Source organism: Cajanus cajan, chromosome 1, assembly GCF_000230855.2.
Source record: "Cajanus cajan strain Asha chromosome 1, NIPB_CcT2T_4, whole genome shotgun sequence".
In the NCBI taxonomy this organism is placed as follows: Eukaryota; Viridiplantae; Streptophyta; class Magnoliopsida; order Fabales; family Fabaceae; genus Cajanus; species Cajanus cajan.
In genome coordinates, this window is record NC_138517.1 from 2429317 (window position 1) to 2489448 (window position 60132).

At 30.4% G+C, this 60132-nt stretch overlaps 2 protein-coding genes, 1 long non-coding RNA gene and 1 pseudogene across 4 annotated transcripts; 2 read left to right on the forward strand and 2 right to left on the reverse strand.

The window, feature by feature from the left end:
• The first annotated feature begins 19607 nt into the window (after positions 1–19607).
• LOC109813473 (uncharacterized) lies at positions 19608–22754 on the forward strand. The gene is made up of 3 exons (XM_020377665.3): positions 19608–20256; positions 21003–21074; positions 22440–22754. The coding sequence occupies exons 1-3, from the start codon at positions 19666–19668 to the stop codon at positions 22491–22493; spliced, it is 717 nt and encodes a 238-aa protein (XP_020233254.1). The 5' UTR covers positions 19608–19665; the 3' UTR covers positions 22494–22754.
• A 5230-nt stretch (positions 22755–27984) lies between these two features.
• On the reverse strand, positions 27985–28433 carry LOC145956852 (uncharacterized; annotated as a pseudogene).
• On the forward strand, positions 28117–28546 carry LOC109813471 (uncharacterized). Its single transcript, XR_002241007.3, has 2 exons — positions 28117–28258; positions 28363–28546. It is a non-coding gene; the product is annotated as an uncharacterized LOC109813471 (long non-coding RNA).
• Positions 28547–32084: 3538 nt separating this feature from the next.
• LOC109813458 (aldehyde dehydrogenase family 2 member C4) lies at positions 32085–36787 on the reverse strand. Of its 2 annotated transcripts, none has more exons than XM_029274402.2 (9): positions 36445–36773; positions 35628–35770; positions 34169–34552; positions 33538–33627; positions 33263–33436; positions 33034–33171; positions 32724–32861; positions 32563–32624; positions 32085–32469 (listed from the first exon to the last, which is right to left on the reverse strand). In XM_029274402.2, exons 1-9 carry the CDS (start codon positions 36551–36553, stop codon positions 32196–32198), a joined length of 1512 nt encoding a protein of 503 aa, XP_029130235.1. In that variant the 5' UTR covers positions 36554–36773; the 3' UTR covers positions 32085–32195. The 2 variants fall into 2 exon arrangements, with proteins under 2 accessions (XP_029130235.1, XP_082928743.1); XM_083072617.1 differs by having other exon boundaries at positions 32326–32488; positions 36445–36787.
• Positions 36788–60132: the final 23345 nt, after the last annotated feature.

The following is a 60132-nucleotide window of genomic DNA, read 5'->3' on the forward strand; positions in this document are numbered from 1 at the left end:
CTCCCTTTCATAAGTCTCTAAATCAATCCTTGGTCGTTCTCATGACAAAAGGTTAGTATCTTATTTTCTCATGGGAATAAAAGTTACTTTTTCGCCACTAATATTTTATTCAAAACATTAAAAAAGATTAAAAAAAAGAATTTTAAAAAGATCCAATCATAACCTTGATAACTAAAATGGGGTTCGAAGGTCGATTACGGGTAGGGAAGTTAGCATAGTAAGAATAACAAATTAAGTATTTAATCCCATTTTATTAATAGTTATTTACATGCTTGAAATTTAAATTATACAGTTGCTCCTAGGATGTTTACATGATTGTTTTTACCATATCAGTATTATTAAAGATAAGAAAATAAAAGAAAGGAGAGAAGAAAATTAATTGAAATACCTCTTAGACAAGCTGTATAGAATCTTCAAATAAATATGTAGATAGGTGTTTTATGACAACCTTTTACACTACACAAAATACAAAAGAGAGAGAGGGAGAGAAATTTCGAAATGTATGGAATTCTGGATCAATTTTTCTAACCTGGCAAACATTGTCTAAGTCCGCTATTTATGGACATCAGAAGTGCCAGAACGGGCTGTTCCGAATGTGGAACGAGCCATTCTAGATCAATTAGTTATGTGTTATTTTATATCTGGAACGACCCGTTCTTATTTTAGAACGTCCCGTTTTGGAGTTGATTTTAACACGTAAATTCCTTTTCTGGAACGGTCCGTTCCAAAATAGAATTTTAGACATTTTTTAGTGGTCTGGAATGGGCCGTTCCATTTTAGGAACGGGCCGTTCCGGATTTGGAACAGCCCGTTCTGGGCTTCTAAATCAGTCTTTCTTGGACTTTAGGCCTTATGATGTCATGCCATGTTGTTTCCATGCTTGGGAGCTCCTTTTCTTCACAAAATAGAAGTTTATTTCTCAGTTTACTTGTTTTGACGAAATTAGATTTCTACACAACTTAACCAACACTGTAACTTAATAATACAACAAAACAATTATATAATTGCCCAACATGGCAAATTTCCAACTTACAACACAATTCATCAACATAATAGCTAAGCAAAATTACAACTAAACAACATAGTATTTCATAACTCGTCACGTATTTCAATTAAGAAATCTTTTATAATACAAGTTATTAGTTTAAATGGTTTAACCATACTAAAACAAACTTAACAACCCCTCATCTTTTTTGGCTTGTTAGGTCAACAAAAAATTCGCATATTAATCCACAACACAATGTGATTTATCAAATTTTATCACTTACACTAGAAAATTCCAGTATCAATCATCAGGTATAACATAACTTGGGTGTGGGTCTGCACCCTTCTAGTAATTAATTAAAGACTTTTTATCATTTGATTTCATACCTTACTCAATAGGTCACAAAAATAATAACTTGACCCAACATTAGTTTCAATATTTAAAACAACACCTTTCTTCTAGTTATAAATTCACAACACAAATCAACACAGTGATAGCTCAGTCGTATCACTATCAAACAATTCTAGGTTCCTCAACAATTTTTTGTAATATAGAGAACTTAACCTAGGTCATCTCTCAAGGACACAAGCACATTGTATTTTGAATTTAATCATGTATGTAATTCAGTTTAGAACTCGGGGGAGGAAATTTTCAAGCAAACAATTAGAACAAAGTATCAAGAAAGCAAAGAAATCAAATCAACACAAAATTTCAGTAGTATAGAAATTCGGTTCAAGGTTTCAATTCCTACGGTACAATCATCATTGTTCACAACAAATAAGAATTTTCAATCCATCTAATTCAATTTGAAAATAATCCAAACAGTAATCTAAATCTAGATTGTGAATTTTATTAAAACAGAAACTACAATCGCACATTCCAAATTTCAACAAAATTCAAGAAAAGTAACCGATTGAATTAGGAATTTAGGTTATTTCTAATCAGAAAATACTTCTTCTCATTTTCATTTACGATTCAAAACAGAGATTCAATATCATGAAAAACCGAATTTAAACTAAATAGAAAAGAGGAGAAGAAGAAAAAGAAAGAATTTGTTCCGTAAAAATTAGAAACTCAAATTTACCGTAATTCTTGAAACCTTAAACCGATTAAGGAATTAGCCTTGCCTCATTATCATGTTGCAGCAAATTCCAATTGAGAGAAGAAATTCCGTGAGAGAGAAAAAGATTCATGTAAGAGAAAGTGAGAGAGAAGAAGATGAAAAGTTTCTAAAGAGAGAAGAGAGAATTTGAGAGAAACTTCTTGAGGAAGTAATCTCAAATCTGAAAATCTAAAAAATGAATTTTCCAAGCTACAACTCCTGAGTCATTACATGCTTTTAAAGACAAAATAATGGGCCTAAAACCAAAGGTCCAGTCCACTAATTACAATTCAAAAGCCTAATTAACTAAAGTAGACAGTTTCATGACAAGCTGAACAATTGAGTGCAGAGCCGCGACTTTAAAGCACGATTTTGGGTCTGAAAATGTCCAAACTGGGTTTTTCGTCCAACATGAGAATTGTAGATCTCTGTCTTATCTTTACAGGGACACCAAGTTTGCCAAATTCCGAGTTGAATAGCTCCAGATATGGCTTGTACAAGAAACTGTGTCAAAACAGGAAATTCTTACGGAAAATTAGTAAAATTTATAACTAATTCCTAAATGATTCACTAATGCAAATCTAAACTAAAACATGAATATAGGATACTAAAAAGAATCAAATAAAGTAAAAACACATAAAGAAAGATATACTAAAATATGACTATCACATAGCATGCCTCATAAATATCGCAATATAACTCAACAAAACATGCTTCACAAGTTTATTATACTTAACATCTTACAACTTCAAACAAAAAACTAATATCAACTTTAAAACAACTGAAATCCTCAACATACATCATAATAAACTAACATATTATGAACTAGATTCAGTCATTATCAACCTTCATGTAAGCAAGCAACACACAACAATACAATTCTCATATTCATTAAACACATCCATGCTTGGCGTCAATGAGATATTGAACCTTTAGACCACCCACGTCCGACATGAATCTTTCCATGTCCAACCTTAATGAGACAGATAACATTTGTCTTACCTGTGCCCAAGGCTACTCAACCTGAGCTCGACATCATTAAGGTAGATAGCCTTTGACTTGTCACATTCGATGTGACAAAGTTAGAGAGTCGTTAACTGACTCATGCTCAAAGTTATTCATCACATGCTCGACGTTAATGAGGTAGAGATCCTTTGACTTGCATCATGCTCGATGTCATGAAGTTGTGCTTAGTATGAAAAAAATCATCATGCAATTTGTAAATCAACATATAGACATGTACAACAACTCAAAATCAATAAGATATTCCACATGCAACAATCATATGATCTAGGTTCATCAATTTTACTTCAAAGTATTAAAAACAACCAATTACCTAAGATAAAGATCCCCCACTTCTCAATTCAATCAACACAGCCACGATTTAGAAGAATTTAAACAATAATCAACACATACAACACAACAAAAGTTAATCTACAAACTTCCTTTAACTCAAGTTTTCTAAAAAAGAGGGAGAAGATAGAAGAACAACAAAGAACGTAACTCCCGAGGTCTGGTCATACAACAACTCAAACCTTTGATTCTCAACTTCTAAGATTTGAATCTCAACTTCTACCGCACCAATTATCGATCAAGAAAAGAAAATGGATCTTTCGGTGGAATCGGATCAAAGATCGAATGTTGTTGGCTCTATAGCATCTCTTTCTAACTTCTCTTCAATATTCTAAAGTTATGAACTTATGAAGTTCATATATCAGAATCTACCTTATATACCTCAGCCCTTCTCACGCCAACTCCCACATACTTAAACTATATCTTATATAACTTAGTTTAAAGTTATCTTAACTCTAACTCCCAGTTAAAAACAACAAAACAACATAAAATGTCATTCTTAATCACATATATCACAAATATACACAACTAAGAAAAAACATGATGTTACAATAATTAACTACCTCATCTCACTTTATGATTTCACATTTCTTCACTAATTTCCATTTTTTGATTAAGCAAAAAAATATTTTTTCTAAACTTAATAAATATCAATCAAACATGTTCATGTGAATCACATCTTTAAATATAATATTCTTAGAGATGAGATTCTCAAAAACATAATATTATACCTTGAAAATCATCCCTAAAGAAATGACATGATAATAACAACAATGTAGCCATAATTGTTGATGAATGAACTATTGATGTAGTCAAAGACACATATTATCTATGTCATTGAGTTGTAAGAATTAAAAATTAAGAAAAACTTTCTAAGCTATTTTATAGCAACTAATTATAATTATAATAATCATGAAATTTACATATTGATTTTGATCTGTATTATTTATAAACTAAAATACTATTAACATTTTTCTGTCAAAACATGATAGGATATCTAATTATTAACATTTTATATGATTTAAGATACCATAATATATGTAAATTAATTATTATATTATATACAACCGTATCAATAATAATGAAAGTTGTTGTATAAATTTTTAAATTCTAAAAGAAAATATTATATTTATTAAATAGAGTTATAAAAGACTAATGAAGATCAACGAAATTGAAAAAACTCCTCATTAGAATCTGAGTTGGCATAAAATATTCAATTTCTATTTTTTTTATCCTTTTCATTTTAAATGAAAGGAGGAAAAAGGCTTACCTAAACAAGAAACTAAATATCAAACTGGATAACATTTCCATGTCTTTGCTGTTAATAGATAACCTAGTTAAATGAAAAGGAAATACATCGCAATATTTTCATAATTGGCTAGACAACTTTTATATTATGGCCATGTGAAAAAATTGAATTTTTCAAGATTTGTAAGATCCGATATAAGGCAATGACTATTGTTGTGTTTGGAAATATGCTGAAATGATACAACACTTTTTCATATTCTTATTATGCAAGAATGTAAAATGAATGATGGTGATGAATTAATGATTTATAGTGCATAAACACGCACTATAAAATCACAAAAGATTGTTGAAAGCACTTTTCCATAAAAACCAAACTAACAATAATTTTTGGCTAATTTTCGAGATTAATTATCAAAACAAAAGTTATTCAGATAAATTAAAGTTTGAATATATTTTTATAATCGCTATGAAATATTTGAGTGTTGTTTTCGGTCTGTATTGAAAAAATCTTTAATCTTCATCTCTCAAAAAATATAAAATTATTATTTTGACTTTCAATATTATTTGACACTCGTTAAATGTTTATATATTTAATAAAAATATAAGTATTTATTTCAAGTGACTCGACATTCACTAGTGTCTCTTGTACACCATATTAATGTGACACTTTTAATAAAAATAATCTAAATCTTTAAAATAAATATTTTTTTCTACTCTAAAATAATCATTAATTAGAAATGAAAAAAAATTAAAAAATTTGAGAGAGATAATTTTTTTATAAGCATAAAAAAAAACATTCATTTTAAAATGGCAATAAGTGATTTGAATTTTTAAAGAAATGAAAAATAAAAAAATACAGGAACCAAATTAGAAGTCGTTTATAGAGAGAGAAAAAGTACATTTAAGCTTAAAATTAATTTCAAGGTGAAAAAGTCGTAAAATCAATTTGCAAATGTTTAAACTAATTTAATAGAATATCTTATAACGTTTAGCATTTTTCTTCATCAAATTGAACTAGCTAGATGAAATTAGTCTAGAATTCTGCCTCCACGGATCTAAATATCTATTGCATTTTATTTTTGGTTTAAATATACTTTTAATATTTTAAATTTATGAAAAATTTATTTTTAGTCGGTCAAATTTAAAATGAGTGTTTTTAGTTTTGTAATTTCAAAAAAAAAATCATTTTAATTTCTATATTCAAATTTTATTAAAGAATCTATTAAATATTGTTGCTTAAAATATACTTACTATATCTCTATTAGTGAAAATATCACATTAAACTCAGTTAGTATTATATAACCGTCTCAATCTATTACTTTTAAATATATTATTAGTGATATAACATATTAAAGTAAGATTTTTTAAAATTTTAAAAATTAAAAATAATAAATTTGAATTTAAAAAATAAATATAAATTAATCTTAAATTTAAGAAATTAAAAATATATTTAATTTTTTATTTTTTATTTTTCTTTCTCTATGCACATCATATAAATAGGAACAACACTTGGCTAATGAAATATGATTTTAAAGACAAGATGCTTGTCAAGTGACACGTGCCCACAATAAATCTCTATCAGTTTTGATGAGCTTACCTTTCATGGAAGGACAATTATTGGATCTTATTATTCTATAGTACCAATAATGGATATCCTTTATAGAATTGATTAGCCAAACTAGTTTGTCAACTTTGTGTGCCTTGTACATGCATGAAACACAAGCAACGTTGAAGTGATGTTGAATAGTATACGATTACGAAGGCTACAAGATTCTTTTTTTGAAAAAATCAAAAGCATTTTCACTACATTAGTCCATGTATACAAAATCAAAATGAAACTAGTTAAGTAATGAAAATAATAATTACAATAATATACAAAATAACAACACACTTAAATTCAAGCTTATTAAAAATATTTATTTTAAAAAAATAAATAGATATACATTATATATAGAGTTAATCACCTATACACTACTAGTGTAAAGTTTTTTTACACTGACAACCAATCATATCTTTTAATAGTAACATGTCACTTACTTATTTAATGAAATAATAATAAAATAAATAACTTTAAAAGATATAATTAGTTGCCAATGTAAAAAATTTTACACTGACAATGTATGGATGATTAACTCTTATATATAATTCAAAATATTCACCGGTGCGTAAAATTATAACCAATACTTTTGAGTTCAAGTTTTAAATATGTAATGAATTTCTTCTTTTAAAATATTTTATTCAACTTAAATAAAGTTACATCAATGATTTTTTTCTTTGTTAAAAAAAACTTAGATTAAAATTGTAACGTTGTTTAAAAAAAAATGATTCAGTAGCCAGAATGGACCGTTCCCAAATTGGAACGGGCCGTTCCAAACTACTGAAGGAGAACGGGCCGTTCCGGAAGGAGAACGGGCCGTTCTGGATGAGTCCCAAAACGGGCTGTTCTGATTTCAGAACGGGCCGTTCTGCAGGTGATTTTTGTGCGTGTTGAGGGAGCTCAGAACGGGCCGTTCCGGTATCGGTACAGGCCGTTCTGGCCATTCCGAAAAAAATCTATAAATAGGGATTGAGGGCCTTCAGGAGAATGAGTTTTTAGAGAGAAGTTTTAGAGAGAAGGTCTCTGGGTCTGTGAGCTCCTTTCTCTCTTAAATTTCTCTGTATGATTCCTTTTCTCCTCTAGATCACTAATCCCTTCTGACTTTTCTTGAAATTCAAATTAGAAAGCTTGCTTTGGGAGGATTGAAGTTCCGGGTTGAGCTTTGGAAGGGAATTCTATTTCGTCACAGTTGTTGGCTATTCTGAGCCAACCTTCAGGTGAGGGAAGCTAGAATGTTTGTTATTTAAGTTGCATGTGAGATAAGAAATTCAATTGATGCATGAAAGTTGAGGATCCATGGCTAGATCGGAGAATTCGCTCATTTTTTGAGGTTTTGGGAAAAATGGGATTTTTGGGTGGAATTGATGCATCGAATGGGTGCATGTAGATTTGGAGTTTGTTTTTGTGTTGTATGGAACCTATGCATTGTGTTTTTGTGTTTACATGTGGCTGGATTTGTTGGTTTGGATGAGAGTTTCTGAACTCTCTGATTGGGATTAGGCTAGGCGCAAGTTGAGCGCGCCAGGCGTGGAAGAGCTTAGGGCTCTCAGGTTGGATGTTGGGCCAGACTTGATTTGGTTGCGTCAGGCGTGGATACTCTTAGGAGTCTCTGTTTCAAGGACACCGAGCGTGAGTTGAACGCGCTGAGCGTGGATGAGTCTTAGGGACTCTCAGGTTGGGATTAGGCTGGGCGAGCTCAGGCTACGCCGGACGTGAATATGTTTATGAATGAATTGATGCTTACGCATGTTTAAAGTTGAAGTTTTAGATCATGTATGTACGATATATGATGTATGGTGGGGTGTGATTCATATGTATGTTTTGTGATGATACGTATGAATGTTTGAATATGATATGACATGTGTATATGTTCATATGAGTATGTTTATTGATCATAATGGTAGGTAGACCATTTATGATGTATGATGCATTATTGCATGTGATGTCTTATGACATGTGTATGATTGTTGATCATGATGGTGGGCAGACCATTATGATGTATGATGCATGATTGCATGTGATGCATGATTGCATGTGATGCCTATGGCATGAGTCTAGCCTAGGACTTGAGGAGAGGAAAAATATTTTTGAACTGGAAGAGCTCACATAGAGTCTCTTGAGAGTGGTGCTTGGATATGCCATGATATATGAGAGTGGTGCTCAGGGAGGCCACTGGATTTGGGAGAGTGGTGCTCAGATAGGCCACTGGGTTGGGTGAGTCTCCTCTAAGTCCTTAGCTAGTGTTGGAGCGGGGTATGAGGTCGAGGGTTATTCCCTTAACCAAGTACTCGGGAAGGTGCGTGGATCCTTGCGGATAGTCGGTGGGCGAACTCCACTATTGACTTGGTTATGCATGCCAAGGTCGTGGTAAGCCCGTACCCAGCTGTGCTATACCTGACGGTGGATCTGGACTTCCAATTGTGTAAGTGACATCATCCAAGTAAACCCGAGTGAGGATTATATCCTGTTTAGCTGTGATCGAGCGGCGCATTGGGCGTGAAAACGGTTGGGGTGGTTTCGGTAGGATGGAATGTCACTTATACAGCTCTGTTGTTATGAAGATCTCCTAGGTGTATGCGTGACGACGCATTAGATGATTGATATGCATTGATATCTGTCATGAGATGCATTTATTGCATGATTATTAATATGATGAAGTGTGGTGTTTGACTTCATGATTGGTGGATTGTATTTTATGCATGAGTAGTGTTGGATAGAGTGTATGGTGTGACTCTATGAACATGATTGATAGTTGAATGATGTGTAGTATAGATTTTATTCTGTACTTGTATGATTGGTTTTGAACTCTACTTCTGTTTCCATGTGGTGGAACTGCGATGATCATACTTGGTATGGGAGCAGGTCAGGGCTAGCTTGGAGTTGAGGTGTCCGCTGCGAGACGGGGAGTTTTGATCCTCATGTTAGAGTTACCATTTTGGGTAACAGTTTTGTCTGTGCTTGACCGGCACTAGAAAATATTATTTTTTGGATGACTATACATATATGATGTTCTATTTTGTATTTAAGAAATTTAGTTATTTTTATTCTTATCTATACCTGTATGTATGAGTTATCCAACTTAATATTTTTCTTAATTCACTCACTAGTAATAGTGCGATTCTACTAAGTGTAAAGATCATAGCGGGTCGTTACAAAAATAAAACATTACCTCTTAAATTGTCTCCCTCAAGAATAGGTGAAGGTTGGTTGAAGTGGAAGTAAATTAATTTTACTGGCACTCTATTTCTCTACTCTCTCATCCACAGCAGAGCGCCAAAGCTCATACAAGCCACCACATCTACACACTCAACCTCTCAATTGCTCACTTTGCCTCCATTTTTTTTTTATCACTGTAGCATTTCATGTTGCACAATAATTCCAAAAAATTATGACACTCTTCACTTATTTGTTATTTTTGGAAAATAAGAAAATTTTGATTTTAATTCTATATTCTTTTTTCATCTTCATAAAATTTATAATTATTAATTTCGGTCCACGCTATTATATTATATTTTTTTATATATAATTTTTTATTAAAAATTAAATAATCAACACAAATATTATTTATAACTGTTAATAAATTAACGTGTGATACTTATAATTTTTTATTATAAATTTTTAAAATAAATATTATTTATCTTAAAATTATCGTTAAAAATAATTATAGATTTTAGAATGATGATAATAAAAAAAATATTTTACAAAAAATTAAATTCAAAATTTATTTATTTTATACTAAAAATAACGAATGTAAATTTTAAAATTTATCCTAATCTCAGCACTTTTGTCTTTACTGATCGTGCATGAAATAAAAAATGTTTATTATAGTTTTTTATTCGAAAAAAGGCTTATTATATTTACTTTTGTGGTTTTACTTTTACATCACAAGGCATTTATTTGGGATGCCATACCGGCGAAAGTAGCCTATGATAACATTTCTACTTGGTTGGTGTATGCTATTGATAGAGACTTGAAGTTACATGACATTTTTTTTAGAAATAATAAATAGATGAGTCTTCTTTTATTTAATCTATCATAATCAAATTTAGTATTAAAAATTTATTAATTGTGTTAAATAAGTTTTTAGTTGCACAATTTTTTAAGAGTTCTATTTTTAGTTTATTTTAAAAAAAATTTGTCAACTTTTAATTTTTTATTAATTTTTTACATATGTTAATTCTTACAATTGAGTTTCTTATTTTAAATAATGATGTTTATCAATAAATTATAGTTGATTCAACTATTGATGTTTATGTAGTTATTTGATAGATATCAAATTATATAATATGTGTAATTTTTTTTTTTTCTTAGTCATACATTTAAAAAAAAAAAAAAAAAAGACGTTATTAAAACAACTCTTCACCATGATTTAATATTATTAGATAGTTATTTGAACATTAATAGTTGAATTAGTTAAAATTTATATAATACATCATCATTTAGCATAATAGACTTTAATTATAAAGACTAATTTATATGTAACTAAAAATTGAATTCTTAAAAGTTTAGAAATTAAAAACTTATTTGACCTGAATTTATTTATAACAATTCATACATTTTATTATGTTTAGTTCAACTAGACTTTATAAATATATTATAAAAATAATTATTTGTTACATTTGAAAATTATGATATGAGTTAAAGTCATTTTCAATCTAAACAAAAATGTAATGATATTTTATTAAGTAAGTATTTTTGTTGAGGATTAATTTTTGTTAAAAATTTAGTCAATTATCTTTAACAGAATCTCTTATTTAAATCACATTTTTTATATGTAAAATTCGAACCTCATTTATTTGCTTATCACTTAGATGATCAATAAGTAAGTTATTGAAAAACATGTAACCAAATGGCAATACCTTGTCGTTTCATTGAAAACACTGTGACCACAAATTGTTTTCCCCTTTTGGGGTTTATATATTTTTGTTTGGCATACTTATTGTGATCGATATTCTTGCGTATTTTAATCTGATTGAGAATATATAAAAGTGCCAGGTGTGCAATCAGCCATATGAAAGCATGAACTTCCCACGTGCTCACCCTCTCATCCATTCCCATGTTCTTTCCATTTGATTCCTCATCCAATTGGGTTTGGGTCCCCTCACTCAATAATTAATATTACTTTATTCCTTAATTAATCCCCTAATTTATTAGTTATAAATATATAATTAAAGTGAAACAATCTAGTTTTTTGTAGTCAGAAACAATCTAGTCAAGTATACATTATAATCAAGTTTAAATTACACAAAAAAATGTATATTAGGAACTCAATCTATTAAAAGAAGTTGTTATTTCTTTACTCAATATCTGCAAGTCAAGCTAAACATTAATTAGCTAAAACCAATCAGTAAATATATATAAATAGGCAAAGTTTTAAAAAAATTAAATAAATAAATAATCAATAGTTCGGACAAAAACTATTTAATGTTGAGAGTAAAACTTACTTTTAGAATATTTATTTTCATAAGTAAGAAGGACTAATTTGTAGATAGTTACATCATTATTATATGACTGTGGATATGAAAGTCGAAGAGACAAATTTGACTTGAGTGGTCTCTACACCTCAAAGAAAGGAATTAGTCTTTGAAAAATATCCTTATTTCAAAAGTAAAAAGAATATTTTATTTTATTCTCTCTCACACAATATATATATATATATATATATATATATATATATATATATATATATATACTAACATTTTAATCCTACATTCGGATGTGTATATAACAAATAGACTGCATCAAAGCTTATTGTTCTCTTTGTGGTCCATTTGATGATGACATGAATATAATATAACATGATAAGATAATTTTTATCATGTTATAATCCGTGGTTTATTAGTGTTTAGCTAGAGTGCTTCTCATATTTTTAAAAATCAATATCAATACTTTGTTTATACAAAAATCTATAAAGGTAACTTTCATATTTATTAATATTTAAAGAAGTTTAAGAATGATCAAATATAAAAGATGATGTACCTTCAAATTTAAATAAAATCATTCAAATTATAAAAGTGTGTAAATAGATTAAAAGAAACTTTTAATTATTTTAATGTTTTAAATAGATAAAAAAATATATGGATAATACTAAGTAGGATAAATTTAAATTTTTATTGTTAAGAAACTTTATTTTATTAATAAATTTCTGATTAAATTACACTTTTAGTTTCTTTATTTTTGTCAATCTGTAATTTTAGTTCCTTTATTTTAAAATAAAGATATTTAGTCATCTTATTTTTAAAAATATGAAATTTTAGTTATACTATCAATTTGATATTTTTTAATGTTAAATTTTGACATTTTTCAATAGCATATCACCATATTGATGTGATTTGTATAAATAAAAATTAAAAAATTTAAAATAACGTACAATAAAATCTTGATTTGTATAGTTTAACAAGTGATTGACATTTATTGGATTTATTTATTTATTTTAATAAGCAACATTTATTTTATTAATAAATCTTTTATATATATATATAGTTTTTTATCTCCAAATTCATATTAATACATAACACATTATTTAAGTATAAATAGATATTAAAATTTAATAATTAATAAATATTAATTTAATGAAAAGATTAAAATTTTATATTTTTAAATTAAAAATATCAAATATCTCTATTTTAAAATAGAAAGACTAAAATTGTGGATTGAAAAAAATAATCAAAAGTGAAATCTAACCTACATTTTTATAATTTAAAATTAAATTACAATAAAAATTCACGCAATTTTTTTTTTCTTTTCTGATCTAAGGGATTGTGTATGAAAGTTATGCTCAAAAGAAAGAAAAGAAAGCTACTCTAATTAAGTACAATTTTTCTCGTACCGGTACAAACTGTTTTATTAAGTAATTAATTATATTCTTAAATCATTACCTTCTTTCTTAAATAATATTTGAACCCCAAGCGTGTGGTTCAGCGGTAGGGGTTGATCCACGCTTAAGCAAGGTCAGGGGTTCGAATCCTGCCTTGTGTATGCAGCTGCGTTAAATCTTGGGGCCAGCTATCCCACCCTTTGAGGTGCCTCTAACATAGCGAGAAGATTAGTCACTTGTGTATGCAGTCGCGTTAAATCTTGGGGCCAACTATCCCACCCTTTGAGCCCGCGTTAAATCTTGGGGCCAGCTATAGCGAGAAGATTAGTCACCACAGGAACGAACCTAAAATAATATTTAAAATTAAAAATAAATTATATGAATAATTTCCTGAGCATTAGAAATCATACTAAAGTATTTCTCAAATATTAAAAAATCTTCCAAATGAATCTTGAACCACATTAAAATACATGAATTCAAGGACTAAAGTGATGAATATTTAATACTTAAAGATTAGGTATATACTTTTATTACTTTAAGACAAATTAAAAAGGGGAAAAAAATCAAGTTGTTTTCTCTTCTATTTATTTTATTTTTATTTTATTTTATAATAATTAGCCATTGGATTCCTCATTATTTTAGTATTCTTCATATTATTTTATCTCTATCCCATCCAAAGATGGATAAAGGGTGGATAGATCTTATAATCATGTAAAACCATATCATGATAATTAAATATATAAAAGGGTCCATCCTAGCCAGCCTTGGAGCGTTTTATTCTATGTAAAGGAAGATCCTAGTCCACCAACAAGTTGAACCTCCATCAACCATGGCATCTCAAGCCAAGGGCAACAACAAGCTCACCGTTTCCACATCACCAAAGAGCGACGGCGTGGCGGGGTCATTGGCCAAAGGGCAGTGCTTGTGCTCCCCAACCACACATGAAGGCTCCTTCCGCTGTCGTTTGCATCGTGGCCCTACCTCCTCCCCAACTAATTGGATGAAACGCTCCAAGTCCATGCCTGCTAATAAGCATCTTGTTTCTGATTCCACATGCTGATCGATGCTCATCATCATAACACAAATCCTATATATATATATATATATATATATATATATATATATATATATATATATATATATATATTTTGTGAGTTATGTGTTCATGTCTACCTTTATTACATACATATATCAATCCTTGCTTTCATGACTCTTGATAATTACTTGGATTTAGGTCAATTATTGCTTGGAACTTTGTTGTTCCACACATCTCAATTTGCCTAATTAGCTTAGTCACATATATATAAGTTAATCATAGAGGTAGCTGTAGCTAATTTAGTTATTGCGTGGATCATGGTGTTGCTACTGCCTCTCAATTTGCTTTACCATAGTACGTGACATGATTAACCCAAAACTTTATGTTTTAATTAAATTTCAGTATTTTGAAATATTATTAACTTTAAGTCACGTCAGTTGGATATTAGTTTGCTTCTTTGGTTTGAGATAATCCTTTCCTCTTCTGTTTTAATAGCACAAATATAATTTTCCTACCTTGTTTCATGAAGACCACATTAAATTTGGAAGTAGGTTTCACAATTCTCAATGATTAAGAAACAAATTGAAGTGATGGATTTCAAGCAGCTTTTAAGTTTTTCTGAATATTCGATGCGTTTAGGTCCACTACATTATATTATACACTTTTTTTCTTGGATGGGTTTGATATATTTTATGTTTTTCTTCTTCTTCTTCTTCAATAATATATCATACGAGGAAGAAGGATATTTGTTTACAAGATCATAAGATTCATCTCAAGGAACACGATCATCAAATTGCAAAAGCAGAGGTCCAGTTTTTTCTTCAGATAACAGGGTCATATAGTTTGGAGCTAAAAAAAAAAAAAAAAGCTTTACGTTTTTCTACTTCGAATATATACTGTATATGATTTGTCGTCTTACAGTACAATAAGATGTTTTTTTGTGACTGAGTAAGTATGGCGTGGTTTGTGCATTCACCAGAAATTTAAAACCGAAGGAAAAAGAAAAAGAATTTATTTGTCCAATTATTAGTGATCAAGATTCGGAACAAATACGGTTGTCCATTTACTTGGTTCACCCATTTGGATTATTGATATTATTTTTCTGGACAACAAGTAAACTATTTGGATTGGCTTTGAATGGCTTATGATTTTAGTGATTTTCTACATGAAAATGTCGATAATCATGTAATGTAAGTCAACTAATTCGGAATACCAGAAAAACCACCCCACCCTCCAAACAAAACCGATGGCTCTTCAATCTCGATAAAGACACTGCGATTCCATTATCAACATTTTTTTTTCCTTGTCTTCTTCTTCATCTTTCCACACTAGCTTCTTCTTTTTGGAATTAAAAAATAAATAAAATTTAATACATTTTTTTAAATATAATTGATATTGTTCTCCGATAAAAATAAAATTTTACATTAATAATATGTATTTACATTTAATGTAGATCTCATTAATATATCACTTAAAAAAAATACACCTAATCATGCAACTTGTATTTTGCAAATGAAAATCAATTAATACGGATTATATATCCTTCTGGCTGACTTTCAAATAAAATGAAGCATAAACAAAATTTATGCGATATTCCGCCAAAACAATATGAACATTTATCAGTATTAAGTATGAATTTAGTACAAATAACAAACATGTGACCTAAAATAAATATTACACCTTAATTAATAAGGCACTCTTGAGTTCAAAAATTAAAATTGCAGATATGCTAAAATTTAATTAGCTAGCTTCTATGTTTAGCTAGGAATAAAAAATTCAGAGGCTATCTTTTCATCATCACATACCTGTGCCTGAATTTAGCACCAACTGATCGTGATGATTTGATTACAATGGCACTCAAACTCGTTGCCATCATATGCATTAAAGCTAATTGTATATATTTCACATAGAAATTAACGATAAGTTGCTCTAAGGTGGACCTATATATATTCGGGGAATCATATACTAAAGCTATATCTATATAAATATTTATTATAATATTTTATCTCATTTTTAAAAAAGTATTATCCCGAGAAAAAAAAAAAAACTAAAATTGATGTCACTATCTAAAGTCTAATATTCTAAACCAATTTGACGATTTCAATTCTTTTAAGATATTTGGATAGATTACTTGTTGATAAAAATTCTGTCACTATCATATACCTAAAAGAAAGCCAGTCATGTACCCATAAAAGTTAAAAACAGTCACTATCACATGATTCACATCTATTAAGGAGCTTTGAATTCTTGTTTAGTAAATAGTAGCTAGTAGAACTTCTCCATATAACAAATGAAAAAAACTGAAGGGTTGCTAGAGGGTGAATGTACAATACAGATACATATTCATATAGATTATAGATAGGAACATAATACTTTATATATACATGCAATTATACTATTTGTGGTTAATTGAGTGAGTTCTTAGGCTAGTTTATTTAAAATTTAAAAAATGTTTATAAAAGAAAGTGGTTCTTAAAAAGCAGATTTTTAAGAAGTAAATAAGAAAACAGGCCCCTTTAAGTTGGAGTTAACAGTGGATAAGACGTAGAACTAGATCTTGAAAAGTTGCAAGGTGGGTTTTAATAATTGATTTCATTGTTCTAGAGACTTTTGGACGCTGAGAGGCAGAGACAATAGTTGTAAGCAACAAAAGTGAAGGTGCAATGGATGGATGTGAAGATGTAAGACTTGTGTCCACTCAGTACTGATTAAGATATAAATTTAAAGGTCATTCCATGTGTGTGTTACATAGTAGTGATTTGGAGAAAAGGAAGCTAGTGTATCTTCGATTTAATGCTTTTTTCTTTCTTCCATTTTGTATTCTCCCCCTCCTCTTTTTCTAATGCGGTGAGTAGTTTTTATAGTCAAGATAGGCTTTACCCATTTGTAACTAATTTATCTCCCCTGACTAATTTTCAATATCCTACGTTCTCCTTAATTTCTTCTACGTACTTCCAAAGACTAGATTTCACATTTTCTTCACTTATCCATTTCACATAACTCTTGTATCCTCTTTGATTTTTTTTTTCTCTTTTGATTTTTAAATAAATTACACTCGAATAAAATTGATTGCTCACACCATACTATATAATCAACAAATTATATAAAAACAAGTATTTTATATGAATGTTTGATGCATGTAGATGTAGTTGTACTATATTGTTGACTTAGGACTAGAAAATAGGTATTGTTTTAAAAGATGAATATCTCATTGTAAGAACATTGTATTATGGTACTCTAATAACTGATTTATTATAAAACACTATTGAGTATAGTTATTTCTTGAAGTAGAGTGTTGAATTTTTTTCTAGATCCTTAATTGATATCGTATGGGAATAAGATCGAGTCATACTAGTTTAAAAGTGACCAATTGATTAAGGTATAAGGTTAGGGCCAAAATCTGTAACTAAGTATTGGAAGAGACACAATATTTAGAGGGTAGTTGACAAAATAATTTCACATAAGCTTAATTATGCATGCTAAAACCGTGGTGGATTCACACTTAAGTTGTTTTATTCTTGACTAAAATCCCGAATTTTCTTAGTCTAAGTGGTAAAATCCGATAAATCATATTGTGTTGTAGATTTGATATCCAAATTTATTGTTAATCTAACAAGCTCAGAAAGATCACATTATTTAGTTGGTTTGGTAGGATCAAGCCAATTACATTGTTTACCTATGTTGTAGAAGATCTCTTAGTTGAAATATGTGACTACACATTTAGTTGTTGTGTTGTTATCATATTGTGTTGACATGTTGTTCAATTGAAAGGATTGTATTACTATGTTGCCATGTTGTGGTGTTAAGTAGTAATGGTGTTGTTAGTTGTTGATGTTTTGAATATCTTAATTGTGTTGTAAAGTTGTATGAATGATGAATCTTTGTTGTAATATGATATGTGTTGTGTTGGGCATTAGGCCATAAGCAAGTTGAAATGTTGTTATATTGCATAGTGTTGATATGATGATATCGATAGTATGATTGTATTTCACTTTTATATTATATTATTTTGTTATTTTTTAAGCTTACCCTTCTAATTTTCTTATTTTTAAACTATGATGATAATATTTTTATGAAAGCAAAGTAGGAATAGGTTGGAGGATTATCAAGTTTTTGAGGGTCATACTAGAGATGGTGGTGTTGTTTGGACTATTATGATGTAATTGGTTTATAGTAATTACTTAACCGATAATCTAGATTTATATCACCAGTCTGGATTACTGTATATATGTATATGTATAATTTTTAGTTATAGTTCCATTTAGGGGTTGATATTCATAATTTCAGTTGATAAGTTTTATACATATATCTACATATTGATACATGTATATCCATGAAATGTTTGTATGGTAAATCCTAGAAAATTAAATTTATGTTTTCCACTGCTTAGATTACTGAATTGTTAAGTGTAGAAATCTACCAAATTGTTATACTTATCCTTTTCACACAACCGTTAATTTTTTCTTTTTAATTTTTTAAATAAATTGCCTCAAATAAAAATAGTTGGTTATGTACATTATCCTATATAATCAACAAAATATATAAAAATAAATAATTAACATTAAAAAAATATAGCTTAAAAGTCAGGATGAGTCACCTAACTCAAACTAATTTTACTAACTAAAATTTGAAAAATGAGTCGAGCCTACTTTATATAGGCTATAATATTTTTTACTTTTTTTTTTTTATTGTTTTGACTTCACTGATCCAATCAAATTATCCTATTTTATTTATTCTTTACATAAACTTATATTTTTATAAAAAATAATTGGATTAAATAGTCAATAACTTTTTAGTTAATCTTTTCATAATTTGATTTAGTCTATTTAACATGACCAAATTGATCTTATTATTATTTTTTATCTCAAAATAGTGTTCAATTTAATCTAACTTATCATGACTTACAAATCTATTAAGTCACACTAATTTTAACAACTTTAATTTTTAAAAAGAAATATAACTTTTTTCTACATGTAATTAACTTAAAAATATATTTTAAGATGCAAATTTTCTATATTAAATAAATATTATTTTTTAAAACAATTTCTATTTTTAATTTTTTTTTATAATTAGGTCCTTAAATATAAAGCAATAATTTTTAAATAGATCATTTACTCCATAATTCTAATTAAAAAATATGGAGAGAAAAAGAGTCAATGACTCAATTATAAATTTAATAATTAAGAAATTATTTAAAAAATTCAAAACCAATAAAAATATTTAATTAAAGATTTAATTTTATAAAATTATTATTTCTCTATTTATCGAATTTTCTTAATTCACGAAATAAAACCTAAGGACGCACTTGACAAAGAGTGGAGAGAGTAATATTTATGGTCCCATCTAACATATTAGACAGCAATAAAAAATTGGCAACACATAATCGTGGACATTAAATGTGCCTTAATTAATGGTTGAGTGTAAAGTTAAGCTACGATTAATAATTTATAATCTTGATTATACATTTTGTTTTACGTGTTTGTCCTCCAAAAAGAAACATACCATACGGTTCCACTATCTTCCGAAGATGACCGGGAAGGACGAGTTCGTGTCTTACTCGCCCCTTCCCTCCAACCCTAACCCTAACCCTTACCCTTACCCCCAAAACGTCGTCGTTCTCCTCCCCTCCTACCGCTCTCGTCTCCCCAACCGCCGCCGCCGCTGCATCCTCTACTCCGCCGCGCTCTTCCTCTTCCTCCTCCTCGCCGCCGCCGCCTTCCTCCTCTACCCCTCCGACCCGGAGATCCGCCTCGTCCGGATCCGACTCAACCGCATCGGGGTCCGAACCAACCCGAGGCCCATTCTCGACCTCTCCTTCTCCGTCACCGTCAAGATCCGCAACCGAGACTTCTTCTCCCTCTCCTACGACTCCCTCGCCGTCTCCGTCGGCTACCGCGGCCGCCAGCTCGCCTTGGTCTCCTCCGGTGCCGCCGCCGGCGGCCTCATCAGGGCGCGCTCCTCCTCCTACGTTGACGCCACGCTCGACGTCGACGGATTTGAGGTCATCTATGATGCGTTCTACCTGCTCCAAGACATCGCCAGGGGCGTGATTCCGTTCGATACCGATACGCGAGTCGAAGGGAAGTTAGGGCTTCTCTTCTTCCACGTTCCTTTGAAGGTAAATCTCTTCTCAGTTCCAGTAGAGTTTTTTTTTTTTAATTAAAATTAGATTGTTCGTGGTAGTAGCTTGATTTTTGCTTGAAAATGTGTTCACACTTTACGCTGCACAAACACAAACACAGTCGAAATTGAGTATTAGTGGATGCACTGATTATGGTGTAAAAGATTTTTAGACTCTCATTTTATCAATCATAAGATTGTATATTGACTTTTATGTAACTAACCGATTTCTGATTGATTTACAATGTACAAAAGTACACTTGGAATGCATACAAATTAAACTCTGAAGAGAAAGAGAGAAGAAAGAATAAAAAATGGTTAAGAGAAAATAATAAGAAAGGAAACGTGGCTTTATCTTATAGGGTAGTTAGAAAATGAAAAACAAGTTGAAAAATTGATGGGACGAGTAATATACTGTATTCTCTTATAAAATCTAGCAATTTTAAACTGAAAATGTAAATGTATTTATTGAGTTGGAAACATAAGAAGCATTGAAAACTTTCTTTATCTAGTAAGAGGATTAATATGAGGATAATGTATTTAATGTGGGGAGCTTTGTCTTTATGCTTTAGCATTGCGTTGGAGAAACGGTGGTGAAAGTTTATTGTTGTTATTATCTACTATTATTTTTTTGACTGCAAATTTAAAGCTCAAAATCTCGTATTTGATGAGTGGGACTTGTCAATTGTCATTTTTTTTCATATATGTTTATGCTAAAACTAAAATACTGTATGCTATATCCAGGCAACGGTGTCGTGTGAAGTGTATGTGAACATAAGCGAGCAGACAATTGTACGTCAAGACTGCTATCCTAAGGTGGGTACTATTGTTTCTCCCGTCAAATGATAGTTTTCAATTTTGTCCGAACATTCATGGTCTAGGAATGCTTCTTTTCATCAATAGATATAAATTTTTCCTTTGATCCCTTTCTGTTATACTGCTGAATTACATACTCGTTTCTGCTTTATACTTTGGCAACTAGTTTTTAGGTGTAAATGCAATTTACATATCTCTTTTGTATCTTGTGTAACTCCTGGCCAATCTGTGTTCATGCTCTCTTTCCTTTTGCTATCAAACTGTCTGCTTTTACTGCCCTAGAGCTAGAACCTAGATAGCTGGTTACATTAGCTACCCCTATTTTGTAAAGAGTTATAACCCAGCAAAGCCAGTGTGAAAAAGGTGAGGCTATGTTGCAGAGTCCTCTTCTATGTTATATTAGAAACTGCATGAACTTGGTAAGGCCTTAATTTTTTTGCATTAGAAATGTTAAACAGCAAGCGTATAGCTTGTTAGCTACAACACAACACAACTTTGAAAAAGGGTGGATTGTCTATTTTTTCTTTAAATCATTGCTCGTTTTTCTACTGTCCAAGTTATGAAAATTCAAACAAGCAAATGTATAAAATGTTGTTATACTGTATATGTAGCTACTACTTATTTTAACTTAATACATTCTTAAGGATAGAATTTGGGCCAATATTTGGCAGCCTAGGAGCGTCTTAGCCTTAACATGAGTTTCTCGTTTGGCAATTTAAATTTTGGCTATGCAGCCCGTCTGGCTCATTAGGTTTTATTTTATATTTTTAAATTGGATAAATTACATTTTTAGTTTCTCTATTTTCATCAATCTACAATGTTAGTACTTTTATTTTAAAATAGAGATATTTAGTTTCTCAAAATTTAAAAATATGGAATTTTGGTCCTCTCGTCAAATTAATATCTATTAATTGTTTAGTTTTAATATTTACTCATTGTTAAGGGATATGGTACTTATTAACATGACCTTTAGAAATATTTTTTTTAAATGTAAATAAGATTTTTATTAATAAAATAAATATTAATTACTTGTTAAAATAGATACAAACGAAAATATTTTGCATATTATTTTTTAATTTTTATCTCTATATGTTACATTACTAAATTTTATGTTATTTAAGTGATGATAAATTAATGGATAATGTCAAAATTTAACTATCAATGAATATCAGATTAATGGTGAGATCAAAATTCTGTATTTTTAAAAATATGTAGATTAAATATTTCTATTTTAAAATAGAAAGCCGAAATTGAAGATTGATAAAATTTGAGGGAAAAAATGTAATTTAGTCTTTTAAATTCATGTTATTATACATTTTTAAGTTAATATATTGAATTTGCTAACCCATTCTTCATTTGTTTCAGTCGCTGGGTGATCCGCTGGATCAGAGCGCATATATTGAGGCTGAAGATACATGATGTGTATTAACCTTTAGCATCCTTTGTGCATATAGCGCTGGTGGTGTTCATTTACATTACATTACTTTTATCGTGCTGTATGATTGTGTATATGGATCACACCCTTGTAAATTATGGTTCACTTTTAAGACCACCTGCTTTTTGGATTTAACGCTCGTATACAAGGTAAATTTAGTAAAAGTGGCACCTGAGAGTTTAAGTCATCTAGTTGAAAAATGAAATTATATTTTGCTGATAATGCATTTTAGTTCTCCTTTTAAATGTGTTCACAGTTCACATCCTGGATTTTAGTTGAGTTTTATTTTAGAAGGGTCTTTTCCAGTGGTTGGTATGACCAATATCTCCTTATTTTATGAACAACAAAATGATGTAACAGAAGAAATAATGGTTTACCATGTGATTTACCTTTCCCCCATCCTACTAATACTGTAACAATATTTTTTACCCAATTTGAAATTCCTAGATTTTATTCATATTCTGTTTTAATATTTTTATGTGAAAAATATCAAGGCACGGAATGCCCACGAACTGACATGTAAATGTTCGTAGGAATGGGGTCCTACCACGATATAATATTAAAATTCCCGGATTGAATTTTCAATTTCAATTTCTTGGTGGAATGTCTTTGTCGGTGGTTAATGGGTTGCACTCTATCATCAAATTTCTGGTAGTAGTCTATGTTTTAACAAATATTCTGTTCTCAGTGGGTTCCAGCAGATTTGTAGGTGGTGGCACACATGCCCCGATTTAAAGTTAACATAGGCCAAGGGTATAAATCCTTGTTTTCTTCCTTTGTACATTAAAGATCGGGTGCTTTTGATATCTGTTTTATGCTCAAGGATGGTAAAAGGCAGCATGCAATGCCTTCATGATATAATTCACAAACAAAAGATGAAGTGCTTCTATAAAGCATACTCTGCAAACGCAGTACATAGTGCTGCTAGTAGATTGAGTAAATCAAAGATATATCAGTGTGTTTTATTTGACATATCGTGTGAATTTTCATGGAGCTCTCATGGAATTAGAGTACCACTAAACCCTTGTCAATTTTGAATTTGGTGTCTAATGTAATGTTAATCTGATAATCATCCAACTCTGTCAATTACATAAGAGAATATGGTATGATTCCAAGATGATTAATAGGAGATGGAGGAATAGAGTAAAGGTAGGTAGGTACCTTCAACTTCAAAGCAACAAAGTTGCAGTCATTATCAACTCCTAGATTATTTTGTCTGTCATTTAAAACAGTGTCGTTCTATTGCAGCATTTAAGAACTAATGAAAAAACTGTGATTCATATATCCAAATTCTGATGTTATGACGCACTAGCCTGCCTTTATTGGCATTGGAAAAACAAAGAAAAACATTTTTTTTTATTAATGATTACAAATGCAAGTAGTTCCAAACTTTATCATCTTAAAATTCTTTAACGATTCCTGAAAGAAGAAAGAGGAAAACACTTATTTATATACATGCTTTGTTCATAAACTAAAACTTTTTATATATGCTTAGAATTAGATACATCCAACTACTTAATTGTTCTACCACGCCATACATACTCGGCGTGATGCAAGCGGCACCGGAATGACCCTGGATGCTGCGACGGTGAGCAAACGCAGCGTTTCACTGAAGCACTCTCTTCAGAGGTGCCACCACCATGAACCTGCCTCGGAGCATGCTCTGGCATCTGAAATACAAGCCATCTTGTATGCACTACCAAGCCTTCTCGTTCCACAAAAGAAACTCCCGGGTGACACATTTATTCTTCTTCTTCTAAGTGCTTTGAACCTCTTCTTAATATATATGTGTTTGTGTGTGTATATATGCCTTACTTTGTCAAGTTAAGATTTGAAAAAGAAAAGAATCTGAGTGGTACCATGACATTGTAGAAGAAGAAAAGAAAGGGGGAAAGGTGGTGGTTAAGTAAAGGCATGAGGGAAAGGAAAGGGCTTTTAGATAGATTCCCTTGAAGAGAGGTTTGTGTTGAAATTGCAAGCACAACTAGAGGTTTTCATTTTTGTGCATGTTTTAAAAGAGGACAAGCCGAACCACATCTTAGGTTGGACCAAGGGCACTACATGCACAAAAGTTCCAAACTTGTGTGGGCCCCACCACATATGAAGAAGCATCTCTCTTGGGGGCATCTGTCTTTGTGCTGCCACATGGAGATCTTGCGTGGCATGTGCCTCGTCTGGGATATGAATGCAAGTGGATGAATCACCACCGCCACTTCATTTCCCTTGGAGCTATTCATGCTTCCTTGCTTTTCTATTCAAATGTACTATACATGTAAGACTCTTCACACTTAACACTTATAACTTTAACTGTTTATTGTAATTTTGGTCTTATTATTATTGAATTTTATTTTCATAATTTTTTTTATTATAATTGTATTATTTTGCATGCATATATTAGCTTGACATCTAATATTAAAAAAAATCATGCATACACGACTAAACCTAAGTTTTGCCCTTCTATTATTGAAAAAAAATTCATTTGGATCTTATGAAAAAGAGAATGGGCCCAGTTTTTTTTAATGAGAATTAAATAAAATTTATTTAACAATATAATGAAACTTACGTAGTGTTTAACCGGAGGAGATAAAGGATAGGGGATACATTTTTATATATATAAAAAAAATTATCTTGTTCAATTTTTAGGAGGGAAGTAAAAATCTTTCTATTTTAATTTTAGCTTTTCTCTAGTATTAGAATTTTTTTTATAGAGATATAATTTTTTTTTCATTAGGTCGGATAAATAAAATAGTGTTTTAAATTGTGAATTTATATCCAAAATCGAATCTTGATCCTTAGTTAATAAATATAAGTATCAAAATTATTTGATTACCTGTATTAATTACTTTGGTATTATTGAAAAATTTGGAAGAGAAGATTTTAATATTCTTATTTATGTTTTGAATTTTAAAATTATAAAAGTAATTTATTTTTTAAAATCTCTTCTCTCTCCTTATGAATAAAATAAGAAAGATTATCTTTCTTTTCTTCTTCTCCCCTTCTCATAACTAAACAAATTTTTTAACTCCTCTCCTATCCTTCCTCTCATTAAAATCATTTTTCTTCCTCATTTAAACTAAACAGATCGTTAAACACTTTTTTAGTGCAAGTTATTAGCAATGGATAATCAATCATTAAAAGTAAGTTTTTCCTCTTTTGACAAGATTGTTCATGCATACACGACTACAAATCAAACCTACTCAACGTGCCTAAGAAACTTCAACTATAAAAATAAATAAATAATAGACATTTCTAGAAATCATTTGTGTGAACCCCAAAGAAGCAACACTCGTCAATTTATAGATACGCAATCATCACATTAAAACTTTAAAAAAATTATATTTGCGCATATTAAGTTTTATTATTTTTCTTTAAAAAAAACAGAGGTAAAGAAAAAACTTAGTAAAGTATATATGTTTTTTTTTATTACTTTATCTTGGAAAGATACTTAAGTTTTTTATTTATTTAAAAACTAATTTGATTAAATAAGCTTTATAAAAATTTATTTTAAATTTTATAATTTATCTTTATAAATTAATTAAAATAACTTATAACTTATAAATTTTTAGTTGTTTTTTTAATTTCATCTCATTGATTTATTTAAAATCATTTTATAATAAATATTATGACTATATTTTGCTTTCCAAATTTACAGATCGTCAAATTTAAAAAGAATTAAGGAAAATCATCGAATTTTCACTATTTTTTTTATAATATGAAGTTTTAAAACTATTGTTCTAATTTTTAAGATAATAAAATATTATAAATAAGTTTAAATATTGAAAGTGACACACACATATATATATATATATATATATATATATATTATCAAATAGATAAATATGTTCTTTAAATTATATCTTTTATATGTCGATTGATTTATCAACTAATTATACAAGAAAATTTCTAGTTAGTTTTAGTTTTTTTTAAACGTCTAACTTATTAGCTAATTTTTCCAAACATATTCTTTTTTTAATCAAATAAGTCCTCAATTTATGACATAATTAGTCTTAATTTGATATATTAAACATTTGTAGTTTTTATTAATGAACATCCACTTTTTTGTTAAAAAAAATTGTTTACACATTTTTTAAATGGCATATGTTAGCTAATTATAATTATAAATTTTTTAAAATACATCTAGATGCAATTATTTGTTATCCCACTTTTTTTTAAAAAAAAGTGTATATACTAGCAAATATATAATGCATATAAAGTGAGAATAATGTCTTATAATAAGAGGCTAGAATATTTAATATTTACCGCTATATTAAAATAAAAGGTTCAAATTAACCTTTCTAATATATTTTATCCTTTAATTTTAAAAGATCTAACGAGATCTCAATCTTTCCTTTAATTTCGATTATTTTATCATATAAAGGAGAGAAAAGACTTGCATTGACGTTGATAATATGACGTATTACCCTAATCTTGAATAATCTTTTTCCATGAAATTTAATTCCTATTCGAGAGTACCTAATCGGTCCATTAAAAATTTATTACTAGGAAAACTCACCATACTTCACGCGTAAAATTAAATAAAAAACTTGACTATAGTACACTGCTATTAAATCCACCATAAAACCCTATTGAATAAGATAAACTCTACTATTAAATCTACGATACTCATAAAATTAGGAGTTTTGTATTTGTTATTATTAATTTTTACACCAATAACATTAAATTTTATGTTAGATTTTTTTTCCTTTCATAATTTACTAAGATATTTATAATTGAGTTGATATCTCAAATATTACGCGAGTACAATAATAAAAATGAATTAACATTATACCGAATAGTAGAGGAAATATATTATATGTTATGGTTATTTTATGGTATTGAGAAAATATTTTATGAGAGCTATATTAATAAGCTTATTATACAAACATACTCTATAATGATGAAATATTTTTCGCTTTGGACCTAAACTCTCACGGTTTTGTTTTTGGTCAAAAGACATTTTTTGCATTGGAGTATAAATATGTTTTATAAGTTATTATTTTTCTTCTTATTTTACCGATGCGAGATTTGTTTGTTTTCCAACATTATAATCATATATATGGTTATTTTCTAATAACTAATTATAAAAAGTTAAAATAGTGAGCATAAAGTATTTAGTGTGAACTTTGTGGTTGGCTTTATAATTATTATTTTAAAATTACTCTATAATAATAAAACAATAATTTCCACAAGTTGATGAATAATTAGGATTGAAACGTTGACTGAGAATGAGAAGCACATGTTCTAGAAAACTTGGGGTTGAATCTTTGATTGGTAGATGGTCGAGAATCGAAACTTGAAAGGCAAAAAAACACATGTAACATAATACTAAATTCCCCTTTCCCTTCTCCTTCGTGTCCCACCCGAGTCAACGAGTCGCCAACCGAGTCGAAGCCGCTGACGCGTCTTCAAACTCACTCTTTCTCTCGTTGAAATTTCTCATAATTAGCCACCACAACACCTTTGATTTTTCATTCCTTTCTTTTTCTTTTCTCTCCTTATAAATATCACCCACCCTTCTTTCCCTCCCTTCAATCACATAAACACCCTTTTCACATTTTCTCTTCTTCTATTCATTTCTTCAACTTTCCCACCATTTTCTCACTTCATTTTCCTCCAAAACATCGTTTGGAAATGAGGACCGTGAGGTTTTTGGCCCTCCCAATTATCACTTTGATGTTCATTGCAATTTCTCATATGGGTCATGCTCAGGATTTGGCTCTTTCTCCATCACCTCCTCCTACAAGTGATGGTGAGTTCAAAGCTTCATTTTTATTCTTTTTCAATTCTTCTTACTTTATATGAAGTCATCAAATTTCTCCTTTAAGTTATTGATCTTGTTTTTGTTTGTTGCAGGCACTGCAATTGATCAAGGAATTGGTTACATTCTCATGTTGGTGGCTCTTGCAATCACATACATGATTCATTAATTTTTATTCATCTTACTACTATTATGATGCCCGGATCAAAGAAAATTTCAGGATTTTTTTTGTACTGTAATTATTATTGATTATTAATGAAATTTATTCTTATTCTTACACATTTTCCTTGTAGAATGGTTTCTATGTTTTTTGTCTTAAACTTTTTTATCAAATATTTTATGTATATGTATATGGTGAATTCCCTTTTCAAGATTCCATTTTTTTTAATGACGCGGTTTTGCTTTTATGGACCCCGTGATAGACATAGGATTCTATTCTTTATTACGCGTGAAAACGTTAAAAATCTGACTTTGAAAAAATATTAAATAATCGATTCCAATTCATACACGCATACAAACTGGTCAAGCCATGCGAATTTGAACGTTGTGGGTTCAAAAGATTAATAATATAATTATGTAATTATGGACTTTTATTTGAGTTTAGAGGATTTGTAGTCACATCTCAGGCCTTCAGATATTCTGTTCACCAAGTTGGCTTAACTTGCATTGTTCTTTTCTGTTAATCAAATTTCATTTTTTAAATGTAAACTATTATTTAAATTGAATTTCTGATTTTCGCTTACTCTACTTAAGGTTATTGAATAGACCGTTCATTTCACTTAACAATGTTGTGGAAAACAGAGTTTATCACAGAAAAGTGTTTGAAGGATTAGTTTCGAAATGATGATATAATAGATGTAATGCTAGTTTAAAAAAATAAATAAATATTTGTAACTTTAAATAAACATTTTTGCAACATTTTTAAAAATTATTTGTAAACGACAGATAGTAAGTTACTTGGTGGATAGTATAGTAAACTCCACAAACGGTAACTCATTTCCCCTGTATTTTGGACATGTTAACTAATAATTAACTAGTAAGAGTGTGTTTGTTCCATTTTTTTCTCCTTGAGAACTATTTGTAAGTTAAAACTAAGATAAAATTTTTACAAATAAATTAGAGTTTATTTAACTATTTTCATTTTTATTTCTTTTAACTTGAAAGAGATAATTTGGAAAAGAAATAGAAGGAAAAAAAATTAGTGATAAGAAAAGTGTTGTATGAGTGAGAGAATGAGAGATGGCCAATTATTTTCTAAAAGTTATTTTTCTTAATTTTTTTAGTTATTTTTTTCTTTTATAAGAATTTAGTTACTTAATATTTTAAAAGCATTTAAAAAAATGTGTTTGATAAAAAAATGAGTTTTTTTATCCATAAAAAATTACAAAAATAATATACTTCACAAAAAGAATGAGTCTAACATCACATAAACAAGTTATTTTAATAAATTATAAGTTATATATGTAACAAATATATTTCATAATCAAATGACAAGATGTCTGGTCTTAGACTTAATACTATATTAAAATTTTACTTTGATTAGATATTCAATTAAGAACACATGATTGTCATTTTTCACATACACCAAAGGTTAGGGGTGTGATTGGATTATTTATGAATAGTAAATGATTCGAATTTGATAAGAGAACAATTTTCTTACTCACTTATATGCAAACTATGGTTTGAACTTTGAAACACAAAATCCTGGTCAAATACAATTTAGTTGTGATTTTACCTAAAACACTATTTATGAAAAAAACTTAATTCACTTCTCAATTTAATTCTATTGTTGTCGGAGTTGTTTTATTTTCCAACAATTCTCCTCAAGTCTAATTAGAATGAACTAATTATCACTTGTCTTTTATTCTCAATTCTTAGTTTGACCTTGTACAATGTATTTCAAGTTAGATTCTTAAAGAGCATAAGTTTTCCTTCATTTATCATCTATACTTCTATTATACTTTCTATCCTGAATCTCAGATGTTTTATATTAAGAAGTTTTTACAATAGGGAGCACTCCACACAATGGGTAGTGAATAAGTCACATAAATAAATTTGACACCACAACATAACCTAAAACTTTAAGGTATTAGATAAGTAGGTCTTTCTCACTAATATATTCCTTGACATGCCAATTCTAACTAATGTGAGACTTCACTTCGGCCTTGAACTTCAACACTATAGACCTAAGTCTTCTTCATTGAGTCTCGTGGACCACAGGTTTGCTTTCATTCATCACACTTGAACTTGTCCTACTTTCCTTTCTCAAGTCTTAGAGACCACGAGCCTTCTTTATGGATGAGCCTTATCAAGTTCGATGCAGGAGAAGGCATCATTTTCTTCATTTTTCTCTCAGTATTTACTATTAAATATACCCCACATTATCACTAACATTAAAGTTACAGTTTAAACAGAAAGTACTAACAAGCCACATAGTCAAATATAAGTTACATTCGATACATTCAATTCGTCAAAAATCGATAATTTCTGATAATTTCTACCTAATAATACATCTACAAGTAAAGCATTGAGAAACAAGTCATTGAGCACCCTAACCTCAAAATAAAAAATTACACCAATGCTGCTCCAAAAACAAAAATCATTTCACATGGCAAGTTGCTCCATAAACAGCTCCACAAGGCCATGGGGTGCAGTCTGTCATGTGCATCACGTGCCTAAGTTACAATACACATTACAGAATGTGATAAGATATTGTGATCCACATAATCTAGGAAGCAATATTTGGTGGCGTAGCTCTTAGGGTAGGGTGTTTTTTTATTAAAGATATAATATTTTTTGTTCAGTTGAAGTTAACTGATTTGCTTTTACTACTTTGTCTGTCAACAACACCATTCTAGGAAACCTAAAAAGAAAAAGTGAGGTCATAGAGATTGGTCGATACCCTTTTTTCAAATCCTAAACCACGTTCTTATAGTTATATTCAAAGTCTCATCACTTCTCAGTTCTCACCGAACTAAACTACATTGTTGAACTATTATTAGTTCTAGTCTAGTAAAACCATGGATATAAGAAACTATTGCCATTCATGCAAGAGAGTCATCATCCAATCAGGAAGGTGTTGTTGCAATGAGAATGCAAATTTTGAATCGAGTAAGATGAGGTGGAAAGTGTTGTGGATGAAGCTCAAGAAAGAGAAGAAGAAGCTGTTTGAGTCTGCATCACCCCTGCAGGTCCCTTATGATCCATATTCTTACTCTCAGAATTTTGACCAAGGGACTGCAAAAGATGAGCCAGATAACCTCTCTAGATCCTTCTGTGTTAGGTTTGCTGATCCTTCTACTTCTAGAGTACTTGTGAAGAAAAGGGTAGTTTAAGGCAAGGCTATTGAAACTTGCGATTCTACTATCTCTGATTGAAATGTTAAGTGCTACATTAATGTGTCTAACTTTCTCTCATGTGTCCATGTGGTAACCAGTAACCACTTCTCTGTGTATTCTATATAACATGTGAATATATGTGTTTCTTAAGGTTGTGGAACCTTGAGTTCAGGCCTCATTTTTATATATTTATTTGTCTTCTGATTTGAATATTATTGAAGGGAGTATCAGTAATGAGTTGAATGTTAAAGTTTTGCCTAGTTTTGAAGTTAATGAATTCATCATCTGTTAAGACTTCAGAACTCAAGTCGATGTTGTCACCTTAGTTTTGTGCTATTTTATATTTAAGAAGTAATTTCTTAGAAAGTATTCATTATAAGGGGCATATAAATACTCTCTATTCAAACTTAATATTTTACCTTATCTTGTTTTCACATATATTTTACGTTTCCATTACTGTTCTTCGAAGTGGGTCAGCATCACACAAACTGTATAGATAATTATTGCCAAGATAATGCCAAAAACTTGAATTGTTTAGCATCCAAATTATGTATATGTTTAGTGTTTACAATCATCTAGAGATGAAAGTTTCAAAGCCAAGGAGAATTGTAAATAGGAGTTGCAACAGATTTAACTTGAAGATACTTATGAAGGGCTTCCAATCCATAATCTCTTCCAAAACCACTCATCTTATACCCTCCAAAAGGGCAGTCAATATCAAAGGCAAAGAAGCAATTGATCCAAACGATGCCTGCACGAATGGACCTTGTTACAGTGTTGGCAATATCCAAGTTCTTGGTCACAATCCCTGTTGCTAGGCCATATTTGGAGCTGTTGGCTTTCTTAATTGCATCCTCAATGTTCCTGTTGCACATATACAATACTTGATTCAACATTAGCTACACAATCACAAATGTTTTGTTGTACCGAATGAAAAGGAATATAAGATGGACTTACTTGAATTTAGAAAGTGCCATCACAGGTCCAAATATTTCCTCCTGTGCAATTAGCATGTCCTCCTAAATGATTATTTTTTCAAAAGAGCAAAAGAAATTAAGGTTAGTTTTTCAATTATGATAAAGATATGGTTTCATGCTTGTTGTAGAACTGAAATACACCTTAACATTGGCAAAAATGGTAGGCTCAATATAGTATCCCTTGTTGCCAGCTGGCTTACCCCCAGTTAATAGTGTGGCTCCTTCTCTCTTTCCATGCTCAATGTAGGAAAGAATTTTATCGAATTGTGCCTTACTAGTCTACAGTAGAAAATCATGTTAGAGAAGTATCCCATTAACAATTTTCTTTTTTTTGCAAGAAACTGCATGGAGATTGCAATAGAATATGTTGAGAGGGTTACTAATTAAGGTACACGACATAAATTTAGTATGAACATTGCTGTGCACTTGTGCCAATCTAAAGTACTCTTACTTGGGGTCCTTGCTGAACTTTAGGATCAAAAGGGTCTCCCACTACCCAAGTTTTAGCCTTCTCCACTACCTTCTTCTCAAATTCATCATAAATCCCTTCTTGGACAAAAACTCTAGAGAATGCAACACAAATTTCTCCCTGAAAATCACGAAGAGTTTCAATTAGTAATTTAGTATATAAGTCTATGTTTTTTTCTATGTTACAAAAATTTCCTTGGAAGAAAATATACCTTGTTGTGTAGGATGCCAAAGAGAGCAAGGTCAACAGCGTTGTCTACATCAGCATCATCAAAAATCAAAACTGGTGACTTACCTCCTAATTCAAGTGAAACAGGTTTCAAATTGCTCAAGGCCGCAGCCTGCATTATTTTACGACCTGTTTCTGTTGAACCTGTAAAACTGACCTGTAACATAAAACATAATCACAATAAACCTCATTAGTTGGTAACAAATGCTATATCCTTCAACTTAATCAATGATATAAAACATTTGACTCTCAAATTACCGCATCAATGTCCATATGCGAGCTTATTGCAGCCCCAGCAATTGAGCCAAATCCAGGTACTACATTGAGCACTCCATCTGGGATACCAGCCTTGATGAAAATGAAAAACAAAAAACACCTAGTAAGCTTATATTCATGTCCATCCATGTACTAATGATACTAACAAACCAAACATTAATTTCCAAGATTCCAAGATATCTCACATGCTAATGTTCCTAAGGTAGTGTTTGAAATAAATACTTCTGTTCCATTTTCTTTTATTTCTTCAAAAAGGGTGGAACCAAAATGAACCACTTTTTAACACCAATGTTCTATTTTTAAGACATACTGAACACAAAATAGAACACCTCATGTCCAATCTCATTTTGACACATCTACCAAATGCAACTTTAGCTATGTTTCTTTTCGTGACCTTGAGTATTCCCTACCAAAAATCAGAGACTAATCCCTCAAGGTACAAAGATATATTTAAGAGGGTTAATCACTCCTAACAAATATTTTTTCATATACATAAACTTGAAAATCGAACATTTGACTACTTAGAGAACATGATTATCTGCTAACTATATCACATGATGTTGATACTTTAGCTATGTTTGATAAGCAGCTAAACCAATGTGTTTAACCATACCAGCTTAGCAAGATGAGCATAAAAGAGTGATGAGAGTGGTGTTTGCTCTGCAGGCTTGATGACCATGGTGCAGCCAGCAGCCAAGGCCGGGGCGACCTTAGCGAAAAACATGACCGTGGGGAAATTCCAAGGGATAATGTGCCCAACAACACCAACAGGTTCCATGAGAGAATACAAGTGGAGGTTACGAGATGTTTTGAACACATCTCCATGAATTTTGTCAGCAGCGCCAGCATAGTAACGCAGGATCTTTGATGCTTCAGGAACATCCACATCCTTACACCAACTGAATAGCTTTCCTCCATCAATGGTATCCAATGCTGCTATTTCTTCTACGTTCTGTTCAACTAGCTCTGCCCATTTTAGCATAATCTTTGCTCTTTCCTGTCCAACATCCCATGATCATAACAAATTAGTTAATGCTGCTCATTACTTGAGAAGAACACTGCCTATGTTATGCATGTGTAAATATGTTGAGCTTTTATTTTTGAGTTATTTTTTTATGATCAGTAAGAATTACAAAAGTTATACTAGGATTTAGGGATGGCAAAGTGGGCCATGGCCCGCCAAAAATTGGCGGGCTGGGCCAACTATTTCAACCCGCCAACCCTGCCTCGCCAAGCCCGCCAACCCGCCGGGCCAAATAGCGAGCCGGCCCGCCACAACCTGCCGGCTCGCATATATTTTTTTTTTAATTTAATTATTTTTATGTTTATTTTATTTTGATGTAGAAGATGAGGATGAAGATGATTAAGAAAAAAAGTAGAGACAACTTCTTTCAAGAGAGCTTCTAATATTCTTAAAATAAAAATTTAAAGTTAATTAATTGTATTTAAACTTGTTTTGTGGACTATCAAAAAATTTAGTTTATAAATAATTTGTAAGTTTATAATTTGGTTTTGATTTTGGTGTAAATGAACTAATTTCTATTTGATTTTGTTTTAAGTTTGTAATTTATTTTTGTTGAACATTTATTATGTACAATATATATGCATTTTTAATTTTATATGGTTATATTTATTTATTTGTAGCAATTTTTTTTTATTTGACCATAAAATATTTTTTTTTCCATTTTATTTTATTTTATTTTTTGTAAGCGGCCGGCCCGCCAGCCTGCCAGCCCGATCTTAGGCGGGGCGGGCCAGCATCTCCAGCCCATTTTACATTGGCGGGCCAATGACAGGCCGGGCCAAAATGGGCCGGACTAGGCCGTTTTGCCATCCTAGGATTTGAAATTCGAACACAAAATCGTGTGCGTACTATCCTAACTCTTCACTAGTAGCATGCAAACATTTGATTAATATAAAAAATATTATTGATATGATTTTTAAAATAATTATATATTTTTACACTTTCATCTAATCATAAATTAATATTATCATGAATCTGTTTTATGGTAACGATGAGAATTGGGTGCATAACTTTTCAGTGACTAGGATTGGTGGAGATTTGAACTTACAGCACCAGGCATGCGTGGCCATGGACCAAAATCGAAAGCCTCACGTGCAGCCTTCACAGCAATATCAACATCTTCTTTGGTAGCCTCTGCTATTTCAGCAATCACTTCCTCTGTTCTTGGATCAACAGTTTCGAACGTTTTCCCTTTTGTTTTCCCATAAGTCCCATATAAGTCAATTTAGTTTTTCAAAAATAAAACAAAAAGAAGTCACTACCCTAGGCTAGATTAGACAAGTTTATAAGCAATAATTATATGACATTATAAACTCATGTTCATTATTATTCTAGTCAAACCAAAGTTTACAAGCAAAATTTTATGCTATCACATTAAGTCCATGCTCTTTATTATTCTAGTCTTTCAAACCAACTCCTCCACCCTATTCAATGAAGTCTTCACTTCTGGAATAAAGATGTATTTCTAAGTCAGGTACTTGTATGTACTTCATATTGGTTCTACACAAAAATACTGTAAAAAGAATTATATTGTATCAGAAATTATAGTTGATGTGTTATTTAAAAGAATTATATAAAAGTCAATATATTTATCATATATGAAAGAGAAATATACAGTTTGTGATTACATGATACCGTAAAAACATGGAAGAGAAATATATAGTTCGTGATTACATGATACTAAAAAGAGTTTTTACACTGAGACTTGTTACAGGATCTTTTGCTTAAGCATTTTACTTTTTTATATTTCCTTCGTCTAGAAGTGCTTTATAACAAATTTATCCACACATGCTTATGTTTGTAAAGAGATGAAATACTTACTAATGCAGTAGAATAGAAGTAAATGATAAGAAACTAAATAGAACCTGAAACAGAATCTACAAATTGTCCATTGATGAAAAGCTTGGTAAACTTTACTGTTGGAATCTTGACAAAGGATTTCAAGTGGCTGTAGCCATTGCTGAGATTTTCCATCCTTTATCCACTTGAAGGACTGATCTGGTGAGTGCCAAGTACCAAACAAAAGTTTGTGGTTGGCTATGTAAAGGGAGAACAAGAAGAGAGTTATTTATATACATATACATGTAGCACAACACAACAACACATGCATTTATAAATATCTAACTAATGACTTTGCATCATGTTTATTATTGGTGCTGTGATGGTAGGCTAAGGAGAATCATTTGGTAGGTGAATGGTGGAATAGGTAGACAGATATCAATACCAAAACAGTTTCGTTTGTTAGCAATTGACCTCCCATATTCAATGCCACAGCTGGGTCAGAATTTGTGGGAATACAAAGAATGGTACAAAAGCAAAAAATAAAAATAATAATAATGAAAAAATAGGTTCAGTACCAAAATTTTACACCGGTATCTCATCACAAATAATCATGTATGATAAATTTGCTGACTTTTTAAAATAATTACTTCAAAAATCGTACCAGTAGTGATGAGAGTATAATACTATTTTATAAATCCATGACTATTAAATCCTTCTTTTATATATGTAAAATTGGAAGAGACTAAATGTTAAGAAAAATCACTAAAAAAAAATGATTCTTCCTTCTTCTTTTATGGTTGTGTAGTCGTTATTAGATCAATTAAGTAAAATAAACCACCAATCAAATGCTCTTCTTTCGTTTTTTTTTCTTCTTTCAATTAGCTAGCGTTATTGTTAAAACATAACTTGAAGCTATCAAACTTCCTTTTTTGCACACATAACTTGAAGCTAAATTTGTAAAATGTGCAAAGTTAGATTTTGAACCAATATCACCTTAGATGAGTACCAATTACGTTGTGTTAATTAGTGTAATCATTTGTCTAACCTATATATTTTAAAAGTCACACGTGAAAAGGTTTAGCTGCCAAGTGTGTCATTTTTGTCAAAACTATCTTTCAAAAATTTGTAAGTCACACACGAAAAGGTTTAGCTACCAAAAATAGATGATAGAAGTAGATATACGAATTGAGTTAGATTGTGTTTTATAAGACCTAATCCTAGTTTATTTTCTAAATTTAAGGCCTATTCGAACCCATTTTATCTATTTAATCATTTTTTAATGCCTATTCTAACTTCAAAGTTTATTTAAACATCTATTTCATAGCAATATACTTTCAATGATACTATAAACTTAAATTTAAATAGCTTAATAAACTTAATTTTACACGTCAGTCAATGCTCTTGAATTACTAATAAGTATATAATGATATTAGTTTTAAAGTTTTAATAATTATATAATTATTATACCCTGATTTCTTTTAACTAAGTAAACTTTTAACGTATATACTCTAATTTCTTAATAAATTAATTTGACCTTATTTAAGTATGATGTCACCTAGAGAAAAACTAATGCACCAACAAGTAGCATGACGTATTTGAAAGAAAGTTTTACTTATAATATTAATATTTTAATTTTAGAGTTGTTACTTTAGACAGAGACTTACTTGATCATTATCTTTTAATTCAAAGATTAATCCCACAACTATACTTGTGAAGATATTAGTCAAATTAAAATAAAAGAGACAACAAAAAGAAAGGTCTAAGTCACCTTACTTAATTAGTTGGTGGAAGGAGGGTGGCAGTGGAAATTTCAGTGGCGGAGACGTTTGATACTTCAATGGAAAAGAGAATTGGAAAATGAATTAGGAGAATTAGTTGGTGGCATGGAGTTGCGGTTAAATATACCCGATATGTGGTTATGGAAATGTGATCCATCAAAGGTTTTTACTATTAAATCAGCATATATTTGGCTGCATTCCTTTTTTTCTGCAGGAAATGTTTTGGAGACGGTTTTAAAACAAAGTTTTCAATGCATTTGGAAGGCAAAAGCTCCAAAGAAAGCAATTGTTTTTGCATGACAATTATTGTTGAATTCGCTACCAGTTCGAGCAAGTTTAGCAAGGCGTGGTATTCTTGTTATTAATGATTTTTGCGCTTTATGTAATAATGAGGTAGAGAACGTATGTCATCTTTTTTTACACTGCAGAATTTCATGTAAAATCTGGTATTTGGTCCTTCATTGGCTTGGTATTTCAGCGTGCTTACCTAATGCTTTGGATGAATTATTGTTAAGTATAGGTGGATTTGCATTTGGGAAGAAGCAGGGAAGGATATTCACAACTATTTGGATTTCTGTTATATGGAGTTTATGGCTTCATAGGAACCGTATTGTTTTTAATAATGGGATGCTGGATATAATGGAAATTTTTTAGGCCATTAAATATCGATCTTGGAAATGGTTGTGTGTGAATTTGAAGAGGGATCAATTATTGTATGTTAATTGGCTTATGGATCCTATTTCTTGTATCAAGTGTGTATCCTAGCACTGTAATTTGTAAACAGGTTGGAATTCCTTTGGTAATCTTTTATGGGAAGTATGGGGTTATATTGCCTTTCGGTTTGAGTTGCAACATATTCAGGATGATAGAAAGTGGACACATAGATGATAGACTCTATGGACCATGTAATTGATCACTCATTGATTGCAGTAGGACACATCAATGTCATTATCAACATGCAATGGGTCATGTGGGAGACATGCTTTACACCACATCGCAACAGAAATTTGTATTACTCATGATAGGAACATATAATTTTAGAGTAGTATAAGACTATTTGTAACTCCTTTCTTATTTATCAACATTTTTGTATTTGGGTTTGACACCCCTAGTGCCTCCTTAATACATTTCTTTTAGCTTATATAAAAAAAACCTTACTTAATTAGTATATATGTTTTTATATGTAAAAGTATATTACACTGATTTCATAGGAGAATTTTTGTGATTGTACATAAACTCTTATATTTTTAACATTTTAAGTAATTTTTCTTAAATAATATATGATGTAATATTTTTCAAGTAATTAAAAAATTATAACATATAAGATGTGTCAGTATAATATTTTCCTAACAATTAAATAAAATTAATATAGGAGTAAAAAATATATTAAGAAGTATCGGGAGGAATTTGATAAATTAAAATTTCATGGATTAATCTCTTAATGTATTTTATTATTTCATAAAAAGAAGAATTATGTTCATGACTACTTGTTTTTTTTTTTTAACTATATAAGTAACAACATATTTGTCATTCTTAAAAAGTCATATTTCTTATATGATATTATAATATGTAATACTCTGTTGTTAGTTGTTTATTTATTTTAATTTTTAATATTTAATTAATTTATGATAATGTATTATTTTGATATTTTAGAACTTTAAGGATTAAAAAAAAATTGAGTTTAATTGTTTGAGATTATTCTGTATTGAGGTTAAAGTTGATCAAGTTTGTGGAAAGATAAATAAGATTATTTGAAAACTTTTACTTCATAAATTCATTTCTTAGAGTTTTTAGAGAGATAAACTCTAGAACTGAAGGAGATCTTTCTTTCTTTTGACTTCTTAGAAGTGTTTTGATTCTTCCTTAGAACAGAGGTTGTTGTAGTTGAATAGAGATTCAAAGTTGAGGAATTGAGAATTAGGGGGAAAATCTTCGTATGAAAAGTCAAAATTCTTTGAGTTTTCTTCTTCATTTCCTTTGTTCCTGTGGATTCGAGATAAGAGGTGCTTGTTGTTTGATTCTTTGGAGTTGCATGTTGAATTTTCCTATTGGTGGCTTAATTTGTTATTTTTTAGATAGTTGTTGAAGATGGCGTAGTTGAGTTATTGGGGTTGATGAACCGAAACTCAAAATTGATGATTTCTTCATGTATTTATGTTGCATGTTGAATCTACTGTTGGATTTGTGTTATATAAGTTATTTTTCATGGTTTGGATTTTAATTTTTGAACTTATAGATGAGTTGATGCAATAGGATGTCTAGAAATAGTGAAGTTGCATGTGAGCCAACACAATTTCATTGGGCCTAAATTTCATGGTTAGGTGAAATTAGCGGTAGAGACCATTTGGAAACCAATCTAGCTAGGCCAAGTTTCCTTAATCAGATGAAATTTGGACATATTTATCTGAAGGGTGTTTCAAGTCAAGTTGGTTAGGTCAATTTTTTATGGTAGGACTAAAGTGGAGAAAAGACTATTTTGAAGTCAAATTGACTAGGTGATTTTAGGGACTTGCAAAATATTAATGCTTTTATCTATTACATTGATGTTGTAAGTTGAATAATTTTGAAGTTATGTTATATTATGATGTTTATGATTTTGAATCATGTTATAAGATATTGAAATGAAGTATGTTGAGTTGTTTAAGTTGAATGATAATATTCAAAGTGTTGTATAAATTGTGTTAAATGAGTTGAGATATTGTGTTACAGGAACAAAACAAGATTAGGTTGGAGGGCAAACAAGATGTTGTGGCACACTGGTGATGGGGATGTTTGGTGTAGGCTGTTCTGATACAATTAGTTATTACTTGATCGATGACTTAAAATTTTATAATCATGATATTATATATGTAGGTATATAAGATTTTGTTGTAATCCCAATGAAGGATCTTTACATTTTTAGTTATTTATTCTCATACATATATACTGCAACATGAATATTCAAGTATTGTTTGAATGATAATCATATATTAGATTATGTTTACGTTTTTCATTATTAAGTTGTTGAACTGTAATAAGTGTATAGACTTATCGGATCATTTTATAAAGAAAATAATATATCTATTTATCTCAACAATAATAATAATAATAGTAAATATATTATAAATTTAATTTTAATACACTAGTGTAAATATTTTTTATATTATCATTTAGTTATATAAGATTATTGATTTTTTATTATAATTCATTTTTAAAATTATATTTAAAATAATTACTAGTTGGTTGATAATATAAAAATCTTTAAATTGTTAAAAGTTTTTCTTTTTAAGATTACTATGTTAGTGAAAAATATTCATAAATTTTGTTTAAAATTAATTTTTATTAAAAATTTGGTTAATTATTTTTAATAGAGTACTCTCGCTAGGTTTTGTTTTTTTTCTTCACTTAGCTGATCACTTTTCTTTGCTGACCTCTCTTCTAAAAGTTATAATCATATAATATAATATTATATGCAAATGATAAGACGTCATTTTTATCCATTTTAAAATTAAGGAAAGAATCTTTTATCAACTTAATAATTATACCAACCATTTTCCCGGTGCAATTCATGATGTGTAGTGTCTACCTAACGAAATTATTTGTACTTTTTTAAGTTTAAAGGGCTAATCAGTATCTAAATAAATAAATAAAGGGTTAATCAATATATGTACCCATAACAACCCGTGAGCTTTTACTCTCTCATGCCAGCCTCATCTTTTTAAGATATTGAATTACTAGTACTTAAGTTAAGAAGATTTTACCATCAATTGTTATGTTGGTGCATGTTGAATAGCTAGTGTTTTGAAATAATTGACCTATGGAGTGTTAGGTGAAATAAAATTAAAAGTAAATACCCTTCACCTTACACCCTAACTTTACAGACAAGTTACTTTTCTATAATCTTGAATAAAGTTGAAATGAATGATTAAAACATTAATTGATTGGTCTGTTCCTAAAAAAACGAAATACATTATTCATAAAAATAAAAATAAAAATAAAAATGATTGGTCTATGCTTTTTAGATTTGTTATCATTTTTGTGATCTCTTTCTTTACTTTCTTTCATGTCATCTCTTTTTAAGTTAAAAGAACCAAAAAGTTTCAAATGACATTTTTTAAGACTTTTATTTTAAGCTTTAATTTTAAAATAGTTTTTAAGCCAAAAAGAAAAAAGTTAGACTAAACATGATTTAGGATAGGTTCATACGTGTATTGTGCATGATTTCAAGCTCAAAAAGTCTTTACAAATATATATCTTGAAATATAATGGATTGATAAAATAAGTTGAGAGAAATAAAATGAAATGAAATAAGATTATCATTTTAGTGTTTATTTTTAATGATGATATAGAGAAACAAAATTAAAAGGTTGAAAGAGAAGTTCATCATTTAAGTGATGGAAGAAAATTTAACACAATAACAATAATTTAATAAAAGAGAAACAATGTTGTTTGCAAGAATCAGTGAGGATCACAAACAAAATAGAGCAAAAATATATATTCAAACATACAAGAAATACAAGAATTTTTAACGTGAAAAATTCCTTAATATAAGAGTAAAAATCATGAGTTGTCTAAACTAAAGAAAAACTCTACTATGATAAATAAAGGGTATAAAAGAGTCTCTAACAAATGCACAAACAATGCTTACAATCAACCAAAATAAGCTAAGTACAATTGTTTACAAATGAGAAATAAAATGAAACCTCAAAAATAAAGTTGTTACTACAAGAAGCATTTCTCCCACTCTAAACCTTTCTTAGACAATCCAACCATTGAAATGAAGAACCACATCCTACAACATGCTCTCCAAAAATTAGTCTGATCAAATGGTGAATAAATCTCTAATTGCGAATAAAAAATTGTTGACTAATGGATATGCAAACTAAACAACAAAACTTTCTCTTTTTTCTTTTCTTTATATTTTGTTGTTGTTGTTTTCCCTCAAAATGACACTCTCTCTAGCTTAACCTAACCTCTCTCCATTTAGTTAAATGAGACATAATGAGCTTACATATTTGAGTCTATTTTCCATATAAGAAGGGAGGCCAAAATCCAATAAATCTCTCCCTCACAACTATATAGAGATAACTGCCAAACCGACAATTTCACAACAAACTTCAAACTTCCCTATTGGTAATGAATTAGTCATCATATCAACACCATTATCATCAGTATGAATTTTGGCCAGCTTTAACAACTTAACATCCAAAGCATCACATATCCAATGATACCTCACATCAATATACTTAGACCTTGAATGAAAAGTTGAATTCTTACCAAGATTTATATCACTTTAACTATCCACAAATAGTAGATATTTATCCTAAATAAAACCAACACTCTTGGAAGGATTTTTTCACCCATAGCAACTCCTAACATGCTTCAGTAGTGATAATGAATTCTATCACTATAGAAGATAAAGTTACTATAGAAGATAAAGTTACGCACATCTATAGTTTAGATTGTCAAGTCACAGCTCCCCCTGCAAATTTAATCAAATAGCTTAAAGTGAACTTCATGGAATCAATGTCTCTAGCCATATCAGAGTTTGAATACCCCACCAAAGTAGGCTTATCACCACCAAAACAAAACCTCATAATTGTAGTGCATGAAGATACCTCAAAATATACTAAATGTGCCAACAATAAACTACCTGGGTTTGACATAAATCTACTAACTATGCCAACAACATGTGTTATATCTGGTCATGTGCACACCATTGTATACATCAAACTACCCACCACAAATGTAGAAGGAATTTGTTGCATATCTAATTTTTCAGTTTCATTTGATGGAATCTGTTTAGAACTCAGCTTAAAATGAGTAGCAAGAAGAGTGCTCACCACCTCGGTCTTTTCCATTAGGAATCTTCACAATTCTTTTAATATAGTGTTCCTATGAGAGCCAAAGCTTTTTCTTCTTTTTGTCACACAAGATTCTTATACCAAGAATTTGTTTAGTAGCTCCCCTGTTTTTCATGGTAAATGACTTGCCTAATTGTTTCTTCAACTTGTCAATTTTGGAAACATCTAATAAGCATGTCATCAACTTATAGTAACACGATAATGAAGTTATCTTAAGAAAATTTTCTAACAAAAATGCCATAGTCAAAAGTAGTCTTCTTGTAGCCTTACTCACACATAATAGACTCAAACTCCTTATATCACTGTCTCGGAGCTTGCTTCAAACCATATTGTAACGTAGAAAAAAAAAATGAATGAAAAAAATGATCCAGTAGCCAGAACGGGCCGTTCCCAAATTGGAACGGGCCGTTCCAAACTACTGATTTGGCCTTACAAAAATGAAGGAGAACGGGCCGTTTCGGAAGGAGAACGGGCCGTTCTGGGAAGGAGAACGGGTCGTTCCGGATGGAGAACGGGCCGTTCTGGATGAGTACCGGAACGGGCCATTCTGATTTCAGAACGGGCCGTTCTGGGCGTGGATTTTGTGCGTGATTTGGGAGTTCGGAACAGGCCGTTCCGAACTCGGTACGGGCCGTTCTAGGGCAATCCGAAAGTCTATAAATAGGGGTTGGGGGCCTTCAGGAAAATGTGAGTTTTTAGAGAGAAGTTTTAGAGAGAAGGTCTCTGGGTTAGTGAGCTCCTTTCTCTCCCAAATTTCTCTGTTTGACTCCTTTTCTCCTCTAGATCACTAACTCCTTCTGACTTTTCTTGAAATTCAGATTAGAAAGCTTGCTTTGGGAGGTTTGAAGTTCCGGGTTGAGCTTTGGAAAAGAATTCTATTTCGTCGCAGTTGTTGGCTATTCTGAGCCAACCTTCAGGTAAGGGAAGCTAGAATGTTTGTTATTTAAGTTGCATGTGAGTTAGAAACTCAATTGATGCATGAAAGATGAGGATCCATGGCTGGATCGGAGAATTTGCTCATTTTTCGGGGTTTTGGGAAAAATGGGGTTTTTGGGTGGAATTGATGCATCAGATTGGTGCATGTAGGTTTGGAGTTGTTTTTGTGTTGTATAGAGCCTATGCATTGTGTTTTTGTGTTTGCATGTGGCTGGATTTGTTGGGTTGGATGAGAGTTTCTGAACTCTCTGACTGGGATTAGGCTAGGCGCAAGTTGAGCGCGCCAGGCGTGGAAGAGCTTAGGGTTCTCGGTTGGATGTTGGGCCAGACGTGATTTGGTTGCGTCAGGCGTGGATACTTTTAGGAGTCTCTGTTTCAAGGACACCGAGCGTGAGTTGAACGCGCCGGGTGTGGGCGAGTTTTAGGACTCTCAGGTTGGGATTAGGCTGGGCGAGCTCAGGCTGCGCCGAGCGCGAATATGTTTATAAATAATTGATGCTTATGCATGTTTAAAGTTAAAGATTTGGATCATATATGTATGATATATGATGTATGGTGAGGTGTGATTCATATGTATGCATAGTGATGATATATATGAATGTTTGAATATGATATTACATGTGTATATGTTCATATGGTATGTTTATTGATCATAATGGTGGTAGACCATGTATGATGTATGATGCATTATTGCATGTGATGTCTTATGACATGTGTATAATTGTTGATCATTATGGTGGGAAGACCATATATGATGTATGATGCATGATTGCATGTGATGCTTTATGGCATGAGTCTAGCCTAGGACTTGAGGAGAGGAAAAATATTTTCGAACTGGAAGAGCTCACATAGAGTCTCTTGAGAGTGGTGCTTGGATAGGCCACTGATATATGAGAGTGGTGCTCTAGGAGGCCACTGGATTTGGGAGAGTGGTGCTTAGATAGGCCACTGGGTTAGGTAAGTCTCCTCTAAGTCCTTAGCTAGTGTTGGAGCGGGGTATGAGGTCGAGGGTTATTCCCTTAACCAAGTACTCGGGAAGGTGCGTGGATCCTTGCGGATAGTCGGTGGGCGAACTCCACAATTGACTTGGTTAATGCATGCCAAGGTCGTGGTAAGCCCGTACCCAGTTGTGCTATACCTGACGGTGGATCTGGACTTCCAAGTGTGTAAGTGACATCATCCGAGTAAACCCGAGTGAGGATTATATATCTTGTTTAGCTGTGAGCGAGCGGGCGCATTGGGCGTGAAAACGGTTGGGGTGGTTTCGGTAGGATGTAATGTCACTTATACAGCTCTATTGTTGTGGAGATCTCCTAGGTGTATGCGTGACGACGCATTTGATGATTGATATGCATTGATATCTGTCATGAGATGCATTTATTGCATGATTATTAATATGATGAAGTGTGGTGTTTGACTTCATGATTGGTGCATTGTATGTTATGCATGAGTAGTATTGGATAGAGTATATGGTGAGACTCTATGAATATGATTGATGATTAGATAATTGTGTAATATAGATTATTGTTCTATACTTGTATGATTGATTTGTGAATTCTAGCTTACCCTTCTGTTTCCATGTGGTGGAACTGCGATGATCATACTTGGTATGGGAGCAGGTCAGGGCTAGCTTGGAGTTGAGGTGTCCGCTGCGAGACGGGGAGTTTTGATCCTCGTGTTGGAGTTACCATTTTGGGTAACGGTTTTGTCTGTGGTTGACCGGCATTATGAAATATTATTTTTGGGATGATTATACATATATGTAGATTTATTTTATAACAAAAAAATTAGTTAATTTATTTTTATTTTGTACATGTATGTATGAGTTATCCAGCTTAATATTTCTCTTAGTTCACTAGTAGTAGTGCGATTCCACTAAGTGTAGAGACCATGGCGGGTCGTTACACATATAGGCTCTTTCTTAACCTACACACATAGTCTTCCTTTCCTTCAACAAGAAAACCATCAGGTTGCTTCATATAAATCTCTTCCTCCAAAACACCATGAAGAAAAGCAATCTTCACATCCATTTGTTCTACCTCCAAATTAAGAGTAACAACTAAACTTAACATAGTTCTAATGGATGTCATTTTCATGACAAGTGAGAAAATCTAATTAAAATCAACACCTTTTCTCTGAATAAAGCTTTTTACCACTAATCTAGCTTTATACCTAAGAGACGTAGAGTTACTCTCATGTTTCACTTTAAAAATCAACTTGTTATCCAAGACTCTCTTACCCTTGGGCAACTTCACCAAATCAAAAGTGTGATTATCATGCAAGGATTTCATTGAAGTGAATGTTAAACTACAAAAAGGAGGGTTGAATTGCTACCTTTTTTTTAAAAATCAGTTCTTTATGAAAATATTTCTTTAGAAGGTAAAGGTTTTGAGTACTAAAACTTGGAGTATTTTTTTGAAAAATAGTTTCTAAACTTACTTGTTTATAAAATTGATTATGCAGCAATATAACAACAAATACAATAATGGTAAATAAATAATTAAGAAGATAAAGAGAGTGAGGTTGCACACAAATTTTATATTGGTTCACCTCAATTGGGCTACATCTAGTCTCTACACAAACTTAAAGGATTTTCACTATCATAGCCAATTATTGTTCAACAAAACTCGATCACTTGTTGATACAAAACATTGTTACACAGTCACCTGCTCTTAGTAGCAAAGCACTCAGTCACCTGTTGAGTTTTCCTTACTCAACCACCTATTGTAAAAACAACTCTACAACCAACTACTATGAGATTACACAACACCTATTATGATTCCCTTTTCTTTCTTACACCTCTGCATACTCAAATCTGGGTAAGAATAATGTTTACTATAATAGGTTTTGTGGTCTTGCAAGCTACTAAGGTCATAGTCAACTCTCCTATGATGAAGCTTCCACCAAGAAAGGTTTCACACTTTTTTCTATTATATTACTGATACAAATATAATGAAGTGGAAATCTATGAATGAATCAGAGTATGAAGTAAGGATTACAACTTTGCTAGCTTATTTAGTTATTTTCTCTCTTTGATCTTGCTTATTTTAAGTCATGTCCTTTGTCTTCCCTTTATAGCCACTTGAAATAGATTCATTGTGCCTTACTTAGTTTTTAAGCAAATGTTGACATTACAGTACATTGCTTTTTTTGGGTTTGTCAGCTCTTTGTACATATAAGGTACCTTCTAAGTAGGTCATTACTTCAAGCATATTGAACTGAATCTTTAATACAAGTCTTCTAAGAAACTATATTTTAATTAAAGCCTTCTAATATATATAACTCAAAGTGTTGGTCTTTTGAACTAAGTCTTCAAGATATTTCTTCTGAGAATAAATGTTTAACCTGAATATTTCTAAAGCAAAGACACAGGATGCTCATCTTCTTACTTAGGACAAACAAGACTTTAGTGTCAAAAGGTAGTCCAACCGAATTCATTCATATATAAGAATGTCTTATGAATCTTCTTGACTACTTAAACTCAAATAGTCGTTTGATCAATTATATGTATTTTTGAAACATTTAAACAAAATTATTAACACACACATGAGAACTCTTCTATTTCAAAATTTGAAACTAAGAATTTGTCATTATTAAAACTTATATTTAAGTAGGATTCAACAATCTTTTCCTTTTTGATAATGACAAAACTTATATGCAAATTCTAAAAAAGCTTATACCTATCAAAAATCTCGTATTCATTTTAGATTTATAGTATTAAGTTATTATAGAGATTCTAAATCACTTCCCCTCAATTAATTCATTATTCATTCATTATACAAACTTACTCCCCATTAATTCAAGAATTTTTTACTATAGAGTTCCTCCTCAACACATGCATTAATTTATCATTCATATTGGTGATACATCAATAAGGTACAATAGAATAATTTTTAGTGTCATTCAAACAGTCAAAGCAAAACAAATATTCAGACCAAGCATCAAAAGGCATAACCAGATATATGACCTACAGTAAAGTATGTATCAAAATGAAGATGCAACAAAAGTGCACACAAAATGCAACCAAATGAATTGTCATATTATAATTATCCATAAAAATTTGCAAATCCTAAAAACTATAAACTAGATCTTAAACTAAAACCTAGACTTCTCCCCCTTTTTGTCATGAAAAAAAAAAGGTCTTAATTTAGTCTTGGAGGGAGATGAATCCTTTAAAGACTTTGAAGAGGGGTAATCCACCTCTCTAAATTGTGGTGGAAGAGCATGAGGTGGTGGACGTACTTATGGAATGACCTTAGGAACTAGCTTGGTAGCCAACCACTCTTCCAACAAAAAGAATCTGTTAAGGAAGTCATTTAGGATGTGTTGCAACTTTGTCTAGTTGGAGAAGATTAATTTATGTTCTTTTATAACAAAATGAACTTATTTTTCCTATATCAGAGAGCTTATTCTAAGTAGACATAGAGAGGCTAGGAGTAGCTTGGGCAGATTTAGAATTAGGCTCATATACAAAAAAAAAATCTAGTTTGCAAGTAAACATCACCAACATTGATTACCTTGGATACACCATCATTACCTTCTGTTAAATTAAAACAATTGAATTTTTGCTTCTATGAACCCTATTTTTAATTTAATGTATTTTTTTTTGTTATAAAATCAACTCAATTGTAAATAATGATATAAAGTTTTTTTTATTTACAAATAAAAATGATATAAATTAAATTAAGAAAAAAGATATATGTATAATAAAAAATGATGTTGTACAAATTGTTATTGTATATTATTATAATAAAATTAATTATGTACCAACTTATTTGAATATTTTAAACAATTTAATAACTATCAAATAATTAAAATAACAACCAAATTTCTCGACCATTTAAAACTTTTAAAATATATCCTTCTAATTTAATAAGGATCGAGAATCTTTTGTCAAAATTTGATAAATTTTAACGATAAAAATTTAAATAAAAACAATTATGAAGTTCTAGAATCTAATTATAAAATAATAGTAATGTATTTTAAAAATGAAGTGATTGAGAAAAGAATGATTTAAAATGTGAACATATAAATTATACATACATTAAAAAGTTTGGTAAGATTTATCCCATTTGATTGGATGAAATATTGGAATACGGTGACTTGTTATAAATACATACGAGTCAGCAAGTTTGACTTGGTGGCGGCGTTAATTTACAGCAAAGTAAGGATAAATGCAACTTGTACTCTCTTTTTTTTTTCTTTTTTTTTTCTTAAATCTTCTTTTTTGTCCTAATAGCATTTATTTCATATAATTTATGAAATTAAATAAACTAATAATTTATGTGGACCAGATCTTCGTGTGATTGCGGATTTGACTCTCTATTTGTTGCTGCAAATTAAATTGAGACAAATTTATATTTGGGTTTAAAAAATGAGTTTATACTTTAAATTATTTTTATTTTTGTTAGTTTTATCAAATTTGAGTTAACTTAAATCTCTTATATTCTTTAATATTAATTTATGTATATATTTTTAATAAATTAATATTAAATTATTAGTTATATTTTAATTTAAATAATATGTAAAATTAATAAATATCAATAAATACAACAAAAATATATTTTTAGTTAAATATATAATTTTAATTTTATTTGATTATTGTTATAATTAAAATTAGTTAATTGTTAAAATAATTAATTCATATTTTAATAATTATAGAAAATGAAAGTATTAAAATATTAGACGGAGAGTTATATCTTCGAATCTAATCTCTAAATCCGAACCAATATTACAAGAAAAGAAAAAAAAAAAAAAAAAAAAAAAAAAAAAAAGGGAAAAAAAAGGGAAAAAAAATCCAACTCGATCAAACGAAGTTGGATTAAAGTCATAGGAATTTAAATTTTCTTGCAAGTTCAATGCCTAATTGTAGTAATATTGAGGCCTGTAATTTACTCATTTGGAATAGCGAAGTGAGCTTGGTATTTTTAATTTTGTTTTTTTTTATTTGTTTTTTTTTATTCAAGTATAAATCTTACTAACGGGTCACTCTCTAATTCGGGCCCATATAAATTAGACTATCTACACCCTAAACGGGCCTTATTCTTATCCAGGACTAGCCGTTGGCCCGCACGTTCTTAACAATGGTTTAAAAATTGATTAGTTATCAAATGGTTAAGATACTCAATTATTGGATTAGAGGTTGAATTGATAAATCAATAATTGAATCATATGGTCTAGTCTTTATTAATTTTTTTAAATATATTCATGTCTAATTTATAAATTTCAATAAAATCTCAAAAAAAATATTCAAAATAATTATAGTCATTGTAATATTAAAAGAGCAACTAAATTATAAATTGGAAAGTTCAACTTGACGAGCAAATATTAATGAGTCAAACTTTAGTAATTTAAATATTAGCAATTTTTTTAATAATTATAACTCATTTGTGAATGATATAATTAAAACACAAATAAAGTTTGAAATAGAATTTTACTTGGAAGAAATTTTTTTGACTAAGAGTGTTACTTTTGACATTTTTGGATGTATAAACTAATTTGGATAAAGTATTCAATTTTGCAAAAAAAAATTACGAAGGATATTTTGGTATTCAAAATTTCAACAATAATTTTAGAATCTGCATTTAACACAAGTGATAGATTTTTGAATTCTCATTGTTCTAGGCTCTATGAATTTACTCTGAAAATGCTTATGTACACAAAATTGGTTGAAATACAAGCAACTAAGTGATAAATAATTAAACTTATTTAATAAAAGTTTTTATTTTTTATTATTAATTTTGATTATTAATTTAAAATGTCTAATCATTCATTTTCTTGTTATGTAATTTCGATTGATATTACTGGAACAAAACAATATATAGATTTGGAAAATAAACATTTACAAAAATATGAAGAAGTTGATTCTAATGATGAGGGTCAAATGCCTACATATTTATTTTTTAAAATTTATACTATAGAATTTAATTATAATTTTAATCTAATTAATATCTATATAATTATTTTTCACGTCTTTAAGAATATTGTTAACACATGATCATGATATTAGAAACTTAATTACAACTTTTGTTATGTTATTTTTCTCAAGTTTATTTACAAAAATTAAATGTTTTACAATCTTTATTTATAAGAAGTATTATGTTAGACTAATGTTAAAAGATCTAATAAATTAATATTATATTTATTTATATAAATAAAATATGGGTGGCAAATGTGCGTAAAGATATACAAGTATCCGACAGATATAGGGATAGAAATTGAAATTATTACTCATATCAATGAGATTAAATACAAATATTATTTTTAAATTCAAATATAAAAACGGGTATTATACGATGTTACTTATATTCTATTCATTGTGATCCCTAACACATTCAGACTAAGATTAAGAAAAATGGGTCAGACGTGGAGGATTTTACAAGAGTATTGGTTAGTACGCCAGCAATTATTGGGCTAATATTTGGTTATTATTGGGCTAGTACCTATGCCCACTGCCACTGCACCGTACTTTTTCATTTTTTTTATCTCAGGCCTGCCTCACACTGCATTCTGCAAAGTGCAGACACAATGTAGGGTCCAAACTCCATGTGATCGTGACACTATCATCTTTATGTATTTATTAGTTATTTGAAAACACAAGCATTTAAATAAAAATCACTTGTAATGGAATTCTTCTTGCTCCTTTTTTATTATAATAATTATATTATTACTCTAGTATTTATATAAAAAATATTTATTATTTTTATTATATTTATCTTTTTAATTATAACTTTTTTATCTACGAATCAATCGATAGAACTGTCAAAATGAGCTTGGCCCAGTGAGCTAACCCGGCTCACCACGGGTTCGAGCTGGGTTGAGTTAAAAAAAATTTAAAAATTTCAATGCGGGTCAAATTTGAACCCGGCTCACTAACAACTCGGCTTACTCGGGTTGAACACGTGGTGAGCCGAGCTGGCCCACCAACCCGTGATTAATTTTTTTTTTGAAAAAATATAATAATTATTGGGTCATGGTGCAGTCCAACATGAGACAATAATAATTTAATGTTAGATTGTGATTTGTAATTTTTATGATTTTGGATTGTATTTGAAGTTTAAGATGATTTTGGATTATATTTGAAGTTTAAGATGATTTTGGATTATATTTATCTATTTGAGATTATTTAGATTTGAGTTGATTGTATTTAAAATTATCATTTAATGTTTGAGATGAATGATTCATTTACGGATGTCTTAATTAAGAATCTCAGATTTTTAAAATAAGTTTAAATTTTTGGGCTTTAGTTGTATATTAAGAAAATAAAAATAAAAATTATTTTTTTTAAAGGTGAGCCAACCCGTTTAACCCACCAATCCGTGGTGGGCCGGGCCGGGCTCGATTTTTTTGAACTCATTAATAAATGAGCCTTGTTAGGTTGACCTACCAAATGGCCAACTCGCGGTGGGCCGGGCTGAGTAGCCCGTTTTGACAGCTCTATCAATCGATATCTTAATTAAGGTTTAATGATTCGTTAGTTATATCGGAATATCTTTCTTTTTATATTAGATTCAAGATTAAACTAACGATTCGTTAACTATATTAATTGTCACGTTATAGTTATACCTAGAAATAAAAAGATAATATATATTTTTTTATAGTTTTAATTTAATTTTTATTTTTTAGTAAACATTTTTACTCTTGAATCCATACCACACATTTTTATAATTTGGTTTTTTTTTACTGAATAATTTGGTTTTCATAACTTTAAAATCCACTCGCACTCCGTATATAAATAAAAATAAAAATAAAATATCATTCACTCACACTCTCACTAATTTATACTATAATCATGTACTCTCAAGTCTCAAATCTTAATATTTTCCTTTTTTTTTTATAACAAACATCTTTTTCGCCCAAAATTATCAAAAATAAATATACATAATTCTCTTTCCCCAACTAATAAACATGAGGACATTTTGATAAATGAGAATTTACAAATTTATCATACATATTATTTACAATTAAATACCAGTTTAAAGAACATTTAAGACAATTTTTTTTTTTAATTATCAGCATATATAGTATATATTATTTATTCTTTTATTTAGATGTATTTGAATTGTATGCTTTTCAAGATCAGTTTTGTAAAACGATTTTAGAAAACGGTTTGAATTTAACATGTTTACATTTGTAATGTAAATATATATATATATATATATATATATATATATATATATATATAATTTTTTTAAAAATAATAACTTATTATTGGTACAACTTTTAAGATATTATTATAAATTTTTTTTAAAAATATTATGCTTAATTATAATAATATTTTTATTTAGTGACAGAGTAAAAGACATTAACACGGTCAATGCATATATTTTTATTCAAATTATTTTCAAAGAAAAATATCATTTTCTTTTTTTACATCAAAAAATAATATTTTCTTTAAAATTAAATAAAAACAAAACTTTTTTTGTAACTTCTCACATTAACAAAAGATAAAAAGCAGTTTTGTCCCAACTTCCTCACGTTCTTGTAGTCTATATCAAAACTTTCTCAATTTATTATCCTACATAGTGCTTAATTTTTAAGCAATTATCTAAATTTTTTAAAAAGAAATATTCACCTTTATAAACTGTTTTGAATTTTGAAAACATCTCAACCTTGGTTTTACTTTTCAATCAACAAAATTTTTAGTTTTTATTTTTAAAATAAAAATCTATGTAAATACTGCAGGTAGCAATGCTGATCAAGTTCAACTTCTCTACTCTAGTAATTCGGTCAAACTTTAATACTACAAGTCTACAAGTACGTACCCTTTGAAGTATTCATACTCTGTTAAATATTAAGAATAACAATTCATAATATTTTGAAGTGTCAAGATAAATCTTTATAACAATCGATTCTTGGTGTGATTATTGTATTTTTTATGATGAAAAAAATTAATTTTTAAAACACTTTTTTTATCTCTTACTCGTTCCAATTTTAACATTTGAATGTATTAAATTAAGAGTTAATCACTAATATACTATCAGTATAAAGTTTTTTTACACCGGTAATCAATTAGATCTTTTAAATTATTTTATTTTATTTTTATTTCATTAAATAAGTAATTGATATGACACTATTAAAAGATCTGATTAATTGTCAGTGTAAAATTTTTTTTACACTAACAGTATATAGATATTTAACTCTTAAATTAATGGTGTTATTCCTTTTTAATATAATATTAGTTAACTTTTCTTAATTACTCTTTTATAAATTATTTAATCATCACATTTAAAATAATGTATTTATAAAAAGAGTCAGATATTTAAGTAAAATCATATAAAAAAATTATATATTCATTGTTATGGCACAAAATTATCTGTTCTCCCTCTTCAAGGATGGTATAACTCTAACTCATTCTCATGCATATGCAGTTGATTTTATTCATTCTCTAAGAGTAGAAAACTAGTGCACCCTTAGAAAGAATTAAGGAAATGAAACTATACTAAACAGTGTAGTTTACACAAATTAAATATTTTTCTCCCAACTTCTATTTCATACTTAGATTCGATAATTACAACACTAATTGTTTATTTTGCCTCTTTTTCCCGTTTTCCAATCTTAATATGCGATAATTGTACGTAGAACTAACGAGTAATTGCAGATATCAAATGTCAACAATTAACACGTAATCTAAGAATTAATTAGTAAAATAGTACTTTTTTAACAACTTGATCCAATAACTTTTAATCTCAACGTCACATCTATTACGATTTACGAGTATGTGATGTTTAGGCTAGAGCACGTAAGTCAGCTCCATGTTCCTAACTTTCTGTCTTTCTTTAATATGGATAGACTAGAGGTAGCTAGTGGATAATAAAAAAAATAAATTAACGCACGTTAAATTTCGTTGAAATTTCTTATATATATAAAAGTATGTTACTAATATAAATTATTTATTAATTTTTAATAATTAATATTTATCAATTATCAATAATTAATTTGTATCATAAAATAATTTGACTTACTACTTTTAATGAGATATTATGTTTCAACTACAATTTTTTTTTTATTTACAATATTTAAATATAAAATCACAAGACTAATCAAAAGACTAATTGGTTAATATTTGCTGTTTTAGAATATGAATATGAATGTGAATTGTCCTAAAAGAAAAACAAACGAGAGAAAATGAATGTGAGAGTCACTGTCGATGGCTTTAACTGTTTCTTCATTTCCAGCCATAAAAGCCTCTAAAGCAGGTGAAAGCTACGTCATGAATTTGAAGAGAAAAAGATGGTTACCACCTCCACTCCATAATTTAAAGTTGCGTTGACTTCTAAAGCTTTGAGAATGCTATAAGAGCAACTTCAATTAGAGTTGTTCGTCCTATGAAGTAATTCAAGCCCTAATTTCTTGTTATTGGAAGATTTTGATGTGACAACATGAGTTGCTTGAAGAAGAGAGAGAGTTGCTTCCTGAAAAAATCGTTCCTTACTAGATTTTGGGAACGTTTCGAAAATAATAATGATGAAAATTAATTTCGTATAATGTTTATGTATTTACTATTGGGTTAAAATACTAATTTAGTCCCTTATAATATTTTTTGTTTCAATTTAGTCCCACTTTGATTTTTAGTTTCAATTTAGTCCCTAATAATTTAAATTACTGCAATGTCGGACTGCCGTCCAAATTATTTAAACGGAGTTAACTGTTGACCACGTGGATGTTACGTATATGTATATGTGGATGCCACGTAGATGCATAGGTGGATGCCAAATTTCTTTAATGCATCTGAAACCAGAACGGTCCGTTCTGCTTGCACTCTTGGTGTGTTAATTTTGCACTTGGAACGGGCCATTCCAGATGCTTTATTTAACATACAATGAGTGCAAGCAAATGGGTCGTTCTGGTCTTAGAACGAGTCGTTCTGGATTCAGAACGAGCCGTTCCAGAACGCTAACCACATAAGTATGTTCAACACAATGCAACAATGTGGTTCAAAGATTGAAAACAAACCATTTACACATACACAATTTTTTTTATCTAAAAAATAATATTTTAAAAAATAAAAATTATATTCTAATAAATATATATATATATTTAAATTATTATATGTATAAAATATAAATTTCGAGGAGTTATTCATTTATCTGATATTTGTCAAACTTTTGAATTAGATTAATTCTCATATGTAATAAAAAAAAATACTCTTTAATAATGAACTAATTTTTAAAAAAAAATTAATTAATATATATGTGTGTGTGAGTGTTGTAACGACCCGCCATGGTCTCTACACTTAGTGGAATCGTACTACTACTAGTGAACTAAGAGAAATATTAAGTTGGATAACTCATACATACAGGTATAGATAAGAATAAAAATAACTAAATTTCTTAAATACAAAATAGAACGCCATATATGTACAGTCATCCCAAAAATAATATTCCCTAGTGTCGATCAAGCACAGACAAAATCGTTATCCAAAATGGTAATCCTAACACAAGGATCAAACTCCCCGTCTCGCAGCGGTCACCTCAAGTCCAAGCTAGCCCTGACCTACTCCCATACCAAGTATGATCATCGCAGTTCCACCACATGGAAACAGAAGGGTAAGCTAGAATTCACAAATCAATCATACAAGTATAGAACAATAATCTATACTACACAATCGTCCAACTATCAATCATATTCATAGAGTCACACCATACACTCTATCCAATACTACTCATGCATAAAATACAATCCACCAATCTTGAAGTCAAACACCACACTTCATCATATTAATACTCATGCAATAAATGCATCTCATGACAGATATCAATGCATATCAATCATCTAATGCGTCGTCACGCATACACCTAGGAGATCTCCGTAACAATAGAGTTGTATAAGTGACATTCCATTCTACCGAAACCACCCCAACCGTTTTCACGCCCAATGCGCCCGCTCGGTCACAGCTAAACAGGATATAATCCTCACTCGGGTTTACTCGGATGATGTCACTTACACAATTGGAAGTCCAGATCCATCGTCAGGTATAGCACAGCTGGGTACGGGCTTACCACGACCTTGGCATGCATAACCAAGTCAATTGTGGAGTTCGCTCACCGATTATCTGCAAGGATCCACGCACCTTCCCAAGTACTTGGTTAAGGGAATAACCCTCGACCTCATACCCCGCTCCAAGACTAGCTAAGGACTTAGAGGAGACTCACCCAATCCAGTGGCCTATCTGAGCATCACTCCCCCAAATCCAGTGGCCTCCCTAAGCACCACTCTCATGTATCAGTGGCCTATCCAAACACCACTCTCAAGAGACTCTATGTGAGCTCTTCCAGTTCGAAAATATTTTTCCTCTCCTCAAGTCCTAGGCTAGACTCATGCCATAAGGCATCACATGCAATTATGCATCATATATCATACATGGTCTGCCCACCATCATGATCAACAATCATACACATGTCATAAGACATCACATGCAATTATGCATCATACATGGTCTACCCACCATCATGATCAATAAACATACTCATGCCATAAAGCATCACATGCAATAATGCATCATACATCATACATGGTCTACCACCATTATGATCAATAAACATAACCATATGAACATATACACATGTCATATCATATTCAAACATTCATAAGTATCATCACAAAGCATACATATGAATCACCCCTCACCATACATCATATATCATACATACATGATCTAAAACTTCAACTTTAAATATGCATAAGCATTAATTTATTCATAAACATATTCATGCCCGGCTTAGCCTGAGCTCGCCCAGCCTAATCCCAACCTGAGAGTCCTAAGACTCATCCACACCCAGCGCATTCAACTCACGCTCGGTGTCCTTGAAACAGAGACTCCTAAGAGTATCCACGCCTGACGCAACCAAATCCAACATCCAACCCGAGAGCCCTAAGCTCTTCCACGCCTGGCACGCTCAACCTGCGCCTAGCCTAATCCTAGTCAGAGAGTTCAGAAACTCTCATCCAAACCAACAAATCCAGCCACAAGCAAACACAAAAACACAATGCATAGGCTCCATATAACACAAAAACAAACTCAAAATCTACATGCACCCATCCGATGCATCAATTCCACCCAAAAACCCCATTTTTCCCAAAACCTCGAAAAATGAGCGAATTCTCCGATCCAGCCATGGACCCTCAACTTTCATGCATCAATTGAATTTCTAAACGCACATGCAACTTAAATAAAAAACATTCTAGCTTCCCTCACCTGAAGATTGGCTCAAAATAGCCAATAACTGAGAAGAAGTAGAATTCCCTTCCGAAGCTCAACCCGGAACTTCAATCCTCCCAAAGCAAGCTTCCTAGTCCAGAGTCCTTCTCTCTAAAACTTCTCTCTAAAAACTCATCCTCCTCAACTGCCCCCAACCCCTATTTATAGACATTCCGGAGTGGCTAGAACAGCCTGTACCGAAACTGGAACGGCCCGTTCTGCACTCACTCAACACGTACAAAAACCACACGCAGAACGGCCCGTTCTGAAATCAAAATGACCCGTTCTGGTACTCATCAAAAACGGCCCGTACTCCCTCCGGAACGGCCCGTTCTCCATCCAGAACGGCCCATTCTCCAACTAGAACGGTCCGTTCTCAACTACGACTTACAGGTCAATTTAATAGCTTGGAACGACCCGTTCCAAATTGGGAACGGCCCGTTCCAAATTTGGAACGGCCCGTTCTGGGCTACTAAATCACCTATATTAGGGTTTCTACAACAACTTGCTAGGTTACAAGTGTAATGTGTATATATTAATAATCACATATATAATGTAATATATTAATTTTTGATAAAATAAAATTTACAACATGCATATTTACCTTTTGTGCTTTTTATTTATTGTATATGTTGATAAAAAAAATCAAAATTGTAAAAATTGTAAGATTGTATACATTGATTTTAAAAAATCAAAATAGGAAAGATTGGAAGATCTATGTTTTATTTATAATATTTATTATAAAATGTTTTAAAATAAATTATCATCTAAAAATTTATATCACATATTAAAAACATGTTTATATCATAAATAAATCAAACTTGATTTTTATAAAATTTAAATATTTATTTTTATATTTTTATTAGTGTTAAATTATTATTAAGTAGGTTTTTAAGATTGTAGTTCTAACCAAACATTTTAAAAAATGTCTATGATAGATAAATATATCATATTTATAATGTAACGACCCCCCTAACCATCACGCAGCAAACCACACAGCACCACACAGAATAG

What these genes read in the sequence shown, in the direction of transcription:
- LOC109813458 (XM_029274402.2), bottom strand. Translation starts at nt 36,553, where the DNA reads ATGGAAAATCTCAGCAATGGCTACAGCCACTTGAAATCCTTTGTCAAG. An exon ending in ATTTGTAGATTCTGTTTCAG is followed by an intron (nt 35,771 to 36,444) that starts GTTCTATTTAGT and finishes GGAAAACAAAAG; the next exon opens with GGAAAACGTTCGAAACTGTT. An exon ending in AAGTTCAGCAAGGACCCCAA is followed by an intron (nt 32,862 to 33,033) that starts GTAAGAGTACTT and finishes TTTCTACTGTAG; the next exon opens with ACTAGTAAGGCACAATTCGA.
- LOC109813473 (XM_020377665.3), top strand. Translation starts at nt 19,666, where the DNA reads ATGACCGGGAAGGACGAGTTCGTGTCTTACTCGCCCCTTCCCTCCAAC. An exon ending in TCTTCCACGTTCCTTTGAAG is followed by an intron (nt 20,257 to 21,002) that starts GTAAATCTCTTC and finishes TGCTATATCCAG; the next exon opens with GCAACGGTGTCGTGTGAAGT. An exon ending in GTCAAGACTGCTATCCTAAG is followed by an intron (nt 21,075 to 22,439) that starts GTGGGTACTATT and finishes CATTTGTTTCAG; the next exon opens with TCGCTGGGTGATCCGCTGGA.